At 36.9% G+C, this 72,089-nt stretch overlaps 1 protein-coding gene across 15 annotated transcripts; it reads right to left on the bottom strand.

The window, feature by feature from the left end:
- Window positions 1-21,304: 21,304 nt before the first annotated feature.
- On the bottom strand, window positions 21,305-25,550 carry LOC132268320 (uncharacterized). 15 transcript variants are annotated; one of them, XR_009469284.1, is made up of 7 exons: window positions 25,359-25,549; window positions 25,118-25,216; window positions 24,646-24,812; window positions 23,606-23,769; window positions 22,069-22,157; window positions 21,844-21,945; window positions 21,305-21,650 (listed from the first exon to the last, which is right to left on the bottom strand). XR_009469284.1 is itself a non-coding variant. In XM_059769169.1 (6 exons), exons 2-5 carry the CDS (start codon window positions 25,131-25,133, stop codon window positions 22,074-22,076), a joined length of 366 nt encoding a protein of 121 aa, XP_059625152.1. In that variant the 5' UTR covers window positions 25,134-25,216; window positions 25,359-25,547; the 3' UTR covers window positions 21,305-21,972; window positions 22,069-22,073. The 15 variants fall into 15 exon arrangements, 11 of the variants coding, with proteins under 11 accessions (XP_059625152.1, XP_059625150.1, XP_059625160.1 ...); XR_009469281.1 differs by having other exon boundaries at window positions 21,305-21,654; window positions 21,844-22,157; window positions 24,646-24,747; window positions 25,359-25,547; XR_009469280.1 differs by having other exon boundaries at window positions 21,844-22,157; window positions 24,646-24,747; window positions 25,359-25,547.
- Between the last annotated feature and the right edge of the window lie 46,539 nt (window positions 25,551-72,089).

Below are 72,089 nucleotides of genomic sequence, written 5' to 3'. Positions count from 1 at the left end.
ATGCATTCTTGCTTCATTTGCTTGGCTCATTTGAGTTCCGTGGCTTCATGGGGAGTCATTTTGTTGCCTTAGGGATGACGTACATCTCTTTAGGCCATTTTGTGTCTTTCACTTCCGCATTTCGGATCCGTCATCGGGTCATTCTTTTGGTTCATCACTGACGCACCGAGTTGAAAAACTTGAGCCGTCACAGGTGGTATCAGAGCTCCTAGGTTTGAATACCTTGTATGACAGGTTTTGGATGCATATCATGCTTTTGTTGATGTACTTTGATATTTTCACATGCCTTTGGTTACATGTTTTGGAATTTTATCATGTTTATGTGTTTTGTGATAATACTTTTGGTATTATGACATGTCTCTATGCTTATATGCTTATGTGTTTAAATGTATCCTTGTTTGATATGTATGCTTATTTGCTTAAGTGCTTAATTATTTTGAATAGCTTTCTTTGATTACTTTAGCATGACCGTATGTTGTATACCTTGTCTTGCTTCGTGTTTTGTGCATTCATAGTGTGAGTTGCATTCAATCATAATAACTCGTGTTATTATTGATCTCGTTTTCTTTCCACACATATAGCGTCACAGTTTTGACTCATGGAGAGTCTTCTTGTTAGGGCTCAGGTGAGCGTAGTGTTGTAGTCTCCGTCTGGCGAGATAAGACGTGGGCCACGAAGGTACCATTTCATCTCATTTTCTTTTGTTTATTCATGATGTAGTCATGGTGGTGTTAGAGGTGTCGGTGTCATCTCTTAGGATTTCGTGGTGATCTTGGTGACATGATGTCATTGAGGTCTCTGTTCCTAGCGTTATGGGATGATGAGTCAAGGCTGACTCGAATCCTTCCTTAGGGAGTTGGGAAGTTGCCTTGTGAGCCTCAGGGCGAGGTTCTCGTGTCTTGTTTTCTTAGGATTATGGTTTCTGGATTTGGATAGGTGTGTTGACCTAGAATCCTTTTTGTGTTGCCTTAGACAGCTCTTACGAGCTACAGTTGGGATATGAGCGGTTTCGTGTAATTAATTGCGTTGGTGCAATTGATTACTCTCCCTTGTCTTTGGAGACTTGGGGCGCTGTGTTAGGGTTCCGGTAGAATCTTTTAGAGTTCCTATCGAGCTCATTGGCATCTTGGTTTGGGAGTTTTCTCATTGATGTCTTGTAATGGTTAGCATTGGGGCTATCCATTTCGTTGTTGTCTTGTTTCTTGTGGTGTTGGGATTCTATCAGGGTATAAGCTGGTCTTGGGAAGGACTTGCTGACCTTATGTTTAGGAGACCCTAGTGGTCGTTTGGGGGATGGTTCCTTCCTCATAATGAGAGATTAGACTCATCCAGGTTTGGTTGTACGTTTTCTGCGTGGTGTCTTTTGAGAGGCATTCCATTCATTTCTATTGATTTTACGAACTTGCCATTTATATGGTCACTTTTACATGTTTATGAGCTCCATTGTTTTCGGGCATACCTTAGAAACATGTTTAGGATATATGACTATGTGGTAGTTATATGAGGATGTATATGATACGTTTGCTTATACAGTAACTGCTTACCATGCTAGTACCGTTGGTGGTGTATAGCATTTCGCTATTTGTTTGACCCCTATGTGATAGGTGGTTTATTTGGTTTGCCTTATGTGTACTGTACTTAGTACTTATTTGATTTATGTCTTTTAATTTTTGCGAGTATGCACTATGTGAGTATTTGGTTTATATTATTTCATCTTTCCTGCACTTATCTTGGGGTTTTGTGACCTTAGTTGTCGGGATTTTCATGAGTGAGCTACATAATAGACTTCTGTTTTGAGAGTTTTAGTTGTCCAGTATAGGGATTTTGACCCAGCGTTTTGTCTTCTGTATGTAGCCTTATGGTAGGTCTACTTCAAATCTGTGTTCAAGTTTTCGGTTCTGTGGGTCCGATCTGATCGGTTGTCAATTATACATCAACCTTTGCGATAACACAAATCATTGTAAAATAGGGCTATTGGTCGGGTAAATCGAACCACTGGGACTGCTAGTTTATGGCAACTAAGATATATATAATCACTTTTAGAATAATAAAAGGGTATATAGAGTTTTGTTGGTTTATCACTAAAATTAAGAATTGAACAATGCATAAAACAATATTGTGCTAGGAATTAAAGAGATAAAAGCAATTAAGAAGGGACTAGGGAAGTGAATCCACTACCCATCAATAAGTATGTTAGGACATGATTTACATGGGGGAACACATATATATATAACTGTGGAATGCAACAACACAACATTGATACATTATCTTCAAGAAATATATAAAATCAAGATACAAGAATAACCTATCAAGGCACTACATGTTTTCGTTACCTAAACTAGGATGCAACCTTAGACATAATCACCAAGCCATAGATTATCAAACCCTTAACCTCATAATAAAATCACATGAAATAGAAATCAAGAAGAATCTATCAAAGGAAAGCCCTAAGCAATAGATTATCAAAATTCCTAAATATCATGCCAATAAAATCACTTCCATGAACTCATCTCCATTGTCACTGTGAAAATGTAGCAATATAATCATGAGAGAAAAACAATCTAAGACAAGATATTTAACTCAAAATGATTATTAATAGACATTGAAGTTCTTTACATCAAATAAAATGCTCTAGTTCATGGAAAGGTCACATATATACATTAAACCCCCAAATATAAATCAAAACAACGCAATGCGTACAAAATGGAGCTTCATCACCTCCCTAGATAGGAAGTTAGTTACCCATGAAGACAAAGAATGAAGAAAAAGATGAAGATCCCTCTCCATTTTAGCACTTTAGGCTCAAGAACACCCCAAAACCTTAAAAACTCCTCTTTCTCTCTCTAGAACTTAGCCAAAATGTGAGATGATGAGATAATAATGCTTCAAGGCTCTTATCTAGCCAAAAACCCCTTTCCTCACACTCCATCACGAGATCCAACCACCCTAGGAGTAATTTGCACCACAAAAATAGCATAGGGAACAAGATTCAGTTGGAATTCAGGAGCAGGTGATTTGTTATCCGCAGATCGGCGGGCGCCTGCGGGGCGCTGGCAAGCGCTCGAGGGTGCTGGCATTTAGAGGGAACTCTCTGACGTGTTTGGCGGGCACCTATCGTGGGGCGGCGGGAGCCCGCAAAGCTCGGCGGGGCCCCGCGAAACCTACGGGGCCCTGCGGAGGAAGGCTTACTACTGGGGTCTTTGGTGGGCGCTCGCGGAGGCTTGCCTTTACGTATGCAGCTCCTCTCTTAGGCCACTTTGGGCCGGTCTGCCAAATTGAATACCATGCCACCAACTCATGTAAATGATGGCTCAAGGACTTGGCCCAAATAATGGTCTCTAGCAACGACGTGCTTCGGTTCTTCAAAAGATTGTCAAAACCGCTCTCTTAACCAAATTCGGGGAAACCAACCTGAAAGAAGACGGAAATACACAAATAAAGTAAAACTGTACATTATAGTTAGCTAATGGACTTAACTAATGCAAATAAGGGCGCTTGAATATGTAATATTCGGCACTTATCACACCCCCAAACTTACATTTTGCTAGTCCCATAGCAAAATCAAAACATAGAACCTAACCAAAAATGGCAACAAATGGAATGCTGACCACATGCATCAATCATGGAACAAGAAATTACCTACGAAGCTCAAATGTAACTTGGAACAACAAAAATTTGGAAACCGACTCATTAAGCAGATTACCTTGCATATATGAGGCCTTGATATACAACATGGTAAAACTCATTTCAACTATTATGCATCAATCATCATAGTCAATATAAACACTTCAATTGTCATTTTAAAAATAGAATTTAACTCTAACGTTAGTGAAAGTGAACCTGTAATGACCCGAATTTTCACGGATATTTTTTTTCCGTTGTCTTTCCTTTCTGAGTTTAGTTCGTCTTCGCTTAGTGTTGTCTCGAGTGCTCTGGAGTGATTTCTGAGACTCTTTTCTGTGGATTGACAACTTTATTTAAGGACCGAGTCGTTTCCACATTTTTCGTTTTTCGACACTATTCACTTTTTGTCCTTTTCCCTATTTTGTCTTTTCCCCGTTTGACACTTTGTTGGCGTAACCACACCTTTTGTGTTCGGAGTTGGTTTTTGACTTCATGTATCTCCATCTTGAGTGGTTTCCATGAAATACGTATCTTTACTTTTGTAAGAAAGTACTCTGGTTGCTCCCGGTGTCCATAGGGCCATGGATGCAAAGTTCTTTGAAATTATTTTCTTTTCTTGGGGTGTTTTTCGTAAATATCTTTTGAAGATATTTTAATTCAGGGGTTTTTAAGAAAATATTTTTGGAAGATACTTTCATTTTGGGCCATAAGTGTAGTTTTCACTTTTTGGAGGGGCCATTGTGCAATTAATGAAAGTTATTGCAAAATATCTTGTTTTAAGCCTGAATCCTCATATAGGATTCATTTTCACATTTCGTTGAGTTGTGTACTCTTGGAATTTTCTCATGGTCGATGTTTTCCAGTTTCAGGGTTTTTGGCCCCAATTTGCGCCAAACTTGTTTTAGGCATAACTTTCTGATCGGGACTCAATTTTCGACGTCGTTTCTTCCGTTGTTCATATTTTATTATTTTGAATCTTTTTTGTTCATAAAGTTTTTCCATTTGAGCGTGTCTACTCAAATTTTACTTTTTCAAACCCGGCGGGACTCGTTCGGGATACTTTTTGAGATTTCTATAAAAGGGGGGTGAGATATTTCATTTTTCATCTTCTCCTCTCTTCATGCACGACCTAAAGCTCCCATGGCAGCCCAAGGGGTGCTTCCATCTTCTCTCTCCTCTTTTGGTTCACTTTTCCTTGATGGAAAGTCTTCAGCCTTAACGTTTGTTGTTCCCCTCGCCGTACTCTACCTTTCCAACTTATTAGAATTCAGTTTTGACCATTTCTTGAGTTTGGTTTTAAGGTCAAGTTATGATTTTGATGGGGCTTTCATGAGGGTTATGTTCACGGCATTGTCCCCGACAAAACCTAGTAGTTTCGTCAGATTCGGAGCCGTTCCATTTTGATGGCTTTTGAGATTTTCATCTCAAATTGAGGTAGGGAATGTTTTAGGCTTTTGTGTGTGTTGTATTGAGTGTTTAGCATGATTATACAACTTATATATATGCCTTGTATCAAATCTTGAAAGTTATTAATTTTTATTTCTTTGTATAAGATTTAAAATTCATAATGATATATAACTTTGATTTGAATTTTGGCATGCTAGAAAAATTAGTTTTAATATGTTTGTTAACATCTATTAAATTGAGATTAATTAAATAAGAATTGCTCTTTTTAATTAATATTTATCTTTTGTGAAAGATTAAAGTGCATGGTTGTACCTTGCATGAAATTAAGTTGTAGTATGCTTCCAAATTAGATTTTGGCATGTTGTTTAACATACTTTAATTTGAGAGCATTTGGACAAGTATGAAAATCTAGAGATTTTAATTAAAATGATTAATTAAAATCTAATTAAGGATTCCGTTGGCCTAATTGAGTGTTTAGCTTGATATTTGTGATAACTATGACTTATGTACTAGCATATGTTAATTTGGGACCATTTAGAGTTGTTTTAGAATTGAGAGATTTAATTATCATGATGTAATTAAATTCTACCTTGTTGCACCGTTGATTGAATCATGTAATTGGCATTGATAATATGTTTAAGGCATGATTTTAGGCTTATAATGGAATTATGACTTTATGTTCCAATATTGAATTATATTGTTATAGCGAGTAACGAATCGCACACTGAAGATTCGACATGTGATGTTATTATAGTGCGTAACGAATCACGCTCTGAAGATTCGACATTGTCATCCTATAGTAGTTGTGGATTTAGAGCATGTGTTGTGTGGTTACAACCTACCTGTGCATGAAGGTAGTTTCGTGTACTGTTTAATACGTATATAAGTTGTTAACTTATTTATTTTGGAGTCTTGGGACATTGTTAAGCTGAGATAGCTAGAGTTTGGCTCTAGTACGGGGACGTGAGTCCTCTAAGTCGTTGAGATAGTGCACACTAGGGTGGTCTTCCCAGCGGGTTAATGCCCGGAATAACCAATTTGTTCTTGGTTTAGTCCGAGATGTGATGTCTAAGTCTTCCACTATTTGTTTTCGCATTCAATTCCAAGTTATCAATCATGTTTATATTGTGACTGTGGTTTTGGCTATTGGCGATTTGATGTTGTTAAGTACATCCATACTAAATTGTTATATTTAGTTGATTTAGCATTTAGATTTCAAGTTGATAACTTTGAGAATCTATATCTAGTTGCTTTGTGTAAGCATGTTTCTATCTGGTTGCTTTGTGTAAGCATGTTTTTAACTAGTTGCTTTGTGTAAGCATGTTATATCTTGTTGCTATATGTAGCATGCTCTTAGGTTGTTAAAATTGCATAAAGGATGTGTTTTATGCTAGAAATGATCTTTGGTAGCTAAGATGCTTCTTGAGTCTCACATTTGACATAGACGTTAGGTGGAATGAACCACAATGATTAAATCATGTACACTTGTAAAACGTAGTTCGATGCATGCTCATTTCCTACGAGTAGCTTTATGTTACTCACCTCTACGATACTGGGGCATATTTCAGGTACAGGATACAAGATTGGAGATTGCAATTGCTTGGGTGATTTGCTGAGTTGGGCTTCTTTAGAAGCATTCTTGTTCACATGCAAGTGTTAGCATGTTCAAGATTTATCTATGAAATGTAATTTTTCTAACTTGGAGTTTGACATGTCAAATGTTGTAAATGTATTATAATGAGGCCATAGGCCATTGTAGGACATTTATTTTATCATATTTCATACACTTGCATGCTCACTTTGGCAAACAATACCTTCCTTGATGAAACAAAAACTCTAAGTAGCATTTTTAGGGTGCTTTACCCTATTCTATGCCAGGGGCATTTCGGATATTTCATAATGTGTTTTTTTTATTTTTCCACATGAGTCATGTAGAAAACTCAATTTTGAGGGTGTTTTCTTCTTTGTGTTTTTCCAGAAAACATCATCTTGGCCCTCAAAAATCAATATTTTTCCGAAAAATCCTTGCTGCTAGGTTTTTCAAATTTTTAGTACAAATGTAGTTGGTACTATTCATCGACTTTTTTTTGAAAATCGTCACGGCCGATTCGAAACTTTCGGAGGTCTTGTGGGTGTATTTTCAATTTAGGCAATTTAAAAACCTCCCGAGGCCCTATTTCTAAAACTTGGGTAGTAGCTCGGATTAGTTTTTTTTCCTCTTGACCTGATTTTCTTGGGGGCATTCTGGGCATTTTACGATGCATTTTTTTTTGTTTCCATTCGCGATCGGGGTAGGAAACTTGATTTTAGGGGGGGTTTCTTCTTTGAGTTTTTCCAAAAAAGTCCGTTTAAATGCCCCCTTTTACTCTCAGTTGTAGTAGTGGTGGGTTGTCCTCGTCGGGCCGCCACGACAACATTTTTGTTTTTGACCTTTCTCCCCTGTCCGGACTCCAAATTGAGTAAAATTTTTGTTGAACTTGACTAATTTGTCCTTGTCTTTCTAGCAGTGTGCTCGATAGCACTTGAATCCACTTTTTACAAAATGACCATTTTGCCCTTAGGTTCTTTTTGTCCGTTTTTGAAACGACACTTCTGCATTTGCTTCCTTTGGGTTCCGTGACCTCATAGAGGGTCATATTGGTGTCTTGGAGATGCATTGTATCTCTAGAGACTATTGTTTCACATTTCACTTCCACATTTTGGATCCATTATCGGGCCATCTTTTGGTCATCACTGACGCACCGGGTTTACAAAAATTAGGCCTTCACAAGTGGTATCAGAGATCCTAGGTTCGAAAACCTTAGGACGACGGGTTTTGGGTGCATATCATACTTTTATTGCCATGCTCTATGTGTTTATATGCTTTATGATAACATGTTTTGGTTAATAACATGTTTATGTGCGTACGTGCTACATGTTGTATGCCGTTCGTTTAGCATTGTTTTATTCTAATGTAAAGAGCATGACATGTGATGTATGCTAGATTAGAATTGTATATGCATAATTATGTTGCATATTTGGCATGACAAGGGATTGGTCATTGAGGCACGAGTTGAGGTTGATAGTGATTGTAGTCACAGTTTCATGGTAGTATAAGTTGTTGTCGACCTAGTATTGGTTTTAAGGTAGGTGGATGGTCACCTTTTGTTTAGGCTCTTGTGAGATGAGTTGTTTGGCGTTACCATAGTGCTAGATTTGTTGGTTTGGGGCCATTATGAGGTTATGGACCTCTTAGGATCCTTGATTGTTCAGGATGACTCCTCTGGAACTTACATTTTTCGTGGGCGGGTACATTGTGGGCGAGTGCATGGCACTGTTATGCTACTGTACTGGTATGCTACATGTGCAGTTCAGATGGAATCAGTGTCGATTTTGTTTTGATAGGCGTTGTCTTTTTGATCGATAATGATGGTGTTTGTTTTGGGGATCAGTTGTGGTGATTGATTTGGTTGTTGTTGGCATGGCTATAGTTGCCATTTTCTTTAGAGTTCTCCTTGAGTGATGACGCTTTTGGGATCAAGTCAATTGATTGATGTTTCGGGTAGAGAGAGCATTACATTGGTAGCGTCACTTGTAGTGTCACCTCTAGATTTGGAGTTAGATTGTTAGAGTCTTACCATTGTAGTAAGGGCTCACATTTATTTTGAGACAGGTTGATGTCGTATTGGTTTTTGGAGATAGTTTATGGCTAGGACTGGTCCTTCCTTTTGCTTAGACACTCTAGGACACGATGTCTATAGGGTTCATTGTTGCATCATTTTGTCTTTTGTAGTTTCGTTTACTACCATGTTAGTAGTATGATTTTTGATGTTGTGATGCATGAGTAGATGGAGGTGTATCCATATTTGCCTTCTTGTTGTGTGGCATTAGCATGCCTTCCTTATATGCTTAGAGATGCCATACTATTATTACGCTTTAATGACATGCTTTTGTGCTTACGTGGAGACGTGTTGCATGTACCTTTGATTGTTATCTATGTGAATAGATTTCTTTCTGGTAGTTGCTTTCCTTGTCACATGCATGACTTCCAGGTTTGGGTTCCCTTTTGTTTCTCCTCAGTCGCACGTAGTGTGTATATGGGTTTTCGTAAGAGTTTCATTGTGAGATTCCTTGTAGAAGAGTTGTCACATTTGTTCCATCTTGAGCTGTCCACTTCCCTAAGGTGGGAAGGATGCTCTATTTTCATGTTTGTCATATCGACACTTATAGGAGGATAGGGTTTCTTCTCTTTTCTTGGTTCGTGTTAAGGACTTTACAAGGAGTGAGTCTCTTCTTTTTGTTGCGTTATGCACAGTTCTTGGTTGGTTGGTCCGTGAGGATCACCATTATTGTTTTGAGTCCTTGGTGAGGATTTGATAGATTTTGGTCGACTTACTTCCATATAGGGGGTGAAGTCTTTGACCTTGTTGTCTTTCATCTCAAAGATGGGGTTGTGGTGTTGTCCTTTTTAGGACTGGTGGTTCCCTTTCTTTCGTGTCTTCCTTAGGGAGTTTTTGCTGTGGTTGTTGACAGAATTGTGGTGCTCGGAGTGAGTTGATTGGTGTGAGATCATTTTATAGGGACTTGTGTCCATATCATTGAGGATTTGTTTGATTGTGAGGTGAGCTCGATGCTCTTTTGAGAATGTCTTTTAGAGACTTGTTTCCGTTTTGGAAGTTTAGATGTGGTTAACTTTTAGGAGGAGTTTTGGAGGATCGCTGTTAGATATGGCTTGTTATGGAGTTTCTCGTCCTAGTTATAACTAGGCATGGTTTTAAGGAATCGTAGTTCCAGTGGTTATTTATGGATCGATAGAAATTGAGGAATTTTGATTTAGCTTGGTGTTGGCAAGCATGGTTTTGAGAGATTCATCTTGTGACCTTAGTTGTTAGCATTTTGATGTGTGTGCCACTTGGTGGATTTGTATTTTGAGGATTTAGTTATCCGTGATAGGGATGTGGATCTGATGTTTGATTATGGTGTAGTTTTGTAGTTGATCTATTTCAGGGAGATATGAAGGACTTTCGATGAAATGTCTTATTGTGAGGTTCGTTTTGATTTCTATAGGCGTTGATTTGCTTGTTAGGTTTTGGATTCCTGATTAATGTTGTTAATAGGGGTATTTTGAGACATTGGAGATATTGGTTTTGTTGTATTAAGGATTTAAGGCCTTAAGCATAGTGGTACCTATGGCATTGTTGTCAGAGTTTTGGGATTGGCTAGGATGGTCTGGCCAGACATCTTTGGACCATATCTCAACTCTCACAAAATGTTGGTCTCCGTAGTGCTTTTGGCAATGATCATTTTTGACATTGATGTCATTTGTATCGAGAGGTTTCTTGGGTAGACCTAGAGGGGGGCAGGTTATGAATTAGTGCCTTATACTACCATGCTATTGTACAAAGTTGTGTGTTGTGGGCGAGTACTAGTTGCCATCGATGCTACCTTACTGATGAGTAAGTGTGGGCGGGCATAAGGCACTGTCATTGCTACTACACATTTGAGTACGTCGTGGGCGGGTTCTGGTCGCTATTCGTACTGCCGCATCGTCTTGTTCGGTACCCTGATATGATACGTGGTTATCTTGGAGATCTTTTGGTGGTCGTTGTTAGATCGGTATGATGGTTCATCTAGAGGGATGTTTACGGTTGTTGTCTTCCGTTCCTTTGTCTCACCTTGGGTTCTGTGTGTGAGTTCTGACTTGTTGGGTGGCCATTTAGTCACCTTCTTTTTGAGAGGTTGTCATGTCATTAGCACGTGGGTGCGAAGACATTGGTTTGTGCGTTTTCTTTCAGCTTTGGGATTACTTTTGTATCGCGTTATGTGGGATACTCGGAGATGTACTCCGTAGTTATCCTGGTTTTGCCTTTTTGTTTTGGTTGGGGCTGGATTTTGGGGACAAAATCCCTTTAAGGTGGTAAGGTTGTAATGACCCGGATTTTCACGGATATTTTATTTCTGTTGTCTTTCCTTTCTAAGTTCAGTTCCTCTTCGCTTAATGTCGTCTCGAGTGCTCTGGAGTGATTTTCGAGACTTTTTTCTGTGGATTGACAACTTTCTTTGAGGATCGAGTCGTTTCCACATTTTTCGTTTTTCGACACTGTTCACTTTTCGTCCTTTTCCCTATTTCGTCCTTTTCCCTATTTTGTCTTTTCCCCATTTGACACTTTGCTGGCGTTACCACACTTCTTGTGTTCGGAGTTGGTTTTTGACTTCATGTATCTCCATCTTGAGTGGTTTCCATGAAATACGTATCTTTACTTTTGTAATAAAGTACTCTGGTTGCTCCCGGTGTCCATAGGGGCATGGATACAAAGTTCTTTGAAATTATTTTCTTTTCTTGGGGTGTTTTTCGTAAATATCTTTTGAAGATATTTTATTTCAGGGGTTTTTAAGAAAATATTTTTGGAAGATACTTTCATTCTGGGCCATAAGTGCTGTTTTCACTTTTTGGAGGGGCCATTGTGCAATTAATGAAAGTTATTACAAAATGTCTTGTTTTGAGCCTGGATCCTCGTACGAGATTCATTTTCACATTTCGTCGGGTTGTGTACTCTTGGAATTTTCTCCTGGTCGATGTTTTCCAGTTTCAGGGTTTCTAGCCCCGGTTTGCGCCAAACTTGTTTTAGGCATAACTTTCTGCTCGGGACTCAAATTTTGATGCCGTTTGGCAGCCCAAGGGGTGCTGCCATCTTCTCTCTCCTCTTTTGATTCACTTTTCCTTGATGGAAAGTCTTCAGCCTTAACGTTTGTTGTTTCCCTCGTCGTACTCTACCTTTCCAACTTATTAGAATTCAGTTTTGACCATTTCTTAAGTTTGGTTTTGAGGTCAAGTTATAATTTTGATGGGGCTTTCATGGGGGTTATGTTCACGGCATTGTCCCCGACAAAACCTAGTAGTTTCCTCGGATTCGGAGTCATTCCATTTTGATGGCTTTTGAGATTTTCATCTCAAATTGAGGTAGGGAATGTTTTAGGCTTTTGTGTGTGTTGTATTGAGTGTTTAGCATGATTATGCAACTTATATATATGCCTTGTATCAAATCTTAAAAGTTATTAATTTTTATTTCTTTGTATAAGATTTAAAATTCATGATGATATATAACTTTGATTTGAATTGTGGCATGCTAGAAAATCTAGTTTTAATATGTTTGTTAACATATATTAAATTGGGATTAATTAAATAAGAATTGCTCTTTTTAATTAATATTTATCTTTTGTGAAAGATTAAAGTGCATGGCCATACCTTGCATGAAATTAAGTTGTAGTATGCTTCTAAATTAGGTTTTGGCATGTTGTTTAACATACTTTAATTTGAGAACATTTGGACAAGTATGAAAACCTAGAGATTTTAATTAAAATGATTAATTAAAATCTAATTAAGGGTTCTGTTGGCCTAATTGAGTGCTTAGTTTGATATTTGTGATAACTATGACTTATGTACTAGCATATGTTAATTTGGGACCATTTAGAGTTGTTTTAGAATTGAGAGATTTAATTATCATGATGTAATTAAATTCTACCTTGTTACACTGTTGATTGAATCATGTAATTGACATTGATAATATGTTTAAGGCATAATTTTTGGCTTATAATGGAATTATGACTTTATGTTCCAATATTGAATTATATTGTTATAGCGTGTAACGAATCGCAACTAAAGATTCGACATGTGATGTTATTATAGTGCGTAACGAATCACGCTCTGAAGATTCGACATTGTCATCCTATAGTAGTTGTGGATTTAGAGCATGTGTTGTGTGGTTACAACCTACTTGTGCATGAAGGTAGTTTCGTGTACTGTTTAATACGTATATAAGTTGTTAACTTATTTATTTTGGAGTCTTGGGACATTGTTAAGCTGAGATAGCTAGAGTTTGGCTCTAGTACGGGGACGTGAGTCCTCTAAGTCGTTGAGATAGTGAACACTAGGGTGGTCTTCCCAGCGGGTTAATGCCCGGAATAACCAATTTGTTCTTGGTTTAGTCCGAGATGTGATGTCCAAGTCTTCCACTATTTGTTTTCGCATTCAATTCCAAGTTATCAATCATGTTTATATTGTGACTGTGGTTTTGGCTATTGGCGATTTGATGTTGTTAAGTACATCCATACTAAATTATTATATTTAGTTGATTTAGCATTTAGATTTCAAGTTGATAACTTTGAGAATCTATATCTAGTTGCTTTTGTGTAAGCATATTTCTATCTGGTTGCTTTGTGTGAGCATGTTTCTAACTAGTTGCTTTATGTAAGCATGTTATATCTTGTTGCTATGTGTAGCATGCTCTTGTGTTGTTGAAATTGCATAAAGAATGTGTTTTATGCTAGAAATGATCTTAGGTAACTAGGATGCTCCCTGAGTCTTACCTTTGACATAGACGTTAGGTGGAATGAACCACAATGATTAAATCATGTACACTTGTAAAACGTAGGTCGATGCATGCTCATTTACTACGAGTAGCTTTATGTTACTCACCCCTACGATACTGGAGCATATTTCAGGTACAGGATACAAGATTGGAGATTGCAATTGCTTGGGTGATTTGCTGAGTTGAGCTTCTTTAGAAGTATTCTTGTTCACATGCAAGTGTTAGCATGTTCATGATTTGTCTATGAAATGTAATTTTTCTAACTTGGAGGTTTGACATGTCAAATGTTGTAAATGTATTGCAATGAGGCCATAGGCCATTGTAGCACATCTATTTTATCATATTTCATACACTTGCATGCTCACTTTGGTAAACAATACCTTCCTTAATGAAACAAAAACTCTAAGTAGCATTTTTAGGGTGTTTTACCCTATTCTGTGCCAGGGGCATTTCGAATATTTCACAATGTGTTTTATTTAATTTTTCCTCATGTGTCACGTAGAAAACTCAATTTTGAGGGGGGTTTCTTCTTTGTGTTTTTCCAAAAAACATCATCTTGGCCCTCAAAAATCAATATTTTTTCGAAAAATCCTTGCTGCCAGGTTTTGCAAATTTTTAGTACAAATGTAGTTTGTACTATTCATCGACTTTTTTTTAAAAATCATCACGACCGATCCGAAACTTCCGGAGGTGTTGTGGGTGCATTTTAAGATTGTATTTTCAATTTAGGAAATTTAAAAACCTCCCGAAGCCCTATTTCCAAAACTTGGGCAGTAGCTCGGATTAGTTTTTTTCCTCTTGACCTGATTTTCTTGGGGGCATTCTGGGCATTTTACAATGCATTTTTTTTGTTTCCGTCTGCGTGCGGGGTAGGAAACTTGATTTTAGGGGGGTTTCTTCTTTGAGTTTTTCCAAAAAAGTCCGTTTAGATACCCCTTTTTACTCTCAGTTGCAGCAGTGGTGGGTTGTCCTCGTCGGGCCGCCACGACATCATTTTTGTTTTTGACCTTTCTCCCCCGTCCGGACTCCAAATTGGGTAAAAAAATTTTTGAACTTGACTAATTTGTCATTGTCTTTCCAGTGGTGTGCTCGATAGCACCTGAATCCATTTTTTACAAAATGACCATTTTGCCCTTAGGTTCTTTTTGTCCGTTTTTGAAACGACACTTCTATATTTGTTTCCTTTAGGTTCCGTGACCTCATTGAGGGTCACATTGGTGTTTTAGAGACGCATTGTATCTTTAGAGACCGTTGTTTCACCTTTCGCTTCCGCATTTCGGATCCATTATTGGGTCATCTTTTGGTCATCACTGACGCACCGGGTTTACAAAACTTGGGCCATCACAGAACCGATTCCCAATGTGCGGCTTTTACCCTCTTTTTCCAATCTCAAGAACACAAGCTTTCAAATCATTGAATTTCCTTCTAAACGGGATCCCTAAGGCATGACTTTATTCACAATACAACTTTTGTTGCTTATTTTATATACATATTATGGTCGTGCAATGCCGAAGTCCCTTAAGCTTTCTAACCAACCCATGTAGCAAGTGTTAGGCCAATAACTCCCAAACCAGATGGCTTTAAGGTGCTAAGTGTAGAAACACTCCTAGAGCTTAATAACTCGAGTTGGAAAGGCTACGAATTCCAACGAACCATATTTATTTATTTATCTTTTTGTGAATGACTGTGCAATGTCTAAGTCCCTTAAGATTTCTTACCAACCCATTTAGCAAGTGTTAGGCCAACAACTCCCAAACCGGATGGCTTTAGGGTGTTAAGTGTAGAGACACTCCTAGGGCATAATAACTCGAGTTGGAAAGGCTACGAACTCAAACTGGTCATTATCATTTTTTTTTTTTTAACTCATGCCAAAGGAAACCATTCATTAGGGCTATCAATTCAAATCCACCATGTCATAGTTAAGGTCAATTGGGTTGCATACCTCACAATTAGGTTCCCGGTGTGCATCTGTGTAATGTGAAGCATAAAAGAGTATGAAATCCAACGAAAAATCAATTGAAGCATTTATACAAACCAAAATGAATCAACATGGTCATTTCAAATTTTTCTTTATTTTCAAAATTATCATTTGCCTCTATACACAAAGTCTTAAACACATGTTCAATCTCCAAAAAGGGCCAAACTATAAGATCATTGCTTTCAACAAAAATTGTTTTATTAACTTACATGCATCCAGCCACAGTCATGCAAGCAAAAATGCAATCTCAAAAATGCAACAATGCAAAATGCACCCCCAATATTGAATTTCACATTGTCCTCAATGTGAGAAGACAAAGGATAAATAATGAAAAATGAAGAGTGCAGCAAGAACAATAGTACCAAGTTGAAGAGGAATTGAGTGACGGTGCAAAAATAGGCCACCTCGTGAATTCCATGAGCATGCCCCCAAACTTGGTTTCAAAAACCTGTCAAAAGACATCTATACATGGCAAGTATCATATGAATCCAAAAATGAAGCAAAATAACTGCAATTTATTCAACTAAAAACTATAATCCATGCAAAGTAGCAAAAGGGATGCAATTAGAAGTTCAAAATAAGACAGAGAAAAAAATGCCAAACGCGGCCCAAAATAAGTCTAAAGGTACTACGGAAAAGGGAAAGAAAAACTGGAAGCATAAAAATCACTCCATCATTGGAGTGGAGGAGGAAGCACCAGGTGCGCCGGGTGGACGATCAATTAGAGTCTGGAGCATGGCCTGTAGAACCTATTGACAGTCCTGAGTCGCCTTAATGATGCCCTCTATGTTGTCTAGGCACATATGAAACACATCGAGATGAGCATTGAGGGCAAGATAATCAACTCGGGTCATGACATCCAGCTGCAGAGCAACAGGGGCAGCTGGAGCAGTGGGGGCATCATGAGCAGGAGGGGCAGGAGCCACGAGGGGAGCCGGAGCACCCCAATCCAACTCACCCCCTAGGCGGGCCTGACAGGACGTCTTAAGCTGAACCGTGCTTGACTTCCAGACCCTAAGGTTGAAATCAAACACATCCTCCTCTTTCTTCTCACCAAGGGGTGCTCTGAACTTCACGTTTTTAAGCAACCGTGTGATCAAATATGGGAATGGAAATGCCCAGTTTGTGGCGCTGCTTGACCTTACCAAAATCAGCTCATTGTAGATTTTTAGGATTTGACCCCATACCAGTTGTGGAACGGAAAACCAATACTCCTTCTCAATAGCATAGAGGGCTTCCATAAAAACCCCCTTACTCTCAGAATGGCCTGGTACGGGAAGGACATTCTTGGCTAGCACTGAATCAAGGAACCATAGCAGGCATGGTAAGAAGGATTTGTTGGTGTTGGTGGTTTGATTGCCAGTGTATAGATTGTGGCAAATCTCCCCCACAATGTCCGATAATGTTAGCCCATCCAAACCTTCAACATGTGTAGGCCATCCCGCCTCATCTCCCGGGGATGCTAATGGACAGTCCAATGCCATGGCAAGGTTCTCAAGAGTGAATTCAAATTCCTCGTCATCAATTGTGGTTTTGATGATGTCTGGTTCCGCACATGGGTGTGACATGTTGGTGTAGAATAGATAAACCACGCGCGGGTAGTAAGCATGAGCGCGTGGCTTGAAAAGCGATGCGAGGACACGTGCCCTCAATTCGCGGACTGACCATGCCGTCTCGTGATTTTGCTCAAAATCATTCTCAACGTTGAATTTTGCTTCCGGGACAATTGGCCAATCAACCCAATCTAGAGTTGGAGGCATATTGGAAGGTCCCTCAGACGAGCAAGCACGCTTAGACGCAACTTTGGGAGCCATTGGAAGGAAGAAAATTGGTTCAGGACTTTTTACCAACATCTAGCGTGCATAAGAATTGGGAAGAGGGACAAAATGAGGTTAGAAACTTAAAAACCCAAAAATTTCAACCTATAAAGGACATACAATCATCATCCAACAATCACCAATCCTCCAACAAAAGATTCCCAACCTCCATTGATCATGAAATTGAAGAAAAAAAATAAGAATAGTGGAACAAACTTCCTCTTGAGCTTGTTGATAGAAGAATTGGAGGAGGAAGATTGAGATGGATAATGGAAGGATAATGAAGGGAATGGATGAAGATTGGAAATAGAGGGAGAAAAAGTGAAGGGTTTGAGGTTTGAGGAGGGTGGGGCAAGGGTTGAGAGGGAGAGGTTATGCTTTTAAAAATTGGCTTGACATGCCCATTAAAGTGCCAACGACGGCAGCGGGCGCCTGCGGGATGGCATACACACTGCCTAAAACGGCAGGCGCCTGCGAGGAACTGCGGGCGCCCATGATAGCTGCGCGGGGGCTCAGCAGGGCCCCGTGGAGGTTGCAAGGGCTCCGTAGATGATAGATAACTACTGCCCAATTTGGCGGGCGCCCGCAGGGTTGTGGCGGGTGCCTGCGATGCCTCTTCAAATGCTGCCTTGTGCAGCATTTTGCAGCCTGCAAGGGCCAGGATGAGATAAAAGGCAACTTGAATAAGAAATTTGAATTGTAGAGGATCCTAGTTGCTGTGTAAGATAGCGAGAACGGGATTTGGCATCAACAGCCCAAGAGAGAGTCACGAAATCCGAATGGCATTTAAATTTTTGGATTAAACAAGACAAATGCCTAAATGACCATAAAGAATTCCAAACGTGGTATGGAGACCAGAAAATGCTGAAGAAACCCAAATGTGGCCGCGGAATGCAAGATGAGACAATTCCGGAAAAGTGCACATTTTTTGTTAAACTTAGCAAATTCCCGAAAAATTCTAGGCAGTTGACACTTGGAAGAGGGAAGCTCGGAAGATGGAAGACTTGCTTCCCATGAATGCTAAATTTAATGTCGATAGCTAAACGAACCAGGCTTTGCATGGCGTATCAATCTTCGTAAATTGGGTCCGTTAAAAGGACTTCTCTACTTTACGGATAGGGACTATGCCATCAACATAAGGCTTAAGCCATTGGCCATTAACCTTAGAGAGAGATCCATCGGTAGGATCTTAGAGCTCAACTGCACCATGAGGAAAGACAGATGTGATGACATATGGACCATCCCACCGTGAACGGAGTTTACCGGGAAAGAGTCTCAATCTAGAATTGAAAAGCCAAACTTTCTGTCCAGGGGCAAAAGACTTGTTGACAATGTGCTTGTCATGAAAAGCTTTAGTCTTTGCCTTATAGATTTTAGCGCTTTCATACGCATCATTTCGAATTTTCTCAAGCTCATTGAGTTACAATTTGCAAGTAGAACCGGCTTATTTGAGATCAAAGTTGAGCCTTTTTATGGCCCAATAAGCATGGTGCTCTAATTCGACTGGGAGATGACAAGCTTTTCCAAAGACAAGCCGATATGGCGACATGCTGATGGGCGTCTTATACGCTATCCGGTATACCCAAAGCGCATCGTTTAGTCTCAATGACTAATCTTTGCGGTCCGGATGAACAATTTTTTCCAAAATATGCTTAATTTCCCGATTAGATACTTCCACTTAACCACTCGTTTGAGGATGGTAAGGTGTGGCAACCTTATAAATAATGGAGTACTTGGAGAGGACGGATTTAAGGTAACGATTTTGAAAATGAGATCCACCGTCATTGATGATTGCTCGGGGCGTACAAAAACAACTAAAAGTATTGGACTGAATGAATCTGATCACGACTTTATGATCATTGGTTTTGGTAGCCTCGGCTTCAACCTTTTTGGAGACATAATCCACCGCTACAAGGATATACTCATAACCATAAGAAGATGGAAATAGTCCCATGAAGTCGATCTCCCACACATCGAAAAGTTTAATAATTAGGATGGGAGTAAGGGACATCATGTCTCTCCTAGACATGGATCCAAGCCTTTGACATTGCTCACATGACTTACAGAAGTTGTAAGCATCCCAAAACAAGGATGGCCAATAAAATCCACTTTGAAGGACTTTGTTAGCTGTCTTTTTGGCACTAAAGTGTCTCCCCACAAGCAAGCATGTGGTAGAAATTTAAGACACTTGTGGTTTCAGTTTCGGGAATGCATCACCGGATAATTTGATCCGGACAATACTTGAATAACTCCGGATCTTCCCAAAAGAAATGCTTGACTTGGGAGAAGAAATGGTCTCTTTCTTGTTTTGACCAATTGGAGGGAATTTTGCCTACTGCTAGGTAGTTGACAATATCCGCAAACCAAGGGAGACTTGAATAGGAAATCTGAAATAGTTGTTCATCCGGAAAGGAATCTTGGACTGCAGCAAATTCAGAGGATTTCTCAATGAGTAGGTGAGAGAGATGGTCTGCGACAACATTGTCTGCTCCCTTTTTATCCCAGATTTCAATGTCAAACTCTTGAAGTAAGAGTATCCATCGAATTAGGCGAGGTTTGGTCTCTTTTTTGGCGAGCAAGTGCCTAAGGGCGGCATAGTCCAAAAATATAATGACCTTGGATCCAAGAAGATAAGAACGGAATTTATCCAAGGCATACACCACAACTAGCATTTCTTTTTCAGTGGTGGTGTAATTTAACTGGGCATCGGAGAGTGTCTTGTTAGCGTAATAGATAGCATGCGGAAGCTTGTCCACACGCTGGCCCAAAACCGCACCTAATGCATAATCAGATGCATTACAAATGATCTCAAATGGAAGAGGCCAATTGGGCGGTTTCATGATTAGGGCTGATGAGAGAAGAGAATGGAGCTTCTTGAAAGCTTCCAAACAAGCTTCATCAAAATTGAACGAAACATCCTTGGCAAGAAGATTACACAAGGGCCGAGAAATTTTGCTAAAATCCTTGATAAATCGACGGTAGAAACCGGCATGGCTAAGGAAGGAACAGATTTGATGGACCGAATTTGGAGGAGGAAGATTAGAAATTAACTCCACTTTGGCCTTGTCAACTTCAATTCCCCCTTTTGAAATGACATGTCCTGGGATAATGCCCTGTTGGACCATAAAGTGACTTTTCTCCCAACTTAGAATTAGATTTGTCTCCTTGCATCTTTGAAACACAAGGGATAGATTGTGGAGACATGAATCGAAGGAGGAGCCAAAGATGGAAAAATCGTCCATGAATCGAAGGAGGAGCCAAAGATGGAAAAATCGTCCATGAATACTTCCAAGAATTTTTCAACCATATCCGAAAATATAGACATCATGCATCTTTGGAACATAGCCGGTGCATTGCATAGCCCAAAGGGCATGCGTCTATAGGCAAATGTTCTGAAGGGACATGTGAATGTGGTCTTCTCTTGATCATGTGGATCAATTGCCACTTGGTTATAGCCGGAATAACCATCAAGAAAACAGTAGTAGCTTTGGCCGGCTAACCGCTCTAGGATTTGACCAATGAATGAAAGTGGAAAATGATCCTTCCTAGTGGTAGAGTTTAGTTTTCGGTAATCAATGCACCACTACAAGAAATTTGGCTTTTAGGGACAGTCCATTCTGTCCCTAAAAGCCCTAATACTGTCCCTAATGATCGAATTTGACCATCCCTAATAGTTGCGTCACAAAAGCTTTTTAGGGATGGTAAAAATTGTCCGTCCCTAAAAAAATCAACCTTTAGGGACGGACTTACTGTCCCAAATAAGACCGTCCCCCTTTGACTTATTAGGGACAGACTTACTGTAACAAATAAGACCGTTCCCTTTTGATTTATTAGGGACGGTATTTACTGTCCCTAATAATTAATATATTAGAGACAGTTTCTTGCCTGTCCCTAATACAATACTTATTAGGCACAATTTGTATTGTCCCTAATAAGATTTATTATTATTATTATTATTATTATTATTATTATTATTAAATTTGTGACCATTTATACTGTCTATGATACTTGATTATTATTATTATTATTTTTTTCCTCTGTTGGATTTGTGTTATAGAAAAACTACTAAATGACATCCACCTTATATATCAAAACATTGTAACTAAAAAGTACAAATATCCACAATATCATTCTAGAAAGAAAAAAATATATTATCACCACAATACAGTGCCAACAAACGAGCTCTTAATCTCACAAAGAAGTTACAAATTCTCTAATTTTGTAAACAAGAACTAAAAAGTATCTACTAACTGCTTTAACATCAAATGGTTTCAAACATCCTCAAAAATTAAAACATCATTTTAAACTAAATGCAGTCATGAAAATGTTGTTGCTGCAGTTGCTGTTGTTGCTCAAGTAGCTTCTGAATTGTATCCAATTTCTCTTCCAAACCAAAGGTGCTTCCCATGCTTAGCGGAGGACCTACTATATTCTGGACCGGAATCATATCACAAAGGATAAACTGAGCTGAGCTACCTATCTCCAGTACATCAGAGCAACACATAACATAAAACACTAACTATCAACAAACATCATTTTCCTTATGACATGTGAATATCGAGGTGGTGTTGTTGCATAAATAATTTCATCATTTACTAGAACTGCTTTATTAAGTATTAACCTTAACATGATAATTAAGGACGGACTAGTTATGAGGAAATAAACTTACCGAAACCGATGAGTAAACATTCTCAAGTTGTTTAGCTATAGAAGTGCATGCATTAGATATGCTGCACCTTGTAGTAAACATCATATCAGGAAGTTTCTAACCCTGAAACAAAAAACCTGATCTCTTAACCTGGTAATTTTTTAATTTTCTGTATTAAAAAAAAAATTACAAGTATTTGACATGAGTATAAACAAAATAAATAAATAAATAAATTAGGTGTATAACCTGTCCTAAGTCATGCTCAAGCCCTTTGCTGGAAATGGATATTCTTCGTGGTCAAGGTTTGGCACATCTTTTTCCAAATAAAGAATAGGCTAACAAAGTAAAAGCAAAAAGAAAAGAAACAAACCAATGAATGATTGGGACCATGTCTGAATATTTGAATTTCAATAAAAAAAAAAAAACAATGTAAGCTATAGTTCTTTTAAAGTTCTCTTTTGAAAATCCCTTAGTTTATTGGCATGACCATGGAACCAAGCCTCCCTACTACCAACTAGTGCATTGAGATAATATTTGCTATCAATGGAAGGCTAGGCAGAATAAGAAAAAAGCAAATTGAGAAAGAAAGCTATCTTTTTACTCTCTTCTTTGCTCGTATAAATAATTCTCTCCCTTTACATTTAGTGCTGATTGAAATAAAGTTGAAACTACTACTCTACCAATGTGATAGCCCATTACCCCATTACATAAAACACGATACCACGGAAATTTCATAAGACACATAACTTTAGTCCCAAGGTTTCCACAAAAGGGTTCATCACAGGGTTTAGTTTTGACACTAAGTTTCCTATTTGTGGGCCCTTTTTAATAGCCTTATCTAAGCCCACAAAATCCAAGGAAAAAGAGATCTCCATTTTTAGATATTGCATTTCTCAAGTGGGATTCTTCAATGTGTCATGGAATGGCAGGACTAGAGTGTGATTAATTTGAGTGTTAGTATTATGTTTCCTTTTCAACCAGACTGAATAGATACTATTACTTGATCATGGAGTTTTAGTGCTGAAATGTCATGAATAGATAGATCAACTACTCTAATGTGTGTGTGTGTGTACATATATATATATATATTAATGGAGACATGATTCACAATTCACACAAATAAGACATAATCAAGTTTTTTTTCCCCTAAAGAGTCTAAGACAATCAAGTTCACTTATGACATTTTTATCTGTCTTTAATAGATGCATATATACTTGCTAACAAGATTTTGAAGCCATAATTAATGCTAAAATAAGAAGAAAAAATGTTACGACATATATTTTTTGGGAAATTAAAACAATTAAACAAATAAAAAAGAGCTCAAGGAGAAAAATATTCACAATAAATAGCACAAAAGCTAGAATTTATGATAAAAGATATGTATCCCATAATCTATTTTCTGTTGTGTTCTCAAAAACCAACTCACAACTAGGAACATTCTTTCCTATTCTTCTTAGTAATTGGAAATTAACACCAGTAATCGTCCAAGAAAAACTATTTCACTACTAATAGATTTCTCTATAACTAGTATGATATACATACAATCACAAGAAGAATGAAAACAAATCAAATATGTTATCAGACCACTTATGGGCTTAGAATTTTACTGTCATTCCCAAAAAAAAAAAAAAAATTATTTTCCCTATTTTTCCCATAGCAACAAATTATATCAAATGGAAACAAATTAATGTTGAATTAATGAGCTTGAAAATTTCATTTACTTGTTAATAAGGATGAGAACACAATAATTTGAAAACTAATTAGGACAGCTAGCTAGATTCACCTTGAAGGGTTGCTCGATTAAAAGCCCATGAGAGTCATTTTCTTGATGCACATTTGATCTTGGATGTTGAATTGATAGCTCAGACCTTTTAGGGTTCTCAATATCGAACATTGAATCATCAGAATTATCTCTGGATGACCCATTATCAAACACATTTGATTGACCTAAATCAACAAAAATAAATAAACCCCAGTATGTTTACAGCCTTCCAATTAATGTTTCAAAATAATTCACAGAAATAAGCATAAAAGAGCTATAACAAAAGAAAGCAAAGTACAAGTTATAACAAAATATAACTAAATTTAACCCACCTACTTCTCATATTTACATTTTCTTCCATAACTCATGAATCTTTCTTTCATTTCTAATTCTTTTAATTCTAAATTTTTATTTTCAACGGCCAGAAATCAAATTTTGTTCTTTTCTACTTTTTTTTTTTTTTTTTTAAATAAAAAAATTCCTATATTTCTATATCAATCAAAGAATAGTAATAAAATAAATTAAATTTCAGTTTTGGTATAACTCAATATATAATACAAATCAAATAATATTAATAAAGTTTCAAGACATCACACAACACTTAAAGAAGATATGCTTAAAGATCGAAGATATTAAAGACAAAGGAGAAAGAAATACCTCTAAAGTTGAATGCCATTAAGTCAATATAAAGACTTATACGCAAGAACAAAGAGGCATTAGAATTATGTGACTTATCTGTCATTATCATTCTTATCAGTCTGTTTCTATAGATACCTTCCTTTCAGACTTTTGTTTTTTGTTACTCTATTAGCAAAGAAATTCCATCAAAAAAATAGGTGATATTTTAGACTACATTAAAGACCAAATAGAAAATCACAATCAGAATCTAGTTAAGTTTCCAAATAAGCAAGAAATTAAAATTTAATAGCTGCGATGGATAATAGCAAGCCTAAGGAGATAGAAATTAAAATCAAAGACTAATAGAAAAACTAAACCAAGAGGTAGATATAATTAAAGAAACGTAAGCAAGAAATTAAAATTTACAGAATATATAGACTTACCTAGTGGAAGCCGAGAAACAAGCGCTGACGTTGATCCTCTGTCCACTTTCATATTAACGCACTCTCCACAAGCTATAACAAAAGAAAGCAAAGTACAAGATTCTTGAAGAAAAAGGAAAGTCAGAAAGGGGCAATTTTCTTCTCATCTTCTTAAGTAGGAGCAGCTCCTAAGCAACAATCAAATATTGGAATTGAGTTCAAGCTTTCCCTAGATCTAGACCTTAAAAAGAAACTTGAAAGGAAAATTAAGTGCAAGCCATCAATATAACAACAATTTTTAGCTTTTAATGACTTGCTTGAAAAATAACTTGTGAATTAGCACATAGACGACTTGTTTTTTTATGCATGTCGTCAATTAAAGGTTATAAAATATTAATTTTCTTGTAGTGTATATGTATATAAAGGATATATATACATATATATTTATATGTATATAAGGGATAAATTAATAAAGATAGAAAGTTCAAAAAACCTGTATGATTTTCCATAGCGATTCAGACTCATACGACAAGCCTTTTCCAGATTTGTAATTTACCCCTTCAATTGTTAGGCCTTTTGCAATTTTGAAACCCTAGAAAAAACTAGGGTGAGGATCATGAAACCCAAGTGGGTTATATGAACGTCAAATCGAACATGGAGGTTCTTTGAAAATCGAAGAAAGAGGCTTAAATTTGAATAATCCCTAAAATTTTTAAAAAATAAAAACGTTGTACCTCAGGATCATGATCTTGTGATTCGCTGAAGATTGAAGACGTTTTGAACAGGAGGTATTGAATTGGGTGAAAATCAAGCCCAAAGAATGTTTGATTAAGAGGTAAGGTCTTTAGATTTCGTGCCGGTGGAAGACGTCTGCAACTTTTGAGATCGAAGAACTGAAGAGGTTTGTGACGGTGTAAGAGGTTTGCAAATGATATAGGGTTTACTAAATTTTTTTAGATTAAAACGACGTAGTTTGATGGGCTTCCCTATTTTGTAAAATAAAATAATTTTATATGTTTCATTTTTGCCCGCGTACAATAGCGCCAAACAAAAAAAAAATTGAAGCGCTAAGTTTGGCGCTATTTTTTTTTGGTGGAATTAGGGACGGTCTTAGATAGACTGTGCCAAAAAGAAACATTTTTAGGGACGGGTTTCTGAGGTTTGGTGAGATATCAAATTGACTATCCCTAAGGGTCCGTTTGGATGGCGATAACGTTATATGTTATGGTTTGGTACGATATGAAAACAACTGTTTTGATATTGGTATGTTTTTAGTAGAAATCGGATCCATGTTTGGTAACGATTGTTTTGTTTTTAATAATTGTATATCAGAAACATGATAACGCGTTTGGTATTGTCATGCGTTTTAAGAAATTCAAAAACAAAACACGTTTGAGAATAGTGTTTTGTTATTAAAAATTCTGAATCAATAACAGAATACCTGTTTGGTAAAGACTGTTTTGTTTTGTTTTGAAAAATTATATATATGAATACAATTATAAGTTTATATGTAAAATAGTCCATTTTTCTTTATGATTTGAAATAATTTATGGAAAAAAAAAAAAAAAAAATCTGCATTAGAGTTGGGAAATTTTTTTTTTGTTAAATTTACAAGTATAATGGCAACCAAACTACTTTGTAATAATGAATAAATCTGCATAAACATGATTAATGGCAACCAAATTACAAATCTAACTTTGTAATAATCTTTTAATGAGAGTAGATCTTTGCACTCCATTTATCTTTTTCTTTTGGCTTGCATTCCATTTAACTTTGTTTTGTTTCATATATATATATATATATATATATATATATATATATATATATATATTCATGAAGAATGTGAGAGAGAGAGAGATCCTTGTAGTTAAAACTAACAAGAAAGAAAGCCAAAACGTTAATCGTCTTGAATTGGTCAGAGTTGAAATTTGGTGAACATTGAAGCTTGTAAATAGTTTTACTTCACTTAGATTAGTTTGAAATTTTGCAGTGGAGGTCCTTCAAATTGGTAATATTTTTTTTTGTTTAGTCATAAGACCATTTCCCCTTTTGTTGAGTATTTATTTTGATAACGGACTTGTGAATATTTCATACAATATCCAACCATAAGCAGAATTGATAAATATGAATAAAGATTAAAAGTAAGCAATCAAGGAAGATCCCTCTTACAAGACTGAACGACATTCACATATATACTTCCACGTATAGTTTTGCTTTATACATCACAATCTTAAGAACTTGAGTGTTGCATCATTCACATATATACTTCCACATATAAGAAGCTAGACATTCCTTTAAAATATTTGAAAGTACACACACACTTTATTACACTTACAAAAAATATACACATAATTGGAGATCACTAATATTCATTCCATAAAATGTACACCCACTTTTTTATACTTGCATAGGCCTCCATTTGATTAACTTAGAGATCACTAGCTTTCTGGAGTTGCAGCAACTAGAGAATGCTTCCTATCAATCCCGCTGGTGCCACTGCCTACAACTTACTGCCATGTCCTTCAATGTAGTAGCAAAAAATGAATTTGAATGTAAAACAAGACATTACCTATAGTAGCAAAATATAAAGCAGAGTTAAATTAAATTTTTATTATTTTTTTTTTAAAAAATCCGGCATGACTTCCCCTTAAAAATGGACATTTCCAAAATTTCAAAACACAATAAACCCAAGGGACACCGCCCACAAAATTAATTCAATAAGGGACACCGCCCACAAAATTCATTTAACAAGGGACACCGCCCACAAAATTATTTCAATAAGGGACACCGCCCACAAAATTCATTTAATAAGGGACACCGCCCACAAAATTATTTCAATAAGGGACACCGCCCACAAAATTCAACTAACAAGGGACACCGTCCACAAATTTAATTCAAGCAAGATATATCTAACCTTCTTTCAGGCTAAGCTGCAAATTTGGAGTGTAAATGACCTCATGCAAAACAAAACACATGAAGAACATTAGAGAAAAACAAAATAACACACGGTAGGAATGAAATAATTAGAAGTAGTAAATAAGATATATCTAACCTTTTTTCAGGCTAAACTGCAAATTTGGAGTGTAAATGACCTCATGCAAAACAAACCACATGAACAACATTAGATAAAAACAAAATAACACACGGTAGGAATGAAATAATCAGAAGTAGTAAACAAATATATCTAACCTTTTTTCAGGCTTAGTTGTAAATTTAAAGTGTAAATGACCTCATGCAAAACCAAACACATGAATAACATTAGAGAAAAACAAAATAACACACGGTAGGAATGAAATAATTAGAAGTAGTAAATAAGATATATCTAACCTTTTTTCAGGCTTAGTTGTAAATTTAAAGTGTAAATGACCTCATGCAAAACAAAAGACATGAACAACATTAGAGAAAAACAAAATAACACCCGGTAGGAATGAAATAATTAGAAGTAGTAAATAAGATATATCTAACCTTTTTTCAGGCTTAGTTGTAAATTTAAAGTGTAAATGACCTCATGCAAAACAAAAGACATGAACAACATTAGAGAAAAACAAAATAACACCCGGTAGGAATGAAATAATTAGAAGTAGTAAATAAGATATATCTAACCTTTTTTCAGGCTTAGTTGTAAATTTAAAGTGTAAATGACCTCATGCAAAACAAAAGACATGAACAACATTAGAGAAAAACAAAATAACACCCGGTAGGAATGAAATAATTAGAAGTAGTAAATAAGATATATCTAACCTTTTTTCAAGCTTAGTTGTAAATTTAAAGTGTAAATGACCTCATGCAAAACAAAAGACATGAACAACATTAGAGAAAAACAAAATAACACACGGTAGGAATGAAATAATTAGAAGTAGTAAACAAGATATATCTAACCTTTTTTTTTCTCTAATGTCGCAAATAGAGTGTAAATGACCTCAGTAGCAAATTTTACAAATACCCTAAAGCTCACTCCCAAAATGACAGAGAAGATAACACAACAACAACTAATACGTAGTTCAAAATATACCATTTAAGTATATATTACATACCAAATGAAACACAGGAAATTAACTAAATACATATTACATGTCATATATTACAAAAGATGGAAGTTTATCTAACTTCATCTTTCAATAACAACGATAATGAGCAACAAGAGGACAATCACAATAAATATGATTGTGATAGCAAGACATCCACAACCTAGGAAGAGCATGTACTTCTGTCTACATTGTTCATTTTGAATCATTGCAATGACTCTGTCCAAGTCAGATTGAACCTGTTCTTCAACTTGTGCACCTTGGTGCAACTCATCCACCCACATAAATGCATTCATATGTGACTACAAGAAATATAAATTATACAATTAGGAAACAGTAACAGAAATAGCACCTAAAAGTAATTGACCATACCTCTCGAGCCGGACACCTATAGAATTGTCGACCATCATTTTTTGGAGTTCGAGCCCTATACAGATGCATAGGACCTCTACCACATGCACATTGTGGTCGCTCACCTTCAAGCCTATACATAAGTGCGCCTACAAGTACTAAAGCATTTAATATTTGATATCCTAATATAATTAGTTATTACAGTTATCCATAAATAAGGAGCATCTGAGTTTAATTTACGTAATATAATTAGTTATTACAGGCATCCATATTTTAATTCTACACACTATTAGACAGTTTTATAATTAGTGATTACAGTGCTCCCAAATTAGGTTGGCAATACCATCACGATAAATATCCATCTGTCGTATCTGTGTATTAGTAGCACTGACCACCTGAACATCGTCATCCACATCAAGTTCATTTTGTGAAGATTGAGGGGTTTCAGAATCAAAAATTTCATCAGATTCACCTTGGGATCTTACGAAATTATGCAATGTACAACAGGCAATGACAATAAGAACTTGAGTGTCAAAGTGATAAGGGGGCATTTGCTTCAATATAGCGAATCTCATCTTTACCAACCCAAAACATCGCTCTATGATATTCCTCAATGACGAGTGCCTAAAATTGTACACCTCTTCTCTACCATGTGGTCCTCTAGTATGTCTACGATATTCCTGCATATGGTAACGTTGACCTCGGTAAGGGGCCAAAAACCCCGGTTGATTGGCGTACCCAGAGTCGACTAAATAAAACTTACCTGTCATATTAAGTATGTTAAGTATTAAAGTTAACGTATTTGTAATGTAAAATGCACAAATATGAAAACTTAATATTTTTACCTTCGGGTGGTGATGGAAAATTGAAATCCTCATTCTGAATGCACTCATTTAAAATCTTCGAATCATTAGCAGACCCTTCCCACCCTGCTAGAATGTATGTGAATTTCATATCAAATGAACACACGGCCATGACATTTTGAGTCGTATCACCCTTTCGACCACGGAAGGGTATTTGTTGGTCAACTGGCACTACAGCATGGATATGAGTACCATCTATGGCTCCTACACAATTCTTAAAGTATGGGTAAAACTTTGGATTGTTCTTTATCTCTTTAGGAATTTCATTCAAATCCGGGGGAACAATAATCTTAGTCCCTAACTCACAAATTAACTTTAATACAGTATGAAAGTGATATGAAATTGTGGATGTAGAGTGTTGGAATCTTTCAGCAACGACACGATTCCTTTCATTGTGAGACACGGTAAGTAGGAAAATTGCAACTTGTTCTTCCACCGTTAGAAATGTTGAATCTTTCAATCCTAACAATTTCAACTCACGACACAATGCCCTAAAGGTGTTGGGGTACATCCGAAAATTTTCATAACACCTATCTTCATGTCCATTTAAGACCTCGAATATGTAATCTTCCCCTTGTAACATGGAATCCCTACAACGTTGTTTATCAAAATGTTTATAATAGTACTCATATACGGCTGCGATCAATACAAGAATTTCCTCCTCATCATCATCATCATAAATGGTTAATATTGTCCTTATATCCATAGCTACTATCCTATTTAAGAATAAACAGAAGCAGTTATTGTAACAAAAATGAAGCAAAATGGAAAAGACATACCAAATCATACAATTATCCAGCAACAATGTAAAAGCAATAGATGTAGAACATAAATAGTTTTCCAGCATTAATTTAAAAGCAGTAGATAGAGGAATTAAATATAGTCTTCCAACAATAATGTAAAAGCAGTAGATAAGAAAAATTCATTACAGTCATCCAACAGTAATGTAAAAGCAGTTATAAAACAGTCATCCAAAAGCACATAAAAGTAAGATACCGAAGAAATCATAGAGGCTGATTCATCACCCACCCAACCTTCCTTTCATCAGGAATGTGAAGAAATATATCCCTCCACACCTTGTCCTCACCAAACATCCTTATGATCTTAGCATAATGGGTATCATCAATCCCCACTAATGTGTTGACGATCTTGACGCACTCTTCAAGCTGGGGATCCATTTCTTTTTCTTTTTTACTGGGAGATGTCACTTCAGGCATTTCGGTAAATCGAGATGGTTGACAACTAGAAGATGATTCTGCTATGGCTTTTGCAATTTTTTCAGCTTTCGCGTTCCCAATATTAGTCAAACATTCCATCACTAAAGACATTGTTTCTGAAAAAGTTTCTTTCTTCTGTTTCTTAGCTATAGGTTTGGGAGTAGGACTGAGGTCAATAGGTCCTTCTACATTAGGTCGTTCTACATCAGTCATGCCCACATTGCCCTCAATGTTATGAATTTGAGCTTCATGTGTTGCCACTTGAGGCATTGTTAGCACTTGGTGAGGTCTGGGTGGCTTTGTAGAAGGATGAACATGCTTGCCAGTAGCATGTGTATTCCCAAAAATCCTTACCATCTGCTCATAATTCTTACACCCCTGTTTTTTTATTTTTTTTCCATGCTTGAGAACCTACACGTTATCAACTTACAATTATTGTTCATCAAACCCTTTTAATACTAAATCACTAATTACTTACTGTATGTATGGTAAATAGACACGTATTGAAATACTAACCTTGCACAATCGAACCCATCTTTCAGCTTCCAAGTTAATCATTCCAGTTTCACTGTTGTACCCTACACCAGTCTCAGATAATATTTGTTTGCAATCTTTGTACAATGCTCTTATATTATTGAATTTTTGTCTACATTGGTCCTTCGTGTACTTCTTTCCAGTTTCTAATAACATTGCGTCCACAATATGTGTCCACCCATTTGGATTAAAAGTCGTGCCTGTACGATTTCCTTTTCCAACCTCTTCCTCCATCAAGAGCATGAATTTCTCTTGATGGGCATTACACCAAACAGCGGCATCGGCCTGTTCAACAACTACAACATCCTCACCATTGTCACCATCAAGAGAATGAATGTCTCTTGATGGGTATTGCTCAACATTGTCATTGTTCATGTCCATCTGATTATTATTAAGTAATTGAACAGTTTAGTATATTGAATTGTGTTTTGACTCATAATTCAACACGTCAATGATAAGTAAAAAATGTACTGTCTATAAAACACTTCATCTCACGAAGAGCAAGGTGAAGGAAAGTGGTATATAGCAGTACAACACACAAGGTACTGTCTTTATCTCTTTACGAAATTTCAGGGAAATATTATTGCAAGTACATTTCACAGAAGTAATACCTCTGGATGGCAACAATCATATTTTTGTTTCAGATGTGTGCATAATATACTGAGAGAATATTCTAATCATTTAGTGCATGGTGAGTGTTCCAGTAAATAAATGTATAATAGTATTCTTTAGGCCATTCTTTAGAAACTTAATTGCAACCCTATGAATTTTTGTATAATATCAACAAATATGCGAATGTGAATTGACAAGATTTGACAAATTATCAGTGCATTTTTTTCAAAGAGATGTAAATGTTTATTCTTTTTCTTATATTACCAATGAATATTCAAATATTCAACAAGCGATTCGTTCTCTATTTAGTTATGTGAACAAAAGTTCGTGTTCCTCTTCTGTTGATTTAATTTCTTTTTTGGATTCTTTGGGGCCTTAGACCCCGGTTTATTTTATGTCTACGGGACGAGTTCCCCTATTGAACGCCTTTTTAAATATTATTACTTATAAAAAATATAAAATAATAAGGCTATTCTTTTTAATAAATTAAATTCAGTTTTAATGCATTTCTTGTGGAAGGGTAGTTCTTTAATGAATGCTGGTTCAAAAGTAGCTTCGGAGGATGTTTGTTACCCTAAAAAGGAAGGTGGTTTGAGTCTTTGGAGTTGAATGCTTGGAACAGGGCCGCTATGGCTAAGAACTTATGGGAAGTTATTCAACTGATGCCTCAATCTCTATGGACTGAATGGGTTAAAGTTCATCTCCTTAGAAATAGAGACTTTTGGTCTATTAAAATTCCTCAAAGTAGTTCTTGGAGCTGGAGGAAAATCTTACAAATTAGAACTAACTTTAGAATGTTTATTATGCATCAAGTGGGTAAAAGGACACACACTTGGTTATGGAATGACTATTGGCTCCCTATGAGCCCTATTGTGATGAGAATAGGTAATAGAGTCATCTTTGACTCAGGTTTACAATGAACAAACAACTGTGGCTGATATTATAGTTAATAACCACTGGCAGTGGCCTCAAACCAACACCCTTGAGCTTATTGAGCTAAGGAATGCCATACCTTCAGATTTCCAGCCTTTCTAAATAATGATCAAGTTATTTTGTCAAACCTAGTAAGGGGTAGTTTACCATTAAAACTGCTTGGGAAAATATTAGACCTAAGAAAAATGTTGTTGCTTGGAATGAGACTGTTTGGTTTAAAGGAGCTATTCACAAGCATTCTTTTATCTGTTCGCTTGCCTGTTTAAATAAATTGCTAACTCAGAACAGGATTTGGATTTGCCTGAATCTGTTTTGAGGATCTAATGCTTTTGCTTATGTTGTGCCATCTCTTACTCTGCAGCAGGCCTGTTAGCTCTGACCAGGTCTGTTGTGTTTTTTTTTAGGTGTATTCTTCATAATATCAGGGTTGTCGTTTGGATTTCTTGGTGCTGTAGCTGGAAGTTGTTCTGTTATCAAGATTAGTACTCTAATTCTTGTATTCTCAAGTCTTGTTCTGTTTTTTACATTTAGGGTCTGTTTTTGTTGGTTATGGTCTTGTGGAAAGATAATAGTGAAACTCCATTTTCTGTTGATATTTGAATTCCCTAGTTTAAATTTTATTCTAGGATTTACTTGTATTTATTCTTCGTTTTCAAGTCGTCTAAATTATACTGGTTTGAATGTTTACAGAACTGTGAAGCATACATTAAAATATTGGCGGGGCCTAGCCAATATAATGCACAAATTAAAAAAATATATATATATTGGCTGTAGATTTCATCATCCTAAGTTTGAGAATTTAAAAGTTGATGAATGTTTAAATTTTATCCTTTTGTCGAATCTTTTGTCCTCCCATTTGTCCTTAAATAATATAATACAACAAATTGATCATTCAAACAATTTAATAATTTACAAATATCAATTTTAATTTTGCTTTTTAATGTACGATCAAGCCTGATATGATATAAGAGCCTGTTAGGTTGATTTATACATAATACAGATCCTTTGCAAAATTATAATTTGGACCAAGAACAGATCTTGAAAATATCGCTAAAATCGATAGTTATAATTAACTCAGTCAACATTCTAATTGCTTCCACATTGCAACACACACAATCGATGGATGACATATAAACCCTTATATCAGAACAATGGTTGATAGAAGAAACAACCCAGAAACAGGGCTAAAATCAAACCCTCTCATGAAACTTGTGATCTGGACACAAATGCCCTAAATTACAACACTCACAACATGATTCGAATAAAGATCAGAACTTGGAAACGCAATAAAGATTCTGATTGTCACAATATTAGAGAGAGAAAGTGAACACGAGGACCTCCCAAATGTAAATCTCAAAAGCGAAGATATATGTGATCTATAGATACAAACAGAGACACAAAATGACGTACCTGGTGGAGGAGCTCTGCCAGATCGGTGGTGGAGAAACTTGAGATCTGGACACAAATGCCCTAAATTACAACACTCACAATATGATTGGAATAAAGATCAGAACTTGGAAACGCAATATAGACTCTGATTGTCACAATATTAGAGAGAGAAAGTGAACACGAGGACCTCCCAAATGTAAATCTCGAAAGCGAAGATATATGTGATCTATAGATACAAACAGAGACACAAAATGACGTACCTGGTGGAGGAGCTCTGCCAGATCGGTGGTGGAAAAGGTTGGATCGCCACTGAAGTCGCCTTTCAGGGAGCTACGCGAAGAGAGAGAAACGATGCTGAAAAATGACCTAAAATCTGATATGCGACCTTATATACATGATATCACCGCTACAGTATAAACGAGGGTTGGTTTGGTTTTGGTTTCAGATCAATTCACCGACAGTGCCATATATCACCAAAATGTTGATATGGGTTTTGGCCCAAAAATGATAATGTTTTGGCACTGTTAAATACCATATCAGCCCACTCCAAACATGATATTGGCCCAAAACTAAAATCAAAACACCAAAACAATATCAGATATGGGCCTCCGAACAGGCCCTAAAGGTTGTTATTAGGGACGGTAAAATTTGTCCGTCCTTAATAATAAGATCTTTAGGGACGGGTTTTAGAGGTTTGGTGACATATCAGATTAACCGTCCCTAAAAGCTGTTATTAGGGACGGTAAAATTTGCCCGTCCCTAATAATAAGATCTTTAGGGACAGGTTTTAGTGTGTCACTAAAAGACTATTCCTAATAGCCTAATTTCTTGTAGTGCACACACGCCAACCGGTGGTAGTGCATTGTGGCATGAGCTCTCCCGCAGAATTCTCAACAACAGTGAGGCCGAATTTCTTGGGTACAACTTGAGTGGGGCTCACCGACTTACTATTAGAGATGGGGTAGATGATTCCTGCATCTAGTAGCTTGATCACTTCTTTCATGACCACTTCCTTCATGTTGGGATTCAACCGATGTTGCACCTCTCTAGAAGGTTTAGCGTCATCCTCCATATGAATGCGATGCATAAAAATAGAAGGGTTGATTCCTTTCAAATCAGCCACTGCCCAACCAATAGCTTCTTTGTGCTCTTGTAGCACCGCTAAAAGGCTAGTTTCTTGATCCTTTAAAAGGTCAGAAGCAATGATGACCGGAAGAGTTTTACTCGCACCAAGAAACATATACTTGAGGTGGGCCGGGAGTGGCTTTAACTCAAGTTATGGTGGAGATTTCAAGGAAAGGACCGGAGGAGCAGTGGAAAGCTGAGGAAGTGGTTCTTTTGGCACCTTCCAAGGAGGAGAATTCATGATAGCATTAATATCAAGCAAAGAGTTTACTTCATGGATTGATTGGGCAATATCAAAGTTTGAGAAGTCAAAGTGAGACATGCAAGTTTCCAAAGGATCTTTGCTTAAAATCAAGGGAAGAGATTCTTCAACCACTTCATCTACCACATCGATGAGGAAACAATCATCCTCTTCGGAAGGATGTTGCGTCGCATGGAATATGTGGAGTTTCACTTGCATATTTCCAAAGATGATATCCATCACCCCGGTTCAGAAATTAATTGAAGCATTAGCTGTAGCTAAGAATGGCCTACCGAGGATCACGGGAATATGCTTCTTTGGGTCATGAACCGGTTCCGTGTCAAGAACCACAAAGTCTATCGGGAAGTAGAATTTGTCCACTTTGATTATGACATCTTCAAGAATGCCCCGTGGGTGCTTGAGCGATCTGTCGGCAAGCTGCAAGACCACGGAGGTTGGCTTTAGATCTCCCAACCCAAGCTGCAAGTAAACTGAATATGGAATCAAATTTACACTAGCTCCTAAGTCAAGGAGGGCCCTTTCTATCTTGTTTTCGCCAATGACACACGAGATAGTTGGGCGCCCGGATCCTTATACTTTTGAGGAGCACTGTGTTGAATGATTGCATTCACATTTTCAGTTAATCTCACCTTCTTTGGCAAATGATTTTTGGAAGTGCGCTTTTAAGTGCACAAATTCTTGAGAAATTTTGCATAGGAAGGGATTTGCTTTATAGCATCCAGGAGAGGCAAGTTGATCTTTACTTGCTTAAAAACTTCCCACATGTCTTGAATTTTGCAATTCTTGTTCCCAAAATGTGTCGACTCTTGGAGTCGTTGAGGAAATGGAGCCTTAGGCTCATAAGACGTCTCCACATTTGGGTTGACAAACTTGGAATTTTTAGCATTTGACTTTGGATTTTCCAGAGTGAACTTTGGATTAGACGAGAGGAGATTTGGATTTTTGGGAGGAAGAACTTTTTCATTGCTACTTCCATCAACCTTGTTGTCCACAAATCGACCACTCTGAAGGGTAGTGATTGCTTGGACTTGTTCATGAGTTGGCCCACTCGGAGGAGGGGTTTCGTCAATCACATGAATCCCTCTAAGATTCTCAAATGGTTGAGCGGGAAGCTTCCCTTGATCTCTTTGAAGGAGTTGGTTCATTGAAGTGGCTATTTGCCCTACTTGATTCTCAAGTTTAGCAATAGACTGAGTGTGGGAATGAACCATTTGGAGAGTGGGTTGCAAAGATGACAAGAGTTACTTGTTGGATTCCATCATTTGCTTATTTATAGAGTCCATCATTTGCTTATTTGCAACCATAATCTCATCCATTGGGAGCACAGGAGGTTGATTAGAGATATTTGGATTACAAGGGGGACGGTAGCTTGACGAGGCCTAATATGGCCTATTTTGAAATTGAGAAGAGGGCTGATTTTGCTGCCTTTGATTTTAAAATTGCGAATTTTGTGGGGCTTGTTGCCTTTACGAGAAATTTGGATGATCTCTCCATCCCGGATTGTAAGTATTGGAATATGGATTATTCCTGGGCCTTGAGAACATCGCATTTGCTTTATCTTGATTGGGATTAGGAAATTGTTCCGGTGTAGAACAATCTTCCGAGAGATGGAAAGGACTCGTGCATGATGCACACACCGCACTAGCTGAATTTTGAGACAAGGAAGGAGAGAGATTTGGTGCCATTAATTGATAAAATTTATGAGCTATGGCATCCACTTGAGATGATTCTTCCCTCATTGTCTTTGGTTGACAAGGGTTGGTGTTCTTTGTATTGGTTGAGGTTGGACCACTACGAGAATTATGCTGTAACGAGTTTTCACTCAAATTCTCAAGCAAGGTCCATGCCTCATCCACACTTTTAGACATGAACATCCCCCCACAAGATGAGTCAACCATGAATCTATGTGGGTCGGTTAACCCAGCATAGAAAGCTTACACCAATTGCCATTTTGGAATTAGGTGGTGCGGACATTTCCTTAAGAGGTCTTGAAGTCTCTCCCACGTCTCATGAAGTTGTTCCCCCTCGCTTTGGGAAAAGCTAAGAATGGAACGCCTCATTAAGTTGGTTTTACTCACTGGATAATACTTCTTTAAGAATTCTTGTTGCAATTGAGCCCATGTAGTAATGGAACTTGCAGCAAGGGAGTTCAACCAATACTTTGCCCTTTCTTTTAATGAGAATGGGAAGAGATGCAAATGGAGAGCATTATCAGGGAAGCCCTAAGCTTGATGGTAGAGAAGATTTCAAGGAATTCATCAAGGTGCTTATAGGGGTCCTCATTCTCAAAGCCATGAAAAGATGGAAGCATTTAGATGGTGCTAGATTTGATTTCATATTGAGCGGCCTCGATATTTGGCATCACTATGCAAGAGGGAGAAGCATACGTGGTAGGGCTGAAGTGGTCCCGAAGAGTCATGGGAACCACGTTTGGAATTTCAGCTCTATTATTATGGATTCCCTCATTTCCGTCATTTCCAACATCTTCAGCCATTGTATTAAATTCAAGTTCAATTCCTCTTATATCTGTAGATTCCCTAAGGTTTCTTCTAAGAGTTCTTTCAAGTGAATTTATGTCAATTGGCGAGTCAATTGTGGGTAGGGAAAGTGATCTATGGCCAAACATCAACAACACATAACAAAATCAATACAATAATTCATCACCACCAACCCACATGCAATGATCCCTTTCTCCTCAATTATCAAGACAAAAAATAAATGGCCACGATAAGGATCGATGCTTGTAATCAAGAAAGAACAATAAATAGCCTCAACAAGGGCTTCACAACTGGATAAATCTAATCTAAACACATGCAAGATATTCACAACTTTGAAACTAGAGCTTCGAAAACTTACCTGAAGTCGTCTAGACTTACAAATTTGCTAGCGTTCCTCTGCAAGTCTTGAATACCTAGAATCTCACTAGAATACTTAAGACACAAAGATGATCAAAACTGATAAGAAAAGTATTGACAAAACACAATATTAACAATCAAACCAAAGGTAATCCTAAAACCTCGGTTGCAAAACCGTTTGCAAGTCCCCGGCAACGGCGCCAAAAATTGATCGGTTGTCAATTATACATCAACCTTTACAATAACACAAATCATTATAAAATAGTGCTATTGGTCGGATAAGTCGAACCACTAGGACTGCTAGTTTATGGCAACTAAGATATCTAGAATCACTTTTAGAATGATGAAAAGGGTATATAGAGTTTTGTTGGTTTGTCACTAAAATTAAGAATTGAACAATGTATAAAACAATATTGTGCTAGGAATTAAAGAGATAAAAGCAATTAAGAAGGGACTAGGGAAGTGAATCCACTACACATCAATAAGTATGCTAGGACATGATTTACTTGGGGGAACACATATATATATAACCGTGGAATGCAACAACACAACATTGACATATTATCTTCAAGAAATATATAAAATTAAGATACAAGAATAACCTATCAAGGCACTACATGTTTTGGTTACCTAAACTAGGATGCAACCTTAGACATGATCACCAAGCCATAGATTATCAAGCCCTTAACCTCATAATAAAAGCACATGAAATAGAAATCAAGAAGAACCTATCAAAGGAAAGCCCTAAGCAATAGATTATCAAAATTCCTAAATATCATGCCAATAAAATCACTTCCATGAACTCATCTCCATTGTCACTATGAAAATGTAGCAATATAATCATGAGAGAAAAACAATCTAAGACAAGATATTTAACTCAAATGATCATTAATAGACATTAAAGTTCTTTACATCAAATAAAATGCTCTAGTTCATGGAAAGGTCACATATATACATTAAACCCCCAAATATAAATCAAAACAAAGCAATGCTTACAAAATAGAGCTTCATCACCTCCCTAGATAGGGAGTTAGTTACCCATGAAGACAAAGAATGAAGAAGAAGATGAAGAATCCCTCTCTATTTTAGCACCTTAGGCTTAAGAACACCCTAAAACCTTAAAAACTCCTCCTTTTCTCTCTAGAACTTAGCTAAAATGTGAGATGATGAGATAATAATGCTTCAAGGCTCTTATCTAGCTAAAAACCCTTCTCTTCACACTCCATCACGAGCTCTAACCACCCTAGGAGTAATCTGCACAATAAAAATAGCATAGGGAACAAGATTCAACTGGAATTTAGGAGCAGGTGATCTGTTATCCGCAGATCGGCGGGCGCCCACGGGTGCTGGCATCCGGAAAGAACTCTCTGACGTGTTTGATGGGCACCCGCGATGGGGTGGCGGGCGCCCGCGGAACTCGGCGGGGGCTTGGCGGGGCCCCGCGAAACCTGCGGGGCCCTGCCGAGGAAGGCTTGCTACTGGGGTGTTTGGCGGGCGCCCGCGGAGGCTTACCTTCGCGCATGCAGCTCCTCTCTTAGTCCACCTTGGGCCGGTCTGCCAAATTGAATGCCATGCCGCCAACTCATGCAAATGATGGCTTAAGGACTTGGCCCAAATAATGGTCCCCAGCAACGGCGTGCTTCATTCTTCAAAAGATTGTTAAAACCGCTCTCTTAGCCAAATTCGGGAAAACCAACCTGAAAGAAGACGGAAATACACAAATAAAGCAAAATTGTGCATTATAGTTAGCTAATGGACTTAACTAATGCAAATAAGGGTGCTTGAATATGTAATATTCGACGCTTATCTTAATCCATTGGCTTGAGGGCACAGACTTGTTAAGCTGTGGTTTGGGATTGGTGTTGTTGTTGTTGCATTTTCAGATGTGGGGATCTTTAGTACATAAGTGTTAGCGATTTAAGGCCTTAAGCGAATGGTGCCAGTGACATTGTTGTTAGAGTTTTGGGATTAGCTACCCCAACTCTCACGGATGCCTAGTTCCCATAGTGCATTTGGTAATGATCATTTTTGACATTGATGTCATTTGTATCGAAAAGTTTCTTTCTGAGTTGATCGGTTGAGTGCATGTTATGAACTAGTACCTTATACTGTCATGCTACCTTACTAACGAGTAAGTGTGGACGGATTCTAGTTATTGTTCATACTAACATATCATTTTTAACCATCTGTTTTGATTCAACTTGTTGTTGTCTTGGGATTCTCTCGGTGATTGACATTGAGTTAATGTGTCGATTCGTTTGGGGAGTGTCACTCAGTTCTTGGTTTTTGTGTTCCTTCAGATGTCCTTCAGGCTTTTGAAGTTGTCCTTTCGCACCTTATGGTTTGTCCTTTGGTTTGATCCTGCTTTGATCTTGTTCGGTTCTCTTTTGTTTGTTCCTAATTTTGGGGACGAAATTCCTTTAAGGAGGGTAGTTGTAATGACCCGGTCAATTTCCTTCCTTTCATTTTTCTCAGATTTTCAAGGATATTTTTTTTTCCGTTGATCTTTCCCTTTCCGAGTTTAGTTTCTTATCGCTTACTGTCGTCTCGAGTGCTCTGGAATGATTTCCAAGACTCTTTTCCTTGGATTGACAACTTCCTTTAAGGACCGAGTCATTTTCACATTTTCATTTTTTCGACACTATTCACTTTTCGTCCTTTTTCCTATTTTGTCTTTTCCTCGTTTGTCACTTTGTTGGCGTAACCTCACTTTCTGTGTTCGGAGTTGGTTTTTGACTTCACGTATCTTCATTCTAAGTGGTTTCCACGAATACCTTTCCTTACTTTTTCAGAAAAGTACTTTGGTTGCTCCCGGTGTCCATAGGGGCATGGATGCACAGTTCTTCAGAAACATTTCCTTTTCTTGGGGTGTTTCTCATAAATATCTTTTGAAGATATTTTATTTCAGGGGTTTTTAAGAAAATATTTTTGGAAGATATTTTCATTCTGGGCCAGTTGTGCAGTTTTTGCTTTTTGGAGAGGCTATTATGTAATTAATGAAAGTTATTGCTAAATGCCTTGTTTTGAACCTGGATCCTCGTATGGGGTTCATTTTCACTTTTCGTCGAGTCACATACTCTTAGAATTCCCTTCTGGTCATTTTTCACTAGTTTTAGGGTTTTTGGCCCTAGTTGCCGCCGAACTCGTTCCGGGCATATTTTCCTGCATGGGACTCAGTTTTCAATGCCGTTTCTTCTATTGGTCATCTTTTCTCATTTTGGTTCTTTTTCATTCACACAATTTTGCTGTTTGAGCGCGTCTGCTCAAATTACACTTTTCCTGACCCGGTGGGCTCTTTTAGTCACGTCTGCTTGAGATTTTCTATAAATAGGGGGTCTTGGAATGAAAAATCAGATTTCAATCTCTCTTTCCCCTCTCTTGGCCCGATTCCATGGTAGCCAAGGGCTGCCACCTTCTCTCTCCTCTTTTGAGCTTCTTCCCTTCAATGAAAAGTCGTAGTGCCTTAGTGTTTTATGTTCGCCTTGGCAAGGCCTTCGATTCCACCGATTGGAATCTCGTTTTGGCCATTTTTTGAGTTCGGGCTTGGAGTCAAGTTGTGATTTTGATGGGGCTTTCTTGGGAGTTATGTTCATCGTGTTGTCCCTGACAAAACCCCGAAGTTTCGTCGGATTCGGAGCGGTTTCATTTTGGTGGCTTTTGAGATTTTCATCTCAAATTGAGGTAGGGGGTGTTTTAGGATTTTGTATGTGTTGTATTGAGTGTTTTCCATGATTAAACAACTTATTTGCATGCCTTGTATCAAATCTAAAAAATTATTAATATTTATTTCTTTGTATAAGATTTAAATTACAATGATGTATATAGCTTGGAATTGAATTGTGACATGATGATAAATTATGCTTTGATATGTTAGTTAACATATATTAAATTGAAATTATTTGAATAAGAATTGCACTTTTTATTTAATAATTATCTTTTGTGAAAGTTAAATTCTCATGGATGTACGTTGCATGAAATTAACTTGTGATATGCTTTTAAATTAAGCCTTGGCATGTTCTTTAACATACTTTAATTTGAGAGCATTTGGATAAGTATGAAAATCTAGAGATTTTAATTAAAATCTATTTAATGGTTCCATTGGCCTAATTAAGTTTTTAAATTGATATTTGTGATGACTAGGACTTGTATACTAGCATATGTTAATTTGGGATCATTTGATGTTGTTTTAGAATTTAGGGATTTGATTATCATGATTTAATTAAATTTCATTTTATTGTTTAAATGGCCTAATTAAGTTTTTGAATTGGTGTATGCAATGACCATGCTATGTTGTTTAACATGTGTTAATTAGAGGTCATTTGATTGAGATTTGAAACTTAGAGAAATTAATTAGTTTACTTGATTAATTTCCGTTTCTATTGCATTATTGTTTTAAATCACGTGTTTGACATTGGTATTATGTTTGAAGCATGATTTTAGACTTATAATAAATTTATGAGATTATGTTTTCAATATTGAATTATATTGTTATAGTGTGTAACGAATTACACACTGAAGATTCGGCATGTGATGTTATTATAGCATGTAACGAATCGCACTCTGAAGATTCGACATTGTCATCCTATAGCAGTTGTGGATTTAGAGTATGTATTGTGTGGTTTCAACCTACTTGTCAATGAACGTATATAAGTTGTTAACTTATTTATTTTGGAGTCTTGGGACATTATTACAAGTGATATGGCTAGAGTTTGGCTCTAGTGCGGGAGGTATGAGTTCTCCCCAATTGAGATAGTGCGCACCAGGGTGGTCTTCCCAATGGGTTAATGCCCGAAATAACCATTTTGATCTTGGTTTACGCCGAGACGTGATGTCTGACGAGCCCCTTTCCAAGTGTTTGGAAAATGGACTTTTTAATGCGAGAGGTCGCTTCGCAAAGTCAAAATAAGATTGTGGTTTAAGAAGCCTTTCTAATCAAATTTACATTTATAAAAACTACAACTACAACTAATGAAGTATAGCGAGTAGGGATCGTCCTCAGAGATTATACGTGTTGGAATTTAACTTCGACTCTAATGTACCAAATGATTGCAAAGAGAGATTTTGGTTGATTACACTAAGGTGCAATGAAATTAAAATGCAAGAAAAGTAAACTAATGAGAGATAGGGATTTAAGAGATGATAAGAGAAGACTTAGGGTGTTGGAATCACCACTAAGCTCATGGAATTAACTACTTGCTTTCCATTAATGGGGAATACATTGTTGTGAACAAAATACGACTACCAATTACAATATTAAGCATGGACCATCAAATTAAAGAATGAATTGTCTACCTAAACTAAGTGTAGCACAACCCATCAATTCTAAGCATGACCCACCAAATTAGTAACAATTGTAGCACACATCAATCAAGAGAATCATGGAATTTGCAATAATAAGCCATGGAATATCAAATCAAGTATAGATTGTCTACCTACCTACAAGTATGAATTAAATTGTAGAACAACCCATCAAGTGTAAGAATAATCTATCAAATTTAATGAAAACCCATGTCTAGCCATCACTAGACTCTCAATCAACCACACATAGACATGCAATTAAGATAGAAAAACTAGTGTAGAGATTAATTCCCAAATAATCACACATAAGACAACATGTAATCAAATAGAAAATCAATAGAAAGAAGTAATCCATATGAATCATGTGAGACATAATTCCTAATTTAATCACATATAGACATGTAAATAAACTAGAGAATTAATAGGAATAATTAAACCATAAAAATCATAGAAATATACCAAGATTCATGAAATTCACAAGGCTAGAACACTAATCACAACAATATATATAAATCCCCAAAAATAGAAATACAAGGGTTTAGATTACACAAGACTTAGGGCTCATCCAAGCCCTAAGTGTAGATCTAGCCAATCATGGAGGAGGTGGATGTGATCTTGGAACCCTCAAAGGTAAGCTCCAAACATGGCTCCATCTTCTTCTTCTTATTCTTTGAAGGTCTAGAGAGAGAGAGAGTGGATCTAGAGATGGGTCTTGAGATGTGCCTCCACTTCCCTCTTTTCTTCTAACCCTAATCTTTAACTTTTCTAGAGAGAGAAAGTAAAATTACAAGTGTGAAAATAAAATGAAAAAGCTCTTTTATAAAATGGGTCACTTCCCTTTATATAGAAAGTCCTTTTCTTAGCCACTAAGTCAAAAATATAGCCCCAAAAATATCTAATCCCGTACTATGTGGTAGGTGGAGTTTTGGGCGCGTAGGAATAACACAGCTCGCTGCCAGCACATTTTCGATCAATCCAACTTTTTCTTCGATCGATCCAACTTTCCTTATAGATCTCACTTTTCTTCGATCGATCTCACGATCAATCTCACTTGGCAACTTTTCAGCATCAGCCTCTTTTAGCTCCAAATCAGCTTCTTTTTGCTCTAAATCTTCACCAAGACTTAGTTTGACTCCAAAAAGGCCTTAAGAAACCATTTTTAGCCCGTTTTAACATTATTGACCTGAAATAGACAAAAACAAAAATAAGTACTAAAACGGATAAATTAAGATAGATGAATGAACTAAAATACCCTCGCTTAAGGGGTTTAAATGCGCACTTTTGAGCGTTCATCACACCCCCAAACTTAAATATTGCTAGTCCCTAGCAATGAACTACGAAGTAGATAAATGAAATGAACAACTAATTAACTATGAACTAGAAAGCAATAAATGGATAACGCCACTTTCGTAGGGAACACGATTGCATTTAGCGTATGCAACAAGCCTTTTAAACCCCTAGGTTACCCCTAGTGGATGAGTGAAGTCTCGTGAAGGTTTCCAGAAATGATACCCATAAGCATTAAGCTCATTCTCACAAAAGAGGCACCAATATTGCAAACAAGCATTGGGAGAAAACTACATTAAGTATGCAATTTTTCAACCCTTTCCAAGCTATCTCTCAAAATTTCAACCAAGCAAGCAAATATGGTCCTCCACACATTAAGAAAATGATCATGCAAATCAAAACAACTCTAGAATCCTTTTTAAGTAGACTAACATCAAATATGTTGCTATCTAAGCCAACTAAAGCAATGATCACATCCTTACCCTCAAACTAGCACACAAATCTAATACCGATCATTAAGACAAAAAGTAAACCTTTTATTAAAGCTTATTATTCTAGGTGCGCTTATTCTTTTCACTCAAATTTATTTTTTTTTATTTTTTTTTTCTAATCCTAAGGATCAAAGATGGAAGCATAGTGCAATGTGTTGATCTATTAAGCTTTCTAGTGATCCATGAGGTCGAGCGTTAGGTCAATGACTCCCAAACCGAACGGCTTTAGGGCACTAGGTATTCAAACACCACTACGGACTTACAAGCTCAAATTAACTAGGCTACAAATCAAGACAACCTCCATCTAATCATTTCCCACTTCTCACCTTTTGGAAGAAGTCCTCACTTTTTTATTGCTTTTGCAACCTTTTTTTTTTTTTTAAGCAAGTTCAATTATTAGCCTAGAGTTTGGGACCTCCACCTTTCGGCGCGAGAAATTCAGTGCTTGATGAGGCTAGAATCCCTGCTACTTAGTGAAAAGGGGTTGTTATCCACCTTTATAAAAAATGAAAGCTTTTAATGCACTACTAGCTCAATTGGGATATTACCAATTCAATAGTCAACAAAGCATGTACCCCACAAATGAATGCTAGTGTGCACCTATGTTAGTGTAGAATTCTAGAATGAATCTCAAAACAATCACAAAATTAGGATGATGTGGACCACAAATGCAAGCAAGATATCAATTTTTCAAAAAAATTACTCCTAAATGGCATCCACAAGGCATACAAGGAGTATTAGATTCTCAAGTCAAGCAATTTTTAAATTCTAAGGAATATAGTCCTCAAAAAATTAAAATCATAGCTAACATGGATTTCACATCTCAATCATGTAATTAAAGCTCAAATCTATGTAGAATGCCACAAAGTCACCTTACCCCCAAACTTAAACTGCACATTGTCCTCAATGTGCAATGAGAACAATGAAAAAGATGGAAAGAGTATACCGTGGTGGCAAAGACATGAAGCCCGGTAGTGATCCAATTTGAATGACGTCTCCCCCAAACTTAGAATCAATAACCTATTTGAATAACCACACTAGCAAACTCACACCAAATACCAAATGGGATAAGATAAGCAAATCAAGCATTCTAAGGAAATGTAGCACAAGATGAAAGAGAGATATAAGATCAAGCTTAAAATAAATCATAAAGTATGTATGACTACACATAAGGGCACAATAGTGAAAAGTTTTTATATTTTTCTTTTTATGAAAACAAGTATATACAAAATGCAAGAAAAATAAAGAATAAAATGCATGAACAAAATGTAAAAAGAAAAATAAAGAAAGGCAAAATGTAATGAAAGAATATATACAATGCAAGAAATGAAAAACAAAAAGTAAGAAAGGATGCAAGAATAACAAAAAAAAAAAAAAAAATGAAAATAAAAATAAAAACTCTTTTTTTTTTTTAATTTTTAAATTTTTTTATGACATAACAAGTATGTATGCACACACAATAAAATGCAAAGAAATAAAAATGCAATAAATGAAACAAAATGAAAACATATTTTTTTTTTTTGAAAGTATGTACAATGAAACAAAATGCAAGAGAAATAAAAAAAATAAGAATGAACATGAACATGTATGATATAAGAGATAAAAGACACAATGTGTCATGTGGGTGCTAAGTTTAACGTCTCTAGCAAGACAAAATGTTTCTTTGAAAAACCATTTTTTTTTAGACATAACAAATATGTACACAAACAAAAAATAAAAGGGCAATTAAATAAAAATGCAAGAAGTAGAAATGCAAAGAAATAATTTTTTATTTTATTTATTTATTATTATTATTATTATTATTATATATATATATATATATATATATTTTTTTTTTTTATTTTTTTTATTTTTTTTCAAAATTAAAAATTAAGGAAAATTAAAAATTAATGTTAAACAAAATATTTTTGGATTTTTGGAAATAAGATAAAAGGAAATAAAATAAAATAAAATAAAAATATTTTTGGGATTTTTTTTTTTAAAAAATTTGAAATAAAAAATAAATCTTGAAAATAAAAGTAAAAATGAAAAGGAAATAAAATAAAATAAAAATCTTTTTGGAATTTTCAAAAATAAAATAAAATAAACAAAAATATTTTTGTATTTTTAACAAATTTTAAAACTCTCTTTTTTTGTTGGAAAAATTAAACAAAATAAAAGAAAATCTTTTCTTTTGGATTTTGAAAAGAAAATAACAGAAAATAAAATCTTTTTGGAATAAAATATTTTTGGAATTTAAAATTAAAAAGTCAAAACAAAGTCAAAGTAATGAATTCCAGAAGTGAGATCGATCTGAACAAATGTTCGATCGATCTGACAGAGAGGTAAAAATATGCAGGTTTTTGGGTTCAGAAATTTTTTTAAGTGTTGGAACTCAAAATCGATCCAATAATGAAGTTGGATCGATCGAAGAACTTTAGATCGATCTAGGAATATTTTCGATCGATCTAACAGAGAGTTGAAATATACAGGTTAATGTAGGCTCAAGTGTTGAAACTACAGATCGATCAATGGATCGATCAAAGGTCTTCTGATCGATCTAACTGGGAACTGAGATCTGAATATTTTCTTGGATCGATGAGACAGAGAGTGATTTGGATGTAGGTTTGCTGCAGGAATGAAGTTCGATCGATCGAACTCTCATTTGAGATCGATCGAACTTATACAAAATGCTCAATTTCAACATGAAAGCTCTTGCAGTCCTTATCACAGTTCCTAGTAATGCATATGAACCTAAAACAAATATCTAGACGTCGCAAGAAATGAAATTTAAAATAGAAATGAGGGAGGAATAGAGTTTTGAAACTCTACGAATATTAGTGTTTAACGTCTCTAGCAAGACGTTGGATCAACTTATTAATCAAAAGAATCAAAAATCGGATATGAAACATCCTTATTGACCCTTTTTTCCATTTTTTCATTTGATGCCTCACTTATAACAATGAAATCATCCTTGAAAAGAATGACTTGAAAAGAAATGAAAGGGATGATATTGTTCTTTTCATCCACGGTCTTGAAAACAAAATCAATCATTGTTGGCCTTGCCTCATTTTTGTGCTCTTGAAGTGTATTCAAAGAATCACTCTCTTTGTGAATTGGTAAGTCAATGTCTTTCAAAGACTCATTTGGAATATCAAGAAACACATTCTCTTCATCCCTCTTCTCTTCCTAAAAAATAACCATCTCCTCACCTTCCAAGTTAGCTAAAGAGTCCATTAGAGAGTTTATTTCATTTTAGGAGCTTTCAAAGTCAAAACCACAATTTTCATACATTTCAAAAAGGCATTCCTCAAGAGGGTCATTGGAGATAATAGAAGGAAGGCCCTCTTCTACGAGTTTCTCCTCCTTCTCTCCTACCTCAAGTGTGGTCAACATCTCTTCACTCTCTAGAGTAGCAATGTCCGATATAAAATCATAATTAAAACAAGGAAAGTCCTCATTAATCATGTTATGCTCTATTGGATTAGTTACTAACTCACTTGCCACTTCCTCCTCTATTCAAGATAGAGTGCTAGGCATTAGCTCACTTGCTACTTCTTCCTCACTCTCCTCATCCTCATCTATATACATTGAAGTTCTTGCTATTTTTTCATTTACCTCTTCCTCCTCCTCTTGACGAGAAAGAGTACTTGCAATTTGCTCAGCTTAAGCTTCTAAATTGGCTAAAGTTTGAGAATGAGAATTAATAAGTAGAGTTTGTGAAATATGCACATCAAGTAAAGCCAATACTTTTTCTTTAAATCCGGGTGAGTACCGAAAAGGTGGTGGAGTTGGTTCATCATAAAATGGTGGGGGAGGGTAATAGTCATAAGAAAGATTAAATAAGTGATCAAGTCCATAACAAGATGATGCATGAAATGAATTGGACTCAATCTCATAAGGATTAAAATATGATTGAGGAGCATAAGGTGAAGGGATATAATTTCCCCCCAAACTTAGATCAAACAATTCCTCCATTCACAATTAAAATCTGAATGCAAGAAAATATTGGCCTCAACAAGGGCCTATGCTTAGACAAAAATTAAAGCAATGAATTTACCCTCAACAAGGGCTATCACAATCATGCAAAGAAGTGAAACAATTAAACTACGAGATTTTCAAGAAATGCTCACAAAGGTCCTTAAGCAACTTCAACTTCAATCCTAACTTTAAGCTCTAATGATTGCTTCAAGTTCCAAAGTTTGTCGTTCTTGTAATCAAGTACCTAATTAACAAATAGTAATGAGAACAAGAGAAAAGAATATACAATAAAAAATAAAATAAAAAACAGAAGCAATCAAATGAACACTATTGTCTAGTTTAATTCCAACAAAACCGTTAATCCCCGGCAACGGCACTAAAATTTGACGAGACCCTTTCCAAGTGTTTAGAAAATTGACTTTTTAATGCGAGAGGTCGCTTCGCAAGGTCAAAATAAGATTGTGGTTTAAGAAGCCTTTCTAGTCAAATTTGCATTTATAAAAACCACTACTACAAATAATGAAGTATAGCGAGCAGGGATTATCCACAGAGATTATACGTGTTGGAATTTAACTTCAACTCTAATGGACCAAATGATTGCAGAGAGAGATTTTGGTTGATTACACTAAGGTGCAATGAAATTAAAATGCAAGAAAAGTAAACTAGTGAGAGATAGGGATTTTAGGGATGAGAAGAGAGGACTTAGGGTGCTGGAATCACCACTAAACTCATGTAATTAACCATTTGCTTTCCATTAATGGAGAATACATTATTGTGAACAAAATGCGACTACCAATTGCAATATTAAGCATAGACCATCAAATTAAAGAATGAATTGTCTACCTAAACTAAGTGTAATACAACCCATCAATTCTAAGCATGACCCATCAAATTAGTGACAATTGTAGCACACATCAATCTAGAGAATCTTGGAATTTTCAATAATAAGTCATGGAATATCAAATCAAGTATAGATTGTCTACCTACCTCCAAGCATGAATTAAATTGTAGAACAACCCATCAAGTGTAAGAATAATCTATCAAATTAATTGACAAACCCATTCAATGAAAACCCATGTCTAGCCATCACTAGATTCTCAATCAACCACACATAGACATGCAATTAATATAGAAAAACTAGTGTAGAGATTAATTCCCAAATAATTACACATAAGACAACATGTAATCAAATAGAGAATCAATAGCAATAATTAATCCATATGAATCATGTGAGACATAATTCCTAATTTAATCACACATAGACATGTAAATAAACTAGAGAATTAATAGGAATAATTAAACCATAGAAATCATAGAAATATACCAAGATTCATGAAATTCACAAGGCTAGAACACTAATCACAACAATATATATAAATCCCCAAAAATAGAAATACAAGGGTTTAGATTACACAAGACTTAGGGCTCATCCAAGCCCTAAGTGTAGATCTAGCCAATCATGGAGGAGGTGGATGTGATCTTGGAACTGTGACGGCCCAAGTTTTGTAAACCCGATACGTCAGTGATGACCAAAAGATGACCCGATAACGGATCCGAAATGCAGAAGCGAAAGGTGAAACAACGGTCTCTAGAGATAGAATGTGTTTCTAAGATACCAATGTGACCCTCAATGAGGTCATGGAACCCAAAGGAAAACAAATGCGAAAGTGTCGTTTCAAAAATGGACAAAAAGGAACCTAGGGGCAAAATGGTTATTTTGCAAAAAAATGGATTCAAGTGCTATCGAGCACACCACTGGGAAGACAATGAAAAAATAATCATGATGGACTTAAGAATTTCATTATTCGGATTCCGGACGAAGGAGAAACGACAAAACAAAGAAAAACGAGCAATAAAGCTAAAAGGGTAAACTGGTAATTATCTAGAAATATCTAGGTGTAACTAAGCACACCGTTGGATAGACAGTGAAAAATTAATCAATTTGAAAAAAAAAATTCACTTGATTTGGAGTCCGGATGAGGGAGAAAGGTCAAAAACAAAATCGATGTCGCGGCGGCCCGATGAAGACCATGACAGTTATAGTGCCGTCAACCCGCTACTGCTGCAACTGAGAGTAAAAACGGGCATCTAAACAGACTTTTCTAGAAAAAATTAAAGAAGAAACCCCCCCTAAAATCAAGTTTCCTACCAAAAGTATGGACGGAAATAAAAAAAAAAAATGCATTCTAAAATGCCCAGAATGCCCCCAAGAAAAATCAGGTCAAGAGGAAAAAAATAATCGGAACTACTGCCCAAGTTTTGGAAATAGGGCTTCGGGAGGTTTTTAAATTGCTTAAATTAAAAATGCAATCTTAAAATACACCCACAAGACCTTCGGAAGTTTCTGATCAGTCGTGACGATTTTCAAAAAAAAGTCGATGAATAGTACCAACTACATTTGTACTAAAAATTTGCAAAACCTGGCAGCAAGGATTTTTTGAAAAAATATTGGTTTTTGAGGGCCAAGATGATGTTTTCTAGAAAAACACAAAGAATAAACCCCCCTCAAAATTGAGTTTTCTACATGACTCATAAAGAAAAATGAAAAAAATGCATTGTGAAATGCCCAAAATGCCCCTGAAACATAATAGGGTAAAACTCCCTAAAAATGCTACTTAGAGTTTTTGTTTCATCAAGGAAGGTATTGTTTGCCAAAGTGAGTATGCAAGTGTATGCAATATGATAAAATAGATGCACCAACATGGCCTAAAGCCTCTTTACATTCCATTAACAATTTTTAGCATACAAAGCCTCCATTTCTCACAAATAAGCTACAATGGCAATACTTGAGTTTTAAAGAGAACATGCTTGTAGTCTTTCATGTTAATGGCTCTTGGCCTCATCTCATACATGTCAAATACATTGTAAAGAGTGTACTTACGTACACATTACATTAATGGAATCAAATATACACATTTTGACATATAAAGCTATAAAGGTATTTCAAGCCAATCTTCACAAAATGGAAATCTTCAAGTCCACAAGTTATCCAAGCATAATGAGAGTCTCAACTTTAATTCTTGTACCTAAAATATGCCCTAGTATCGTAGGGGTGAGTAACATAGAGCTACTCGTAGGAAATGAGCATGCATCGACCTAGCATTTTACAATTATATCACCTTATGGTGAAACATATTAAAGGGGCTCATGCCACCTAACGTCTATATCAAGTGAGACTCGGGGAGCATCTTAAGCTACCCATGCAAGTTAAAGCGAACAACGGCATCCAAGTATACATGCTCAAGTACACTAAACCATATTAAAACATGATATATGACATACAAGCATACATTTCCAAGTATACTAACCATGTTAAGACAAGTCACACAATGTCTAAACATATTACCCAAGTATACATTTTATATGAAAATCTCATAAATCAAGTATACGAACATAAGTATATTAAGCTCAACAAAATGCACATAAGACAAGTATACATGTCACAAGTATACTAAATGAAAGTCAAACTCATGGAGCAAGTATACAAGTTCAAGTATACTAAATAGTATTCAATTGTCCAAAACAAGCATCAATTCTCAAGCTACAAGTAATCCATGATTAACAACTTGAAATTAAATGCAAAAACAACAAATAGTGGAAAGACTAGGACATGCGGTCGCTAGACTAAGCAAGTATTTTCGGGTAATTACGACCCACAAGGTATTATCTAGTGCGCACTTATGACTTAGAAGACACTTGTTTCCGTACTAGAGCCAAACCCTAGCCATCACATAATATATGTCCTCACAAGCTTTCCAAAACCAATAAGTTCAAAACTTATACAAAATCAAATGCAAGTTACCACATTGCATGCACAAGTAAGGTTGATTCCACACAAACCATGTCCTAGAATTCAAGTTTAAATAGCATATGACATGTCAAGTCCTCAATATGCAATTTATACACAAAGCAAGAATATTTTACAACAATTGAGTCACATTACCATCCTAAGCCACAAGTACTAAATAAGCTTCAATTTAGTAACTAGTTTCCAAGGTAAACAATTGTAATATTCTAGATAAGCTATATACCTACACAAGATACATTTAAACAAGCTTTACTAATCAATGATATTCTATATCATGTTAAGTCTAAATACCATTTTAAGAGGCCACAAGTACTAAATATACTTCAAATTAGTAGCACGCTCACAAGGTAATTAGAATACTACATTTTAAGAGATTTCAACCTAATCATGGAAGTCTCTAGATTTCAAATCTATCCCAAACAACCTCAAATTAACATATGTTAAATAACATAGCATGCTCAATATATATATCAAATCAAAAGCGCAAAATAAGCAAGACATCATCATGCAGATTTTAATTAAATCTCTAGATTTGAAAACTCATCTAAATCATCCCAAGTAAATATATATCAAAGGTCAACTCATGGCCATGCCATTTAACAAGTTTAAAATGAGTTACATGCAAGCTATGATAAATCATAATTTCTCAAATTAGCAAAAGACATGCATACGACTCATATAAGCATCAATAACATGCAAGAAATAAAATATAACCCTAAAACATCCCCTACCTCACAAGAGGATTGTTCCTCTTGAATCCAAGGCAAATCAACACAAAATAGCAAACCCTTCAAGGGTTATGAAGAGGAAGATGAGAGGAAACTTTTGTCTCCCAAGGTTAATAATATAAGGTGAGTGGAAGACCCTTAAAAATCAAGGTCAAGGCTTAAGGCTTCAAGCTCCATCCATGGAGGCTAGGGTTTTTTGGTGAGAAAGGAAATGAAAACCATGAATGAAGTGTGAGTGGAGGAAATAAAAATCCTCCACTCACTATGTGATCTTACACTATGGTCAACACACACATCTATGGTCAATTGCACAAAAACCTTCCTCTAAAACCATAATCCCAAAGTGGCCCAAAGATATTTGCAAAACTAAATTGTGGCCCTACACATGTTACCAATCCATGGCTCCTTCCTAGGCTTTATCCCACACCTACACTTGTCAACCATCCAAGCAAACAAGTGCACCAATCTTAGGCCAACAAGTGGTTGAATCCTCACCCTCCAAATGTCATCATCCAATACATCAAAGTGTTTCCACACAAATGTCAACAAGTGGACCAATGAGAGTGTGACACTTATCACACTTTTCAAAAATTATAAAAAGGTCCTTTTTGAAAATATCGTCCAAGTTTAATTGCAAAATGGTCCCCAAGATGAAAAATAATTACTTTATTTAATTACACTAAAACCCCACAAGTTAAGGATAATTACACTAAAGTATGCATTAATGTCCCTTTATGAAAGAAGTAAGCAATTAACGTGCTTTTCTAGAAAAGTAAAAATACCACTATCATGGAAATCAAATATCATTAATGCATGCAAAACCGGAATCAAATCCGAGCACAAAAAGTGAGGTTGTGCCAGGAAAAAGGATAAACGAGAAAAAGACAAAATGTGAATAGTGTTCGGAAAAATAAAATATGAAAATGACACAATCCCCAAAGGAGGTTGTCAATCTAAGGAAAAGAGTCTCGAAAATCATTCCAGAGCACTCGAGACAACATCAAGCGATGAAAAACCGAACACAAAAAGGAAAAGACAACGGAAAAAAAATATCCGTAAAAATCTGAGAAAAAAAAAAGGAAGAAAAATGACCGGGTCATTACAGGAACCCTCAAGGGTAAGCTCCAAATATGACTCCATCTTCTTCTTCTTCTTCTTCTTCTTCTTTGAAGCTCTGGAGAGAGAGAGAGAGTGGCTCTAGAGATGGGTCTTGAGATATGCCTTCACTTCTCTCTTTTCTTCTAACCCTAATTTCTAACTTTTCTAGAGAGAGAAAGTAAAATTACAATTGTAAAAATAAAATGAGAAAGCTCTTTTACAAAATGGGTCACTTCCCTTTATATAGAAAGTCATTTTCTTAGCCACTAGGTCAGAAATATAGCCCTAAAAATATCTAATCCCGTACTATGTGGTAGGTGGAGTTTTGGGCGCGCAGGAATAAGACAACTTGCTGCCAACACATTTTCGATCGATCCAACTTTTTCTTCGATCGATCCAACTTTGTTCGATCGATCCAACTTTTTCTTCGATCGATCCAACTTTTCTAATAGATCTCACTTTTCTTCGATCGATCTCACGATCGATCTCACGATCGATCTCACTTGGCAGGTTTTCAGCATCAGCCTCTTTTAGCTCCAAATCAGCTTCTTTTTGCTCCAAATCTTCACCAAGACTTAGTTTGAGTCTAAAAAGGCCTTAAGAAACCATTTTTAGCCCGTTTTAATATTATTGAGCTGAAATAGACAAAAACACAAATAAGTACTAAAACGGATAAATTAAGATAGATGAATGGACTAAAATACCCTCACTTAAGGGGTTTAAATGTGCACTTTTAAGCGCTCATCAATGTCCAAGTCTTCCACTATTTGATTTCGCATTCAATTCCAAGTTGATAACCAATGTTTAATTATGACTTGTGGTTTTAGCTATTGGTGATTTAATGTTGTTAAGTACATTTATGCATTATGATTTTGAATGAATCATAGCATGCCTTTAATGTTGTTAAGTACATTCATGTTTTATGATTTCTAATGAATCATTGCTGGTTTTGATGTTGTTAAGTACATCTATGCTATATTGTTCAAATGTGACTTAAAAATGATCCTATAGATTCATTTGGAACATAGACGTTAGGTGACATGACCCACTTTGGTTGTTTTCACATTTTAGATTTCAAGTTGACGACTTTGAGAATCTACATCTCGTTGCTTTGTACAGCATGCTTCTATATGGTTTGAATTGCATGAGTGATGTGATTTATGTTAGAAATGATCTAGGGTAGCTTATGATGCTCCCTGAGTCTCACCCTTGACATAGACGTTAGGTGGCATGAGCCCTTTTACATGTTTCACCTTAAGGTGGTGAAATTGTAAAATGTTAGGTCGATGCATGCTCATTTCCTATGAGTAGCTTTATGTTGCTCTCCCCGAAGTTATTAGGGTTATTTTTCAGGTACAGGAATCAAGGTTAGAGGTTCTGATTATGCTTGGATGATTAGTGGACTTGAAGGTTTCATTTTGTGAAGGTTGGCTCGAAATGCCATTTGTAGCCTTTTTGTCAAATGTGTATATTTGATTCTAAACTTGTAAAGTGTGCTTTTTGATTCTTATTTTATGTATATGATATGAGGCCAAGGGCCAAACCATATTTGAAATTCATGTAGGTTCATAAACGTTAAATTTTGCCTTTAATGAGAATTTTATGAAAACTATGCGTTTTAATATGTCATTTATGAACCAGAGTGTGCATTGGGTATGAAATTCATTATCTAGTATTCATTTGATATGTATGAGGTGTGGCCAAGGGCCAACACCATTTCGCTTTCATTTTTGCATTTTAGTTTCATATATTGCATTTTGGACTAAAATAAGAAAATTCGACCCTTTAAGGGTTCATTTTCAAATCAGGTGATGCAAAGTGTGCACGAGCACACTCATTAGGACCTATTTGATATGTATGAAGTGTGGCCAATGGACAAATGGCCTTTTGATTGCATTTAGGTTTGATTCTTGCATCTTTTGCATTTAAAGGACATTTTTCAAGCATTTGAGGTTTGACAGGTCATATTCCGCATCGGCGGTATTTTTGGCTTGGACCTTACTCGAGAATTTGAGTGAAAACTCATTGCAACATAATTCTCGTAACCAATGCAAAGAACACCAATCTATGTCAACCAAAGACACTGAGGGAAGAATCGTCTCAAGTGGATGTCATAACTCACAAATTCTTTCAATTAATGGCACCACATCTCTCTTCTTCCTTGTCTCAAAATTCAGCAAGTGCAGTGTATGCATCATGCATTAGCCTTTTTCATCTCTCGGAAGATTGCCCCACGCTGGAGTAATTTCCTAGTCCCAATCAAGAGCAAGCAAATGCAATGTTTTCAAGGCATGGAAATAATCCTTACTCTAATACCTACAATACGGGATGGAAAGATTATCCGAATTTTTTGTGGACGCAACCCGCCCCACAAAATTCGAATTTTCAAAATCAAGGGCATCAAACTCAGCCCTCTTTTCAGTTTCAAAATAAACAATTTCAGGCCTCTTCAAGTTATCGTCCACCCTATAATTCAAATGTCTCTACTCCATCTCTTGTGTTTCCAACTGATGAAATTCTCGCTGTAAATAAGCAAATGATGGAATTTCTAAACAACCAAATGTTAGAATTTAACAAGCAACTCTTGACATCATTGTAGCCCACTCTCCAAATGGTTCGTTCTCATACTCAATCAATAGCTAAACTTGAGAATCAAGTAGGACAAATAACTACTTCAATGAACCAACTTCTTCAAAGGGATAAGGGAAAGCTTCCCGCTCAACCATTAGAGAATCCTAGAGGGATGCATGTGATTGATGAAGCCCCTCCTCCGAGTGGGCCTACTCATGAACAAGTCCAAGCAATCACCACCCTTAGGAGTGGTTGAATTGTAGACAATAAGGTTGATGGAGGAAAAGATGAAACAATCATTCCTCCCAAAAATCCAAATCCTAGCTCATCTAATCCAAATTTCACTCCTGAAAATCCAAAGTCTAGCACTAAAAATTCCAAGCTTGTTAACCCACATGTGGAGACTTCTTATGAGCCTAAGGCTCCGTTTCTTCACTGTCTCAAAGAGTCGACACATTTTGGGAGCAAAAATTGTAAAATTCAAGACATGTAGGAAGTCTTCAAGCAAGTAAAAATCAACTTACCTCTCTTGGATGCTATCAAGCAAATCCCTCCTTATGCAAAATTTCTTAAGGATTTGTGTACTCAAAAACACAATTCCAAGAATCATTTACCAAAAAAGGTAAGACTAACTGAAAATGTAAGTGCAATCATTTAGCACAACACTCCTCCAAAGTATAAGGATCCAGGCACCCCAACAATCTCGTGTGTCATTTGCAACAACAATATAGAGGGCCCTCCTTGACAGATCAAAGTGGACAAATTCTTGCATGTCACACTTTGATGTCATACTCAAAGTGGACAAATTCTACTTCTCGGTAGACTTTGTGGTTCTTGACACGGAACTAGTCCATGATCCAAAGAAACATATTCCAGTGATCCTCGATAGGTCCTTCTTAGCTACGGCTAATGCTTCGATAAATTGCCGAACCGAGGTGATGGATATCGCCTTTGGAAATATGCAAGTCAAACTCCACATTTTCCATGCAACTCAACATCCTTTCGAAGAGGATGATTGTTTCCTCATTGATATGGTAGATGAAGTGGTCAAAGAATCTCTCCCATTCATTATAAGTAAAGATCCGCTTGAAACTTGCATGTCACACTTTGATTTTTGCAAACTTTGATATCAATTAATGCATCCTAGAAGTAAATTATTTGCTCGACATTAGTGCTATCATGGACTATCCTCCTTGGAAGGTGCCAAGAGAACCACTTCCTCAACTTTCCACTACTCTTCTTGTCCCTTCCTTGAAATCTCCACCACAACTTGAGTTAAAGCCCTTCCCGGCCCACCTCAAGTATATGTTTCTTGGTGCAAATCAAACTATTCTAGTCATCATTGCATTGGAATTTTTAAAGGACCAAGAAAATAGCCTTTTAGCGGTGCTACAAGAGCACAAAGAAGCTATTGGTTGGGCAGTGGCTGATTTGAAAGGAATTGACCCTTCTATTTGTATGTATCACATTCATATGGAGGATGATGCTAAACCTTCTAGAGAAGTGCAGCGCCAGTTGAATCCCAATATGAAGGAAGTGGTCACGAAAGAAGTGATCAAGCTACTAGATGCGGGAATCATCTACCCCATCTCTGATAGCAAGTGGGTGAGCCCCACTCAAGTTGGTCCCAGGAAATCCGGTCTCACTATTGTTGAAAATTCAGCGAGAGAGCTCGTGCCTCAACGCACCACCACCGGGTGGCATGTGTGCATTGACTACCAGAAGCTAAATTCTACCACTAGGAAGGATCATTTCCCACTCCCATTCATTGATAAAATCCTAGAGAAGTTAGCCGACCAAAGCTACTACTGTTTCCTTAATGGTTATTTTGGCTATAACCAAGTGACAATTGATCCTCAAGATCAATAGAAGACCACATTCACATATCCCTTTGGAACATTTGCCTATAGGCGCATGCCCTTTGGGCTATGCAATGCACCGGCAACCTATCAAAGGTGCATGATGTCCATATTTTCCGATATGGTTGAAAAGTTTTTAGAAGTATTCATGGATGATTTCTCCATCTTTGGATCTTCCTTTGACTCCTGTCTCCAAAATCTATCCCTTGTGCTTCAAAGATGCAAGGAGACAAATCTGATTCTAAGTTGGGAATAGAGCCATTTTATGGCCCAAGAAGGCATTGTCTTGGGACATGTCATTTCTAAAAGGGGAATCGAGGTCGACAAGGCCAAAGTTGAATTGATCTCTAATCTTCCTCCTCTGAATTCTGTCCGACAAATCCATTCCTTTCTTGGTCATGCCGGCTTTTATCGCCGCTTCATCAAAGATTTTAGCAAAATATCTCGGCCTTTGTGTAATCTACTTGCTAAAGATATTCCCTTTAATTTTGATAAAGCCTGTTTGAAAGTTTTTAAGAAGCTTTGTACTCTTCTCTCATCAACCCCAATTATGAAACCGCCCAACTGGTCTCTTCCATTTGAGATCATGTGTGATGCATCCGATTATGCATTGGGTGTGGTTTTGGGCCAGCGTGTGCACAAGCTTCCGCATTCTATATATTACGCTAGCAAAACTCTATCTGATGCTCAATTGAATTACACCACCACTGAAAAAGAGTTGCTAGCCATAGTGTACGCCTTGGATAAATTCGGCACTTACCTTCTTAGATCCAAGGTCATTGTCTTTTTAGACCATACCACTCTTAGGCATTTACTCGCTAAAAAAGAGACCAAACCCCATCTAATTCAATGGATACTCTTACTCCAAGAGTTTAACATTGAAATCCGGGACCAAAAAGGGACAGACAATGTTGTCGCCGACCATCTCTCTCGCTTACTCATTGAGAAATTGTCTGAATTTTCTACAGTTCGTGATTCCTTTCCGGATGAGCAACTGTTTCAGATTTCTTAGTTAAATCTTCCATGGTATGCGGATATTGTCAACTACCTTGCGGTAAGAAAAATTCCATCCAACTAGTCAAAACAAGAGAAATACCGGTTCTTCGCCCAAGTTAAGCATTTCTTTTGGGAAGACCTGGAACTATTCAAGTATTGCCCGGATCAAATCATCCGATGATACATTCCCGAATCTGAATTCTCAAGTGTCCTAAATTTCTACCACACACTTGCATGTGAAGGACACTTTAGTGCCAAGAAAACTGCCAACAAAGTTCTTCAAAGCGGATTTTATTGGTCATCTTTGTTTTGGGATGCTTATAATTTTTTCAAGTCATGTGAGCATTGCCAAAAGCTCGGATCCATGTCCAGAAGAGACATGATGCCCCTGACCCCCATCTTAATCATAAAATTTTTTGATGTGTGGGGAATTGACTTCATGGGACCGTTTCCATCCTCTTATGGCTATGAGTACATTCTCGTAGCGGCGGATTACGTGTCTAAGTGGGTTGAGGCCAAAGCGACCAAACCCAACAATCACAAAGTTATGGTCAAGTTCACTCAATCGAACATCTTAAGTCAGTTTAGTATGCCTAGGGCCATCATCAGTGACGGAGGATCTTATTTTTAAAATCGCTACCTCAAATCCGTCCTTCTTAAATACTCTGTCATTCATAAGGTTGTCACACCTTACCACCCTCAAACGAGTGGTCAAGTGGAAGTATCTAATCATAAGATCAAGCATATTCTGGAAAAGACAGTTCGTCCAGACTGCAAAGATTGGTCATTAAGACTAAACGATGCGCTTTGGGCCTACCAGACAGCGTATAAGACACCCATTGGCATGTGACCATATCGACTTGTCTTTGGCAAAGCTTGTCATCTCCCAGTTGAACTAGAGCACCATGCTTATTGGGCCATAAAAAGGCTCAACTTTGATCTCAAACAAGTCGGCTCTACTCGCAAATTGTAGCTCAATGAGCTCAAGGAAATTCAAAATGATGCGTATGAAAGCACCAAAATCTATAAGGCAAAGATAAAAACATTTCATGACAAGCACATTGTCAACAAGTCTTTTGCCCCTGGATAGAAAATTTGGCTTTTTAACTCTCGCTTGTGACTCTTTCCCGGTAAACTCCGTTCACGGTGGGATGGTCCATATGTTATCACATCCGTCTTTCCTCATGGTGCAATCGAACTCCAAGATCCTACTGATGGATCTCTCTTTAAGGTTAATGGCCAATGGTTTAAGCCTTATGTTGATGGCATAGTCCCTATCCGAAAAGTAGAGAAAGTCCTATTGACAGACCCAATTTATGAGGACTAATGCGAAACCATGGTTCGTCTAGCTATCGACGTTAAATTTAGCACTCATGGGAAGCAATTCTTTCAACTTCCAAGCTTCCCTCTTCCAAGTTGCCATAACCAACAATTTTTTAAAAATTAGCTAAGGATAGCTAACATATGAATTTTTCTGGAATTGTTTCGAAATAAGTTCCAAAAGTCATGATTGGTTTTCTTAGTCATTTTTAAGGTCTTGGTACCATTTTCAGAAATTTTCAAGGCCCTTCTAGTAATTTTCTCGACTAATCCAAAAATCATGGGACATTCGGGCCTCTAAAATATCGTTTTCGTAATTAAACTCTGAATCCAGTTCTGAAGGTTCTACAAGGTGTCTTGGGCTCGTAGGAGCTTAAATTTCAAATTTGGGAATTTTTTGATCCCGTCCCGGCCCCTTTTAGCCATAAATCAGTCACAATAGGCATTTGCCCAAGCTCTTGCCGGCGCCCGCCCAGAATCCGCAGGTGCCCGCCCATAAGGGCACCGGAGGTGGTGCACTTGCGGGCGCCCACCCAGAATCCACTGGCGCCTGCCAATTTGGGCAGCAGCCTCGTTGATCCCGCAAGCACCCGCCCCCCTTCGCGGCATCATTTAAATGGGTTTGCAAGCCCATTTTAACATTCTTAATTTCCCTTTTTTCTTATCCCAGCCGCATCTCACTCTCCCCTTTCCCCACACCATTTTTCCTCTCCTCTCCTTCTTTCTCACTTCTTCCTCTCCCTCAACCATCTCCATCAGACATCCATCTTCATCATCCTCATCATCTAATCTCATCTTCCATCACCAAGCACAAGGGGCTTTTGGTTCCTCCATTGTTGGTAAGTCCTCTACTCTCTCTTTCTTTCAATTAAAGGATAAATGGAGGACAGGATTGCATATTTGGAGGATTGGTGATTGTTTGGAAGTTGTATATTGTCATTTGCAGGGTCAAATTTTTGGGTTTTTCTATCTCTAATCCACCTTTGGCCTTCTTCATTTTTGTCTTGCACACCAGATGTTTGAAAAATTGCCCGAACCAACTTCTTCTTCCAAATGGCACCTAAAGTCTCTTCCAAGCGTGCTCGCTCATCCGAGGGACCATCTAATGAACCTCCCATGCCAGATTGGGCAGAATGGCCCATTGAAATGGAGGCCAGATTTGTCATCAAAGACGACTTCAATGACCATCCAAAAATGGCATGGGAGGTCAAAGACTTGACGGACCGTGGCCTAAATTCTCTATTCAAGCCACATGCTAGCTCTTACTATCTGCGCATAGTCTGCCAATTCTACTCAAACATGTTCTATACATGTGTAGACTCGGACATCATTAAGACCACTATTGATGGCGCCACTTTTAAATTTAACATTCAGGACCTTTCCACAGCTTTGGCCTGCCTATTGCCTCTATACGTTGATCCTCCCACTGGGCTGACATTGTCAACATTGTGGAGGAAATATGCCACAAATAGTATACTGGTACTCAAACCACAAGCACAAATAAATCATTCCTTCCATGTCGGCTCTAGTTCGTGGACTCTGTCATTGCAAATAATGTTCTCCCCATCCCTAAGCATTCTAAGCGTAAGGGAGCTTTCCTAAACACCCTTTATGCCACTGAGAAGGAGCAATGGTTTTACATCCCGCAGCTTATCTTGGACCAATTTCTGAAGGTCTACAATGACCTGATTTTGCTGCGATCGAACAATGCCATCACTTGGGCATTTCCATTCACATATCTTGTCACCAGGCTCCTGAAGAACTAAGGGTTTGGAAGTCGAACACTGCATAGCTTAAGATGTCTCATCAAGCACGCATTGGTGATGTGCTTGATTGGGGAGCTCTGGCTGTCCCTGTTGCTCCAGTGCCGGCTGCCCCTATTGTGCCGCCTTCGCCTGTTGTGTCCTATGCCAATTATGTTTCTCTCAGCGCTCATATTGATGCACTTCACATGTGAGTCAGGAACATCGAGTGCTGTGTCAAGGAGACTCAAGATGGACAGCAGGTCTTGCAGACCATGCTCCAAACTCTGATTGACCATACCCCAGGCGGTGCCGTTGGTTCATCCTCTGCTCTGATTGAGTGATTTTATGCTTTCCGTATCTATTTTGCTTTTTAGTACTACTATTTGGATTTATTTTGGGCCATTTTTGGCATGCTTTTCAGTTCCTCTTTTGAACTCTTAACTATAATTGTTTTGCTATTTTGCATGAACATTTCATTTTTAGTTAAATACATTGTAGTTGTTTATATTTCTCTTTGTCTGGATTTATATGATGTTTGTTGTGCATAGATGTATTTTGCCAGGTTTTTGGAATCAAGTTTGGGGGCATGCTTTTGGAATTCACAAGGTGGCTTATTTTTGCACCGTCATTGAATTTCTTCCTCTACTTGGTATTATTGCTCTTTGTACCCTCTTTTCATTTCCAATTTCATTCTTTGTCTTTTCACATTAAGGACAATGTGACATTTAAGTTTGGGGGTGCATTATTGCATTTTTTGTATTATATTTTTGTTTGCATGCGCTAATTGTTCATGTAAAGTAATAAAAATCATTTTTTGGAAAACAATGATAGAGTAATCTTGGAACTTGTTGGAGATTGAAGAATATGTTTAATACCTTGTGTATAGAGGCAAATGATAGTTTTGAAAGTAAAGAAAAATCTGAAATGGTCATATTGATTCAAACCGGTTTATATAAATGCTTTAATTAGATTTTCATCAGATTTCATACTCTTTTATGCTTCACACTACACAAATGCACACCGGAAACTCAATTGTGAGGCATGCAACTTGATTGACCTTGGCCTTGACTCAGTTGATTTGAATTGATGACCCTAATGAATGGATATCTTTGGCATTGAATCCCTCTAAATATATATATATATATATATATATATATATATATATATTGAATAAGGATAATAACTAGTTTAAGTTCGTAGCCTTGCTAACTCAAAAGCCATCTGGTTTAGGAGTTGCTGGCCTAACACTTGTTACATGGGTTAGTTAGAAAGCTTAAGAGACTTAGGCATTGCATGGTCATTCACAAATATATATATGGTTCTTGACCTTTAGGTGCGAAAATGGAAGGCTTCCTCCTTTCTTCTCCTTCCTCCCTTACATCTATGGGTAACTAACTCCCTTTCTAGGGAGGTGATGAAGCCCTACTTTGTAAGCATGCCTTAGTTTTGGGTTTAATTTGGGGAAGAATGTATATTTTTGGTAGTTTTGCAATCTAAAGCACATTGCATGTTGTAATGGATGTAAATCTCTATAAATGATTATGTTGAAGCTATTGTCTTGTCTTAGATTATAATTTCTCATGATTGTATAACTTGCATTTTTATAGTGACAATGAAAATGAGATTGCAAAATGGTTTTAATGGCATGTTTTATAAGAACCTTGTTAGTCCATAGCTTAGGGCCTCCCTTTGATGGATTAATCTTGATTCTTGATTTCATGTGCTTTTATCATTTGATTAAGGGCTTGATAATCTCTAGCTTAGTGAGCATGTATAAGGCTACACCTTAATTTAGGTAGTTCAAGCATGTGAAACTTTGATAGGTTATTCTTGCATTTTGATTTAATGAATTTCTTGAAGATAATGTAGCAACCATGTGTAGCTACATATCATGGCCACTTATGTATGTTGTTCTCCCATGTAAATTATTTTTTAGCATGTTTATAGGGTAGGTAGTGGATTCACTTACCTAGTCCTCTCTACCTAAATTCCTCTCCTCTTAATTTATTGTAAATTATTGATTTATGCAATTGTTAATTCTAGTTACCAAGTGACAAATCAAACAAAACCTCATACCTCTTTCATCAAACCAAAAGTGATTTTATAAGGCCTTGGTTGTCATAAACTAGCAATCATAGTGGTTCGACTTACCCGTCCAATAGCTCTATTTTACAATGATTTGTGCTATTGCAAAGGGTTGATTATTATTGTGATAGTTAACGAGACTGATCAAAGAAAGAGACTAAACCTTGACTCATTCGTTGGATACTCAAACTCCAAGAGTTCAACCTTAAGATTAGGGATAAGAAAGGCACTGACAATGTTGTACCAGACCATCTCTCTCGGTTTATCATTGAGAACACTTCTGATTTTTCTCCAGTTCATGATTCCTTTCTGTATGAGCAACTATTTCAGATTTCTAATGTGTCGCCTCCTTGGTTTGCTGACATTGTCAACTATCTTGCGGTTGGAAAAATTCTATCTCAATGGTCTAAGTAAGAGAAAGACCAGTTCTTCGCTCAAATCAAAAATTTCTTTTGGGAAAACCTGGAACTGTTTAAGTATTGTCTGGATCAAATAATCTAGAGATACATTCCTGAAAATGATGTCCAAAACATTTTAAAATTCTGCCACACTCTCGAATGTGGAGGACATTTCAGTGCTAAAAAGACTTCATCTAAAGTTCTTCAAAGTGGATTTTATTGGCCTTCATTATTTAGGGACACTTACAATTTTTGCAAGTCTTGTGAGCGATGTCAAAAGCTTGGGGCCATGTCTAAAAGAGACATGATTCCATTAAACTCAATTTTAATTATTGAAATCTTTGATGTATGGGGAATAGATTTTATAGGACTATTTCCATCTTCCTATGGCTATTTCTACATTCTCTTAGAAGTGGATTATGTACCAAAATAGATAGAGGTTGAGGCAACCATAACCAATGACCATGATGCAGTGGTCAAGTTTATTCAAACGAACATATTCAGTCAGTTTGGTACACCTAGAGCATTCTTAAGTGACGAAGGATCTCCTTTCTATAATCGCTATCTTCAATCCGTCCTTTTTAAGTACTGTGTCACTCACAAGGTTGCCACAACTTACCATCCTCAATCAAGTGGTCAAGTGGAAGTCTCAAATCAGGAAATCAAAAATATCATTAAAAAGACGATTAGACCGGACCGCAAAGATTGGTCATTATGACTAAACGATGCATTTTGGGCTTACCGAACTACGTTTAAGACACCAATTGGCATGTCTCCATATCGGCTTGTCCACAGTAAGGCATGTCATCTCCCAGTTGAATTAGAGCATCGTGCTTGTTGGGCCATAAAAAGGTTCAATTTCAATCTTAATCAGGCTGGCTCTAATTAAAAATTGCAGCTCAATGAGCTAGAGGAAATCCAGAATGAGGCTTATGAAAGTGCCAAAATTTACAAAGCAAAGACTAAGGCATTCCTTGATAAACATATAGTCAAGAAGTCTTTTGCTTCGGGTCAGAAAGTTTGGCTTTTCAATTCCCAATTGTAACTCTATCCTGGGAAACTCCTTTCATAGTGGGAAGGTCATTTCCTTATCATTTCTGTCTTCCCCCATGGTGCAGTTGAATTGCAAGATCCAAATAATGGGAATCTTTTTAAGGTAAATGGCCAGCGGTTTAAGCCCTACATTGACAACCTAGTCCCGGTCAGATATGTGGATTCCATCATCTTGACGGATCCAATTTATGAGGACTAGTTAGATTTCCATATCGTCTAGCTATCGACGTTAAATTGGGCACTCTAAGGAAGCAATTCTTTCTATTCCAAGCTTCCTTCTGTCTTTGTTACTATAAACCAAAAATCTCTGAAAATGACTATGTAAAAACTCCACTTTGTATTCTTCAAGAATCTTCTACATTTCCATTTTGGTGGTCATCGTGGGTTTCTATAGTCATATTATGGTTTTGGTAACATTTTCGGGAATTTTCAAGCTCATATCCATAGCAAGACCTCGTCATAATTGCGTTCGTACGCCATTTTTTGCGTCCAGACACCACTCTCTGGGCAAACTGGCATCCGGATGCCAACACCTACTCCATTTGCGTCCGAATGCCACTTCCTACGTCTAGAAGCCAACCCCTGGAAGCTTCTGCATCCGGATGCCATGCCATATAGCACTACAACACGCAGCCCTCATTATCCTGCGTCCAGATGCCATGTCTTGCGTCCGGAAGCCCAGGCCCATCTAGAGAAATCAAGCCGAACATGGGCTCTATAACTTACTCCCCTTTCATATTATTTTCACTACCTACCTCCCATCTTTTCTTTCTATGTCTCCCACCTCCTAAGCCTACCTTCTCCACCTTCTTAATCTCTTTTTTCACCATCTCCATATCCATTATTCCCCAAATCATCACCTTCTATCATCATCTTTCCATCCAAAATGGGTAAAATTTAGAGTTCCAAATTGAGGTAAGTTTTTTTCTCTTCCATCTTTCAATTCTTGGGTATTACATAGAGGTTAGGGCTATATATTGTGGAGAATTTATCTATTGTCTGGGGAATTGTTGTGCTTCTATTCTAGGTTCATGAATTTTGGATTAACATCATTCTAATCTTCACACTTGTTTCCTACTTTTCAGTCTTGCACACCACGTGTTTGACAAAAGTCCTAAACAAAATTTCTTCACTCAAATGGCTTCTGGTTCTACTTCCAAGCATCCTTGCACTTCTGAAGGGTCTTCTGAGGAATCTCTTACTCCGAATTGGAATGAATGGCCCCTTCAATTTGAGACTAGATTCGACATTAGGAATGTTTTCAGAAGGTGTCCTGACACAGAATGGGCAGTAAAAAATCTCAAGGAACGTAGCCTTGCATCTATATTTTTGCCATGTCATAACGTGGTTCATCCTCGCTTAGTTTCGTCAGTTCTACCAAAATCTTTCTTACAAATGTGAGGAACAAACCATAATTTCAACTTCAATTGATGGCACCGTGCTTACATTTACATTGGATGATTTTATAAATGCATGTGGTTGTCCCATCAGCTCCCCAGTGGATGTGAACGGTCAGCCTCTCTATGCTCCACTACTGGATATAATTGAATTATTGGATGGAGTAGCGAAAATTTTGAAAGAACTGGCAAATAGCAATCTCATAAATGTCGGGAGCACCTCGGCTAAAAAGTCCTTTTTGCCACCCAGAATTTGGTTTTTCGAGGTTGTCCTAGCTAAGAATGTTCTTCCAATTGGCAAAGCTACCAAACATAATAGTGTACTCCTAGATTCTCTCTTGTCAGCGGAGAATGACTTTTGGTTTTCAGTTCCCACTTTGATTATAAATTAAATCTTGAAGTTCTATAACAAATTGATTGTTAGACAAACCAAAAGCTCATTGACTTGGTCCTTCCTATTCCCCTATCTAATCACAAAGATGATTAAGGACTATGGGTTTGTTATTCAGCGGGCAACCTCAAAAAAGGTCTACAATTTCAAAAACTGGAGGGAGTCACTTATTACCCATGATGATGCAGTCACTGATTAATTGCACTCCTGGAGGAACAGGCACTTCGTCCTCTACTCCGAGGGTGGACTGATTTTATATTTGCTATTGTTATTTCATGCTCTTTATTTTTGTCTTGCATTTTGATACTGTTTTAGGCCAAGTTTGGCATGACAATTATGGGTGCACTTTTTGATGTGCGCAGATTTTGATTTATTTCCCGGTTTTAATAAAGCATGACATGTTATTTCAGATTTATATCCTTATCTATGTGTATATTTTTATGCTTGGTACCTAGTTTATGTGAACAGATTATTAGGTACAATTTTTGTAACAACCCAGGTTTTTATTCAACCCGGTGGGTCAATGATGAACCGAACATTGACCCGATAACGAATCCAGATGCAGAAGCAAGAAATAAAACAACGGTCTCCTAAGGCACTACATGCCTCTAAGATAATTTGATAACCTTCCATGAGGTCGTGGAACTCAATGAGAACTGACGCGGAAGCAAAAGATCAGAATTATGACAAGTAAGCCCCTAGGGGCAAAATAGTCATTTCAAAAACTATGGATTCGGGTGCCACCGAGCACACCACTGGAAAGAGAACATAAAACCAATCTAGATGGACTCAAAAATCACATGATTTGGAGTCCGAACGAAGGAGAAACGAAAAGATGAAGAAAAACGAGCAAAACCCGTTAATCAAGGGTAAAATGGTCAATTTAAAAATGAGATGAGAGATTTTACTCTAAACAAGTCAAATGATGTCCAAACAACATAAACTAATCATTTCACAACATTCCAAGGGATTCTAAGAACTTTGGACAAGAATCCCACAAAATGCCTTTTTCCGGTTTAAGCAAAAACCGACACTACTTTGCTAAAACTTAAATAACTCCCATTATGATTTGAATCTGAGAATTTAATTGGTACCATTGGGAAGCTAACTCAAAATCCATGAATTTAGGCTCAAGAATTACCCTATTTGGATTAGAAATGAAGTAGATATAGCCATTTGAAGTTGGAACAACACTATTGTTACAAAATCTGAAGGGCAGCTGAATGTGGGCTATTTCGGTCGACCGAAATAGAGTTTCGAACGACCAAACTGGGCAAAAATTATGCTGAAAACATGTTTTTGAGGGAAGGTTGATTCGGTAGACCAAAATAAGGCATTGGTCAACCTGACTGGAGTTTCGGATGATCGAAACAAGCCAAAACAGTGAAAAAGCCTACTGGAAAGTGTGTTTTCAATGTACAAATGAATTGAAGCAAGAACCGGTCGACTGAACTGAGCCATCGGTCAACCAAAATAGGTCAAAAACATGCAAATCAAGCCTGTTATGCACCAGAACTGAAAAAGGAGTCTTAAGTCTCATTGGAATCCCCCATGGCATAATCAAATTGCATTATATCCTATTGTATGATGATGTGAACATGCACGCGAGTGTAAAAAAACATTTTAAATATGCTACAATGGCCTACGGCCTCATTACATTCCATTTATAAGATTTGACATGCCATACCTCTAAAGTTGACAAAAATACATTCAAAGGCAAAACTTGTAGTTTAAATATATACACTTGAACTTAAAGGTTTGTGGCCCTTGGCCTTATGTCATACATATGAAATAGGTTCCAAATAGTGTATTTAAGTACACTTTACATGTTATAAGGAAAAAATGGCGTATTGAACCTAGCTATGTATTACATCCTTATAAGCAAAACTTAAACATGCTAACACTTGCATGTGAACAAGAAAACTTTAAAAGAAACTTCAAATCTCCAACCACCCAAAGTAAGTGCAAATCTCCAATCTTGAATCTTGTACCTGAACAATACCCCCAGTAACTTCGGGGTGAGTAAACAAGTTTACTCGTAGAGAATGAGCATGCATAGACTCGATTTCTTTAGAGATTTTTAGATTAACTTGAAACAATTCAAAAGGGTCATGCAACCTAACGTCTATGTCAAAATGAGACTCGGGAAACATCCTAAGCTACCTTAGAGTGATATCAATAAGAATCATGATACACATACATATATGAAATGAATCAAGGTTGGGATAATCCAAAGAACATGAAAAGTTTACAATTTAACATGAATCACATTATCAATGTAATTGAATAAAATTGGAATAATCCAATTAACATGACAAGAAAGATACTTGAATAAGAATTAACAAGAATTATATTATCAATATAATTAGCATAATTGGAACACTCCAATTAACAAGACAAGAAAAATATATGAAATCAAGAATAAGGCATAATATCTATGCAATTAAACAAGATTGGTGCATTTCACATAACACGACAAGTTTTAAATCTTCAAGGGATAACAACTTGAAATTTAAAGAGTGAAATCAACCAATGTGGAAACCGTACTCTTGGGATCACTTTAGGGCTACTAATCCATGGGTACCTTCCCTTAGTGTGCACTATAGTTGTAGATGGACAATCCCCGGTACTAAAACCAAGTCTTAGCCATGTCAATTCTTGATTGATATCTCAAGTCCCAAAATCAACAAGTTGTGCAAGTCAAGATTGTATCAAAATACAAGAAATGCATTAACCACGTTTCATGCACAACCAATATTTTAGAACACACAAGTCATGCCCTAAGTTCTCAACTATGATGGCATGCAAAATGTC

Source organism: Cornus florida, unplaced genomic scaffold (assembly GCF_030987335.1).
Source record: "Cornus florida cultivar Cherokee Brave unplaced genomic scaffold, ASM3098733v1 CherokeeBrave_3.0.0_Hap2_Chr08, whole genome shotgun sequence".
Lineage (NCBI taxonomy): Eukaryota > Viridiplantae > Streptophyta > Magnoliopsida > Cornales > Cornaceae > Cornus > Cornus florida.
This window is presented reverse-complemented; position numbering and strand designations above follow the sequence as displayed.

Coding starts and splice junctions, on each gene's coding strand:
- LOC132268320 (XM_059769170.1), bottom strand. Junction 23,770..24,645: donor TGTTTCTCGGCTTCCACTAG/GTAAGTCTATAT, acceptor TTGTTGATTTAG/GTCAATCAAATGTGTTTGAT. Junction 22,158..23,605: donor TAATCGAGCAACCCTTCAAG/GTGAATCTAGCT, acceptor TTACTTTGTTAG/CCTATTCTTTATTTGGAAAA.